Source organism: Cryptomeria japonica, chromosome 7, assembly GCF_030272615.1.
Source record: "Cryptomeria japonica chromosome 7, Sugi_1.0, whole genome shotgun sequence".
NCBI lineage: Eukaryota > Viridiplantae > Streptophyta > Pinopsida > Cupressales > Cupressaceae > Cryptomeria > Cryptomeria japonica.
The window spans coordinates 254,498,396-254,570,484 of NC_081411.1; the positions used below are offsets into that span (position 1 = coordinate 254,498,396).

The following is a 72,089-nucleotide window of genomic DNA, read 5'->3' on the forward strand; positions in this document are numbered from 1 at the left end:
TGACAAAATTGATCTTCCTAAAGAAAGATATCATCTCTTTTTTACTTCCAAGAATCTGCAATTTTACAAATGCATCTACTTAATCTCGGTCTATAGATATTCCTCTTTTCGAGACTACATAACAAGGAGCTTCCCTTCAGCCACCCCAAATACACACTTCTTGGGATTAACAGATATCCCATATCTTTGACATCTTTCTAAGGCTTTACGGAGGTGGTCTGGGTGATCTCCTCTGACTTTAGAAAATATAGTCATGTAATCCATATATATAATAATACATTTGCCAATTAGGTCCTTAAAAGTTGTGTCCATTGCTCTTTGGAAAGTTACTCCAGCATTAATCAACCCAAATGGCATCTTTCGGTGTGTATAAGTTCCCACTTCGTAGTAAACGTTGTTTTCATGTGGTCTTCATGGTTCACCAAAACTTGGTTATATCTAGAATAACCATCTAGGAATGAAATCATTTGTGAACCATTAACGATCTGTGATACCTCATATATGGAAGGGAACAGATAATTATCCTTTTCTTATGTCTTATTGAGGTTGCGAAAATCAACACAAAGCTAGATTTCCCCATTCTTTTTTCTTATTGGCACCAAGTTGGTAACCCAATTAGAGTTACATACCAGGAAAATAATCCTAACAACGAGCAACTTTTGAACTTCCTTGAAAATCAAGGGTTGTATCAATGAATTAACCGGTCATTGCTTCTATCTGAACGACTTTATATTGGGTTTCAAAGGTATAACATGAGTGAGGATTGATGTACAGAAAGTTTTCAGATCTTCATACCCCATACTATAACATCAGTGTAGTCTTTTAAGATTTGCAAAATTTTCTCTTTCATTAGGAGTACAAATCTTCCCAATGTACACTATATTCTCTTGGCCTTCTGAACCAATATTATGTGGTCCATATTTCCTGGCATTTGAATCCATTGTCAGTTTCTCTTTTACCTTGGGATCATAATCAAAAAGCTTCTCTAGAGTGACCATACCCTTGGGAATGACATTTGTAGGCAAATTTATAATTTCTTCATTACCCCTTTCATCAACGTCATCTGATCTATCCTTCTCATCAATGATTTGTTCTTCAAAAGCCCCAGAATTAGAAAGAAAAGCTATAATTTTGGTATCATATTAGAAGACTTGAAAGTGTTTGATGTTATTGGGAACAACAAGTGTGGAGACCAACTCTAAAGAAAACCTCTTCAAAGGAGACTGGCTCACTAGTTCTAGTGTACTTGCCGCATCAACCAATGCATCTGATATCCCATTTACTTTCCTCGGCACCATCTGAATATTGAAAGCATCAAAATCATCAACCAACCCCCATACTCTATTCCTATATGTTTCTAACCTTTCCTTGTGACATGCATATTGGCTTCTTACTTGCTTAACCACCAATTCAGAATATCTTTGCACTCTTAAGCATTTAGCTCCCTTCTTATGAGTGAAGAGTAGTCTTCTAATTAGGGCCTTGTACTCAGTCATACTATTAGTGCAAGGGAATTGGAGTCGATAGGAGGGTAGAAAAGTTTTCCCTTTGGGACTTGCTAACTTGATGCCTACTCCACTGCCTTGCTTGGATCTAGACCCATCAAACTTTAGAAAACATACTTCATCTTTTAGTTTCTTTACATTCTCCACCTTAGGATCAATAATCATATTAGTTTCTAAAATTACAGGTTCCAAGAAAACTTCAAGGTTATTCGGAATGGAATTTTCTTCTTGAGACTAGACTTGAGATTGACTCTCTTCATTTTCATGTTTGGGTGGAGTCTCTTCCTCCCCCTATTTGGAAATCTCTACCATATGGATTTCTTGTCTACAAGGCTTCAACTAGGGTATTTTTGTTGCAACTTTCTCCCTTTAAAGAATTATCTTCTCACAACTTGGTGTTTGAATGTCCTCAACCATAATATCATAATCAATATCTTTGCATGAGATTGGACTCATCAATTTGGTAACTTCATTTTGGCACGGGAAAAAAGATATCTCTGAGTGCTCCTTATGATGTATTTGACACCATTTTGGGAGAAGCAAATCATGTACTTTCATGGTATCCCCCAACAAACACATCCCTTGTTTTACTACTATAATAAAGTCCTTCACCCACCCTCTATGTTTAGTCATATCTTCTTGATGTAATTGGGGAACGATCGGTGTAGAGAGGGTGAGAATTTCATTTACCCTATAGACTCTGAGACTCACCTCAATATATGCCACTTCATTGGGAGCTCCATAGTCTGTAACCAATTTCTTCAATTTTAGCTCACTATCAATTCGGATATGGTTTCTCACACCTTTCCATGGAAGCCATAATATATAAAATAGGTTGAGAATTAGCCTCCCAAATTTTTTGACCAATCTCTACTGAGAAGTGTCCCATATACCTCTAGAATATCAACCACTTGAATGTTGATGTAACAAGATATGTGGGGATCAACACCCAACTGGATATACACATCTTTTAATTCTCCAATTACATTGACCTTAGTCTTGTCCAATTGTACCACCTTAATATTTGCACACACCGGGTTAAGACCAAGATTCTGACATATAGAGTATGACATTACATTGACAAAAGCTTCTGAATCTACCAAACAGTTATGCAAATTATTTCCACATATCTTCAAACTAAGTAGAAATGGTGTGTTCTTGATCGCATCGTTATTGACATTGACATCGACTTCATTCAAATCAGCCATCTTAACCTTGTTGCTTTGAGACTCCAGTAGTTCCAAGTTCTTAAGGAGAGCCTTATTTTTCTCAGGGCAATATCTCAAAACCTCCATTAAGGACATTGTGGTAGTAGTTCTTTCCATCTCCTTGGTAACATCAAAAGATCCTTTCAAAATATATTCTTGCCCCTGACTTAGTCTAGGATGTGCTCCTTAAAAATATTGAGGAGGGGGAGGATTGTTACTTGCATTTGCATTGGGAGGTACAAATCCACCCCTTTGGGGAGGTGGTTCCATCGATGGAGCGTTTCCTTGACTTCATAGGTTATCATTGTTTCTAGTTTGAAAGGCTTGGGCATCATAAAAACACGGTTCACCTTCGAATTTTGCTTGAAACTCTTTGCATAGGAAGGTATCAACCAACATTGCAATATTAACTTTCTCAGGTTCCTCATTAGAGAAATCTTTTGGTTGAGAATCATCTTGAGAAATCCTAATGATTTTTTTGAACTAGGTGCAATAGACCTTCGAATGTGATGATGTATCATGCAACCTACGCCAATTAGCTAGTAAATTCATGTCAGCAAGGTTAACACTTTGTGTATTATTTCAGCTATCTCTTGCATCAGGATGATCATGGTTCACCCCACCTATGTTTGGATCCATGTTCCATTGCCTATTGTATGGCTTGCTCTTATTATACCTTTTGTTTTGGTTTTGATTGTTATGATTTCACTGATTATTGTGTGATTAGGGTTGGTTGTACACTCCTAGAGGATTCATCTTCAATTGAATCAGATCTGAAGTAACTTGTGAAATCATCTTCTTTAATGCATCTACTTCAATGAATATGTGTGATCCTTTACTCTCAGGCATGGTAGTTTGGAATTGGTTTGCTACATTGGAGTTACCAAATTGGTGATTTTCCCCTTGTACTTGACCAGCATATTGTGTTTGAGTAGGAGCGGTATTAGTATTAGTCTACCAAGTTGAAGGTTGAGTAGCAAACTGTTGATTAGCCTAAGGCTGAGAGGCATAGATTGGTACCGGGTTCATTGTAGGGGCTCCTATAGGTAAAGGCGATGGTACCCCGGGGAGTTGTTTATAGTTCCCTTGATTCACTCATATGGGTAATTTGTATCCAATTCCCCCTAGTGTTTGGTTCAACTTGTGATTCATGTTGATTTCCAACACATAGACCTTTGCCAGGGTATTCCTTTAATCTTCAGGGACACTCTTTTTGATAAACATAGCAATCCATGGATTAATAGATCTTAGATATGAATCAATTGCTATGTTGCTCACTACATGGTAAGGATCCTTTAACCTCTTATATGACATTTGAAAGCTGGTATTAAAAGTTGTCAGAGGTTCATTTGGTGACTTTTAAAAGAGGCAAATTGATGGTACAATGTTTCAGGATCAACATAAACTCAAAATTTATCAATAATAGCTTTCTCCAAAACATCCTAGTCGGTGATGGAATTTATTGTTAGAGTCATAAGCTCGAAATTTATCAATAATAGCTTTCTCCAAAACATCCTAGTGAGTGATGGAATTTATTGTTAGAGTCAAATACCAATTATATTCATTCTCCCCAAGGGAAAATGGGAAGAGCCTGCATACCACATCTTGGAGTTCAATATTGTTATGAACGACTGCATCTTTGAATGCTTCAATATGCTCATCAACCATCCTAGCCCCCAAATAGTAGAATTTACTACAAACTTTATCTGGGTTTCTAGGGAGGTCGTGTATACACCCTAGTATAGTTCCTAATAGTATGTGGTCTTTGGTTAAAGTAAGCCATTGAAGGTGGTGATGGTGGACATTGAGCAACTAAATGTGCAATGATGGGCTGTGGACTAGGGATTAGTTGATCTTCTACGTTGGGTATGGATGACTGCGCTAGTGTGGATGTTGAAGGTTGTCCCTTAGCTTTATTTCTTTTCTTCCTAATCATAGGGCCTAGCTCCACTAAGTCTGAAGGAGAATAATTATTCCTAAGAACTCTATAAAACCTTTCTAGGGAAAAAGATAATATACGATCCAACTTAATACAACAATTTCTCAGTTGTGGAAGAGAAGGATTGGTAAACATCTGTCTCTCTAAATACCGTATTAAGTCATAGTATGACCGGGGGACTATCTCTTGAGGGGATTAGTATCTGGCCCTCCTTCTAGTGCTAGTTTTTGTTGACGACCATTTTGACACACTCGCCAATAGTCAGGTAGCCAATGTGAACACTCACCACCTCTCTTGAAAAGCAATGATTTTTGGGGAACTCATCACTCAAAGGTCTCTATAGTCAGGTCTTGATGGTGATGGGAAGTCCAATGGTTGATGCACCTGTACCTGTTAAGGGGCCTATTGATTGAAACTAAATCCCAATAACTTTAATAAATTAACTTCCTTTTTTTGTATTTTATGATTCGAGATTCTTCTAGAAATAAATTGAAAGAGATAGGGAAATAGGAAAATAACAGTGAAACCAATTCAATGACAACTTAACAAACTACTTAATTAGTACCCTGCAATCCAAAAAACATCAAATATTATCTAAATCAACATTTAGTTATGGACCTCTAGTAAATATACAAAGTCAGCAACCTTATAGACTCATGGAAATAATATCACCACAATATTGTCTATCCCAGTAATTCTCATACACCACTTACATGCATAGTATGATTCATAAAGTAATAAACAAAAGATCAAAACATGTTGCTGATTTCAAACAATTGACATTACTAGATAACAAAGAACGAACTCGTAGAACATATGCATAAATTAGGAAATCTATAAGTTGCTTCTTGTATTAATTTCAAAAGATGTGTCACATAAATAACTCAAGTTTATAACAATCTACAAAAATAATCTAAAATTTCTAAGTGGGCCTCAAATCATCAATTTGTGGACCCTTAAAAATGAATCAAACTCTTTAATTTATAGATTTTTTTGTGATAATTTCTAGGAAATAAACCTAATCTAAATTAAGAACTCAAAAGTTAGGAGTCGTAGTTGACTTGCAAATCTCTACCTTTATACTCCAATTAACTACTACAACACAAAGTCTAAGTAAGGACTACGAAGACCATGTTGTATGAGCTAGGCTTTCATAGTCATCGAAAATTTTGCTCGAAAATAGATCGTGAGTTGGAGACACAATTGGATTCCCAATGGGGAAGTCATGCAAAAACTCCTTTTAAAAGTCATGCTATATTTAACCACCTTGGTAGGAGGATCAACAACATGCTTGATTCTGAATTTGTACTTTTTCAAAACTTCCTTTGCATTCTTTCTTTCCCTTTCTAACTCCTCTATTGTCTCTGCATTCTATTGACATTGTGTAATCAAATATGTATATATGTCCATCAATCTAACAGTAAACTAATCTGAAGGTGCAAAATGTTGGGCCTCATACACATCCCACTAGTTGAGTACCTGATCTTCCTCCATAGCTCTCGCATTGGTTATTTCCAGCCCAAAACTCCTAGTAACTGTCCTACAATTTTCTCATACTTTCCCACTATCTTGAGGAGGGGAGATCAAATATCTGTTACATCCTTCACATACTATTGAAGCATTTCCATCTTCAACTCCAAAATGTATATGTAAGACTGCAAATTCTTATAGCTATCTCCACTAGAGAGGTTCTCCTTTATTATTTCTTCTTCTCCTAGACACAAAACTTTATTCAATGCTTGAAGTTGTTTCCTAAAAGTGTTGAGATTCCACTCCCACTACTGAGAAAAAGATGACAATGCTCCTCCCATTTCCATAGCCTTCTTATATTCCCTCATGGTATTCTACAAAAATAGTCTAATTTTAGATGAATTTATTTATGCCGATGATTTTTCTGTGGTGGCCAACTATATTACCTTAACCAATGCTTTTACATCTCCCTATGGGAGTGATAAGATTGAAGGTAAATTATCATTTATACAAGTATCTAAAGGCCCACCCATCTCTACCAACAAATGCTTGTACTGCTCCAGGTGCACTTTGACCTCTACATGGGAGGTGTATTCATTTTCCATTCACCCCCTGATGATGCTAGCAAGTAGTTCTAAGGTATCTAATTCTCCCCACTTTGTCTTCTTACCTAGTTTCACCTATGACACTTCATACTTTGGAGAGTTTTGACCTTCTTCCTGCATAGGAACTTCTATATCTACAACCATATCACCAGAACCCATTCTTGACAAATGATGTACAGTCTTGGCCTTCTTAGATTTCCTTGGTTCTTCAGTGATTGCCTATTGTAGTGTAACATTTGGTAGCACTACTTTCCATTTCTTTTTCTTGAAGGTGAATTCTAACCATTGTAGCACATCCTTATTTTTATCACCTTCATGAGGCCCGATGCTAGTGGTCACTATGTGCAGATATGACTGTTCTTCTGCTTCATCTTTCCCCTCTTCTTCTATATGCTTAGGGCCTTGAGGTGAAGCAATTTGATGGGCCAAACTATCTTGGAGAGAAATATCAATGTTCAATTATTATTTCTTGTATAACTCCCCTAACTTATCACTGACCTCTTCCTCAAATATCCTACCATCTTTATCCATTTCTTCCATACCCTGCTCGGTGGATATGTCTTTCATAAAATCCTCTTAGTCCTATGGACTTAAGATAAATCTTTTGTCCTGCAAATCTTTAGCCTCATTTCGTTCTTTCTCTCCTCCAAGTGGTTTTTGTCCCACAGGTTGTGCCTTCTCTTGGTCAAAGTCTATTTCAATGTTATGGACAGTTACTATTTTCATAGTAGGTCTTAATACCTGTGTCCTGGGAGGCACTATTGTTGTATCAGTTGGTGGTAGCATATGGGCAGTATCAAATGACATCAAAATTGGAGCTTGGGTTGCAGTGGTGGATGGAGGCTGAGTGGGGGAACTTGTCATATGAGGAGGAGGAGGTTGTGCACTTTCATCCATTTTTCCCTTCCCTTCTTCATCCTGAGTACCCTCTCCTAGCATTTGTCCAATTTTCATCCTCACAATAAGTACCTCTGCCAGTAGCATAACACTCAGTCCTTCTCTTACTCCAAAATTTGTAGCCTTTTTCAAAATTTCAGATTTCCTCATTTGTTCCTTGACTTTCTTCAACAATTCCTCAGTACTCTCTTCAGGCTCAGTAGCTTCATCTGTGTCAGTTAACATGTTCTTTCAAGAACTAGAAATTGTCTTACGGGTGTATTCCTTATAACTCCTTGACTGGGGAACACCTGAATTAGATTCCTTTTGCTTCCCTTTCAAAGCACTTGGCCTAACCTTCAATCTTAGCCATTGTCTAGTTCTATCTACAACAATTTGAGTTATTCTATCTATATTTGTATCTTCCTATGCCAACCACCTTATGGGAGAGAGAGGCTTCTTGTCAATTTCTTTCTTTTTATATACAGGATCTAATAATTCACCATCATCCCTTAGTTATTTTGGGAGATTGGAGGTTTGCCCAAAAATCCTCCAATCTAGACTTATGCCCCTCATATGCTTTTGGCATTGTTTTTTTTTATATTTCCATAAGGATCGTAATACTCCTTTGCATAATTAAATTCCTTAAGATTTAAATCCTGGAGCTCTTGCTCTGGTGTATTTGCTACCTGAATCTTTGAAAAAGAGAAATAACCAATAGAAATTGAGAAATCTATACCCACCTTATGTTTTGAGGACAAAAGGGATTGAAGGCTGAGCACCTTCCCGACATATTCTAACAAAATAATGTGATCATTGCAGTATCACCATAATAGTATAAGGTTCCCTGTGAACCCACTAACCTTGATATATGTAGAGTGTTGGTTCTGACTGAACCAACATGCCCATTTTCCAATGATTGCCATTTCTTTTTGGCTTATCTTGTAACCTATATCACTTGTTAGTTTAATGATAACATGGAAAAGGAAGGCATCATTTATTCTTTTAAAATGTGCCTTTGTGTTGTTTAGAGGAAGTTGTAACTAATATTCCCACACCTTCTTCTGCCCTTCCTCATCACCTAATTGGCCCTCTATCTGCAATCCCCATAATTTACCTACTCGGGAAGCCACCCAAAAAACATAGCAAGTGAGCAGAATTTCTTTGTTTGACGCACCTCCTTCATCTGCTTATAGATTTTATCAGAGAATTTGGACCTAGTCAAAGTATTGTTTCCCTATAAGTATAGTTGTCATTAAATGGAACATCCAGGGATGAAAGTGTCAACACTTTGGGTTGCCAAAGAGTTTTCTTAGGATCATGATTAAGTTTTGTTAAGGCTCCTTGAAATCTTCCCTCAAAATGTTTGCAGCCTTTAGCCCTACCTTCCTTTCATCTTCCAACCAGTTCTCATTCATATGCCTCTTGTTTGAAGCAATATTGTTACTCCATACTCTATTGGCTTCTTCCTCCAATGTCAGTAGTACTTCATCCCTCACAAGGATGCCAAACACAAATCCCAACATATCCACTGATAAATCAACTACAGTTTTACCCTGATCATTTGTACACTTTCTTGTATCTGCATTGTACAACTGTGCAACAGTCATTGTAAATTTAGAAGCTTGGACTGATTGAGGTAAGATGGTTGCCTTTGCCAGGCATGATCTCTTAATTGTCCTCAATGGGGCCTCTGTCCTTGGTCGGTCAAATTATTTCTTGATATCTTCCAACTCTATATGCCCCACCCTTGTATCTGTTACCCATTTAATTTCGTCATCCAACTTCAAAACATAGACCTACCCTTGATATTGATATTTCAAGGTTATAGGGAGCTTGTCCAACTCCTTGACTCTCTTACTGGAGGTTGATTCCATATAAATTCTCTAATCTACAAGAAAGGATCATAGATTAGTCCATTGCATAATTTAAAATATCAACAATATCATCCACCTCAGGACTACAGGGTTCTGGGGTGAACAACTTCCTTTTAAAACAACTAACTTCGGAACTCCAGGGTTTTGAGGTTCCCAGATTAGCATAGGCTTTGAACTACTAAGTTTGTAACTCCGGGGCTTCGTGGTTCTGAGATAGATAAAAAACATGGAGTCCAGAACTCAGGGGCTCCGGGGTAAATACAAAAAGCCGACTTCAGGACTTTGGGGTTCTAGGATATAGGGGTAGTTCAATAGGGTGCCCAGAAGATGCTTCACAACTCCAGGAATTTGATGTTGCGAGGTTAAAGCAGTGGCCAAATAAAAAAGGGCCCTAAGAATTTGGGGTTCCGAGGTTGGGGGTAGTTTACTTCGTAGGTTTAAGATGATCCGAAACTCTTGGGTTGTGGGGTTCCAGGTTGAACAGATGACCGAAAAGGAATCAACCTTAGGACTCCAAGGTTCCCAGGTTCTGAGGTAAAGAAAACTACTCAGCTTGAAACTCTAGGACTTCAGGATTCCATAGTTTGGATAACCTAGGGCATGTGAAAAGAACAAAACACGCAAAATGAGGAAAGTGTAAATGCAAAATCTAAACTAAAAACTTAAAAGAAATTAAAAGATCTAAACATTAAAATATAAGGAAGGAGAAAAATCTACCAACCTCGTGGGAGAAAACACACGAAAACCCAGCAACATAGAGGCACGAAGTTAGGAGGTCACAACTAGAAGCTTTGAAAAACCTGAGTGCACAAATGAACCTAGAAAAGTTTATTCCTCCTATTTATACCCCCTGAACTTCATCTGTACAATTTCCTTAAACATGACCTTGGGAGTCCGAGGTTCTGGACTTCTGAGGTGACAAACAAAAGAGAAGGCAAGACACTTCATGACTCTAGGGTACGGGGGTTCCAAGATGAAAAGTCAAAAAAACAAGAACTCACCTTGGGACTTTGGGGTTTCGGTGTGATCAAGATGACACAACTTTGCAACTTTGGGGGTCCAGGGTTTCGGTGTGATCAAGATGACAAAACTTTGCAACTTTGGGGGTCCAGGGTTTCGGATTTTCTAACAACGAGACATGAAGAACTTGGGATTTTCGAACTCTGAAGTTCCGAGACTTCAAGGAAAAAGGAAAAGGCACAACTTCAGGGATCTAGGGTTCCAAGGTAGTGACAAACATAACAAACACCTACTTGGGGACTCTAGGGTTCTGGGATTCTGGGGTAGGACTTAAGAAAAAAGGACTTCTCGGGACAGCGAGGTTCTAGGGTGTCCAGGCAAAAACTAGAAGAAAACAAAGCTTCAAAAAGCAAAAAGAAGGACCCATATTTTCAAGACAAGGAAACTAATGGGGTTTGGTATCCAAGGCATAACACATCCCACACTATTTCCATAACTACCCCCAAAAAGTCAAACCAAGCCAAATTTTACCAAAATAGAATAAGATAATAGGAAACAGAAAAATATTTCGATGCTCCTACATCAAGCCTAGTAACAAAATAAGTCAAAATTAAGTTGAAAAGGGAAGAACTTACTAATAAGGGTAATAGACTCACCCAAAGTACCTCAATCCAAGAAGGATTTAGCAATAGAGACCTCAATGCCTTCTTTTAATACCTTGATATAATAGTACACAGAACCACCAATATATATTGTGCTTTTGCCAATAAGTTTGTGACCCCATGAGGTGGGGGCCACTCCATCAAAGAATGGTTCAGAACTAGACATGTCCCCATGTTCCACTATAGAATCCTTTGACAACTTTTCAGAAGGAGCATAAGAGGAAATTTTATCTTCAGGAACAATTTTCAATTCTATAGATTCCAAAGGAACCATAACATCATAGTGTTTCTAGGTTAAGCTCATGTCCCAGGGAATCTCCAAAGGCCCTTTTCTATGAGTACCATACCTCAAACTTGCCTTAGTCATATAAAATTTGACAATTTGTAGAACATAAAAATTTCCTATGTCTAATATTATATCATTGTTTACTCCTATTAAATTAATGAGTTTTAGTCCTTTTAATTTGCCTATATTCAAACATGAACTCTACATTAATAAATTAAGCACAACACAACAACTATTTACAACAAATGTTTAAAACTCAAAGAAATAGAATATATGATATGTTGGAATTTGGAAACATTTAAAATTGACTAATGAAAGAAAGAGAAGTGTATGGCTTTTAATAATGCTTTGGTCACCTTGTTTATCAAAACAAGAAATAAATTACCAAGCTTAACTTTCCAAGTTCATCCAAATGCTTGGAACCTTAAACAAACATGCTATATAATAATATAAAATTAGGTATGTACAGAATGCTATGAGTACAAACTAATTTTTTTTTGTAAAATTTATAAATAGAAAAATCAATTTGAGAGAAATATTTATCAACAAGTCTAGAAAAATTAATTTAGTAATCATTCTTTTTTACAGTAGATAGAATTAGTTGAATATTTTTTTCTTGCACAATCTAAATTTATTTTATTTAATTTCTTTTCTTGCAGAGCCTAAAATATGAATTCATTGTATATGCACAAGAAGCTAGTTTAATTCAATTATTGTTTTTTGATCTAGAACCGGTATCTATATTGATTTATAATAAAGTTTGTACAATCTCAAATAATGCAACATTTTCTCAATAGTAATATGGATGAACCAAAAATATCACACAATACGAGAATATAAAAAGGAATTACAATCCTGATCTAAAAAAACACTTGAAATGAACATATAAAACTAAACATTTCATTTAGTTAAAAGCATTTATGAACCGAGGCAGAGATAAAATCTGTCAAAATACCCATAAAAGAAAGATGAGCATTTCACCAATGGAAGGGTTTGATCTCTTCTTTTTCTTCCTTTTCCACCATATACATAGAAGTATGCATCTATTTGTTTCCATGGTGGGTTCGATATCAATGATTTTCTTAAAAAATGAGCATCCTTGTACTAGGTGATGATTTTATAGTAATTGTTATGGACTTGAAGTTGGCTAGGATTGGGAACCAAACATTCAGCATGCCAATGTTGAGGAAACAAGGAATGTCACTAGGGATTGGAATACCTAGACCTAGATGAGCCACCACTACCACCTACTCCAAATCACCTAGGAAGTTAGGCTTCAACATTTCTTGAACTAGAACCAACAAATTGCTATATCCTTCGAATCTCCCAAGTCCAACAACAAGATAACAAATATTTGTAAAATATCTATGTTCACCTACTAACCATCCTTTTCAAGCATGAATCATTCATCAGGAATCATGTTAATGACTTCCAACATTAAGTAGTTAGGTTCTAGGAACACTACTTTAAAGCATTGATCTATAATTAGGTTGAGAAAAGATATCTGATGATAGGGAGTCACAAGATGGATAGTTGTATCCATATGTACTCTGAGAACTACCTTATGTAAGGCTAAAATATGAAGGCCAAGAAACTTGCTACCCATGTCATTTATAACCATATTAGACTATATTTTTCATGAGCTAAGTTGAGCTAGATTTTCTCATCAAGGTGAGTGCAATGTCAGGCATAAATGGAGAATTAGGTTATAGAATGACTATACACATTTTATACAGATAAAAAAAATTGCATGTGATAGGAGAGATTGAGAAACTATAGTGACAAGAAAAGAGTCATTTAAGAGGCAAACACGAGCTACCACTACAATAAGGACAACACAATTTAAGGTATAAGGGATTGATTTAAAATTTTAAAAAAGGGGAATGTGCACCTATCCACTCGATGTTGAAGAATACAAATATCATACATTGTTACATCATTAAGGACAACCTTCACATAAGAATTGTGCTAGCTCTACTAGTCCATGTCAATCAATATGGGGTCATGTCCAAGGATTCCACCCTATGAAAAATTGATTGGACCTAAGATAAACCTTTGAGTTGGCTTCTCAAAATATATTGTTTGCAATTATATTGGGTATCCTCTCGATGATTTGTTGAACTTTATCAAGCAATATCTAAAGCTTCCAACAAGGAGTGGATCTATAATATATTGCATTGGTTACTATTAGGGATTTTATGTTTGCTACATCCCTTGCTTCATAAAGTTTGAGGCCATGAAGAAAATAATGGAACCCAACCTCATTGTCAGTTCTATTAACTAGGGGAAGTGAAAATGTGAAGATTATGTGTCCCTATGAATCACACAAAATATGACTAGCTCTAGAAGGGCCCATATTGCCTTGGGAAGCCCTATTAAAATTTAGGGTAATCAACTAGTTAGGAAAGGTTTCTAGGTTACCAAAGAACAAAAGAGATGGGAATTGACTCCAACAACCCCATTAATAAGGATTTTAGTTCAAATATTGCATTCTTAACAATTTAGTTCATTTACACCTACACACAAAGGTATTTGCTGTAAGATTTTCTTTAAGAACTAAATATTAAGATGAAATTAGTTTTCAAATTTTGACTATAGTAAAACATATCTTAATATCATCATCTAATATTAAGGAAATATTATTGATATTACAAATAATTAATATAATGAAAATTTTGGAAACAAAAGGGTTGGACATGTATTATTATTTATTTGGAGGGTATGAAATATTCATTCTTACATTTTTATGTAATTTAGTGAAGGGTATATAAAATTTAAATCTTGCAATCTTTTTAATGCAATCATTTAGAATGGAACACACATTATAGCTAGCATCCCTTCATGATTATAACTAGGGTGATTAACTTATGATGACTATGATCATTTTTGGTACGAGATTAAACTTTAAAAATGATCAAATTTATTAACATATAATTTGGAACCCTTAAACTTACTGCAAAGTGAAATTCCCTCCATATAATTTAAATAAATTGTTGATCTTACTACATGGTAATATTTATTTTAATATAGTGTAGAGCCCCATCAAACTTATACAATTATATTAATAGAATTTTATGTGAGAATTATGCCACTAGTTGAGCTATGACAGACTAATCATCATACCCTCAAACGTAGAAGATAAAAGATGCAAAAAAAAAAGGAAAAGTAAGAGAGAAACACAAAGAACTCTCAAGATCCAAAATTTTGTAATAATATAGGAAAATTTTACACATATATATAGTGCATAAGATAGAAAATGCCAACTAGCATTGAGAGTGAGAATAGAAACTAACCATAAGAAAACTTATCTATTAAAATAGAAATATATTTAATAAGAGAAAGGGGATGTCTTTCAAAACCTAGGAATATTTACACTAACATCTACAAGGTTGGAGTCCTCTTGTTTTTAATTAAGATAAATGGGTTTTACAGGGACTAGAAACCCAAATCCATACAAAAAAAAGTAAAACAAGTAGTGAACCAGTCCTAATCCAATATCCAAATGGCTATAAAAGTAGGGGAATCACTCCACAACAACAAACCTAACAGGGACACTAGAAACACAAAGCACAAAAAACTAAGCAAGAGAATGCATGAACTCAGAGTTCTTCTATATAATATTCTTATTTCTTTCCTTGAGCTCTTCAATTATGAATCTTGTGGTTCTCCTCTCCTGGTTTATACTTCTCATTCTACTAGAGAGTACATTTTTACCCTACATATTCACCCCATGAGAACTTGGATCTAGATTATTCTTGTTTGGCTTGGTAACTAAAGGTAGAACCTTATTAATTGGGTGGTCTTTTTGACAACAATCATCTCATTAATATTTTTCAAACCTTCTTCACTACTTCTCATGGATTATTTACTTGTTTCCACCAAGTTCCTCATGCTTCCCTTAAGTTCCTCAATACTTTTATCCAAATAAGCAATCCTTGACTCATGTTCAGTTTTCATAACTTTGACATCCTCTATGAGTTTTTGAGTCATTCTAAGGAGCTTATCCATCTTGTCTGGCATTGGATTCCCAGTGAGACTATTGATTATGTCATTAATTCTATGTTTTAAGAAAATAATTTCATTGGTAATCTAATGGAAGCATTTTTCCTCATTGTTAGTAGAGTTTGCCAAGGGCACCTCAAACTCCATGTCCTTTTTTTTTTCTCCAAGGTCCACTTGACCCACATTGAGAGGGATGTGAAATTTTATTTATTCTTCTCCTTTACCCTTTGAATCCCCTATTTTCCCCACTTTTATCTTTTTCATACTCCACAGGCCCATCTCTTGGGGCTTAGAAGCGAGCATTTTAAACTTACTAGTTGCAAGTCTAGAATGTTTGTTTCTTCTGCTGCTACTAGTACTGAGGATAACATTCTATGAGGGATCCTCTACCTTAGAAGTAAAATAATCAAGGTCCTTTGGCATGTTAAGATCATTCCAGTCCATAGTGAAACCTTCCCTACCCTTCTCATCAATCTTAGATTTAGAGGTTTTTGCAATAGGAGAGAGTTTAATTTCATGTGCTTTAACATATTCCATAATAAGAACAATTAAAACCTTGTGCATAATAAGATTCTCACTACTCTTCACATGATTTTGTAAACTATACTCAAGAGAAGACAATAAGTAAAAAGGCAAGGAAATTCTCCTATCATGCCTAAAGTGATTTAGAATCATAAAATGGTAAGAAAAAATATTGGCAAATTAGTCATCCAGAGTTATGTACCTCATTATGACTTTGGCCATGTCCATCCAAAGCATCATAAGGTCTTTCTTGTTATATCCTTCATCTGCCATGTTCCTCACTCTATCTCTTTCACTTTTTTGGTCAAAGAAAACTTAAAGGGATTTCTCTGCAGATTTCCTCTCCCTATATAACTGTTTTCCTTCCATCTATAAGAAACTAATATCAGCTATAAAGGGCTCATCAATTCTAAATTTGGCCCCATAAGTAGTGAGGATTTCATTATGCCAACTCTTCATAAATTCATAATTCTTCCAAGGATCCTAGCGATGTAGTTTCTTGAGGTATGGCACAAGACCACTATCAGAAATTTTCATCAAGAGGTCCCTGTTCTATTACCACTTATGGCAACAAGTTGGCTCCATTCTATTTTTGTCTTCCCCCCATTCATAAATATCCTGTGCAACCTTGGAGATACCCAGTATTATAACTGAAACTGAACCAAAAGAAGAAAAAACATACAGTAAGGAATAATCTAGAAACCCTAGTTTTGAGTCTATACCACATACTACAATAAAAGTCTTTAAATATTTGACATGATGCCATCATTAATAAGTTTTCTTTGGAAAAAAATTTTGGTGTCCTTTCTTGTCAGTTCACATAGGTGTATAGGGATTTTTTCCATTGCTATCCACCACCTTATATCCTCATACACCACACTAAGATTTTCCACATAGTCTAGAGGCATATTTCCTTCACGATTCACATGTGAAATTTGAATTTCATTCAATTTGGTCATCATTATGTCGCACTCTTGGATTAAATTATTAATAGTCCAGTTGGGGGCCATCTATTTATTCAAAAATTTAATAATGTTCAATGAATCACTATCTAACCAAACTTTTTTATGCCCACCACGGATAACCAATTGTAACCCAATGTAGGTTGCATTTGCCTCAGCAAAGTGGTTTGTCTAGGTATTCAATGGGAGTTGCACGGCCAAAACAAGCCTACCATTTTGAACACGAGCAACTCCTGCACAACCTACCAGCCAAGGATTACCTTTAGCCACCCCATCAACATTAATTTTGATCCACCCTCTAAGGGGTGCAACCCAAACAATATTAGATCTTGTCTACTTAATCTTTATAGTAGGTTTAGAAATATCACAGTTGATACATGCCATCTATTAATAATATCCTAATCTTTATCAAGGGTAGGGATAGAAGGATCAAGCTAGTAGGAATGAGAACAAGACACAAAATTCTCCTTAATAGAGTTCTGGATTTGATGGGCGACAAAAAAGGTAGAAGACTCTTTGTCCCTAAAAATCCACTTATTTCTTTCTTTCCAGATACCGCAAACAACATGGGGAAACATGAAGCTCCATAACACTTTAATAGAGGGATCATTAGAAGGACATCTCCGCTGATACCAACAATCAACCAGGCTCAAGGGAAAACACGACATAATTACCCAAAGGTCAAAAAAATAAGCTCAAATATCTTGAGAGGATAAATGAAGCACTAAGTCGGTAATATCTTCAGCATTATCCTTACACAAAAAATATCTATTAGGAATAGACATTCCTATCTTGCACAAGTTATCAATGGAAAACACCTTTCTGTGCATGAAGAGATAGAAGAAAATGTTAATTTTAGGCACTAACAAATTATTCTAGATACAAGACCAGGAGGGAGCAGGGGAGAAGGATCTTGTTAGCAAATCAAAAGCTTGGGAGATGGATGAACTTCTAGAGGAGGATCCACCCCACACCAAAGAGTTCTCAGCAAAGAAGGAAGGAATATGAATTTTAAGAAAGCCACCTCTAGAGGGATTTCAGCAAAGGGTCCAATCTGATAAGATTAATCCACTTGTTCTCTTGAATATAATTAGCAATCCAACAACCAATCTGCTCAACAAGAAAGTGTAAACTAATTAGCCCAATGATAATCAATTAGGGGTCTATCACCACCCTACCAATCTTCCCAAAACTGAATTTTCCAGCCACTGCCAAGAATCCATCTCAACCCTTTAAAGAAATGACTTTCATATTTAGGATATTCATCCAAAGGGCTGAAGTAGCTTTGGGAACACTGTGGTCTTCTAGCACATTTTGAACAAAGTGGCCATGGCCAAAATACTTGTTTCAAATGATAGAGATCCATTCATCTGAGTCCGTCAGACATCTCCACATTTGTTTAGCCATGAGGGCTTTATTGAAGTCATGAATATGTCTAATGGCAAGGCCCCCAAGTTTCTTCAGGAAACACACTTGATCCTAGGAAACCAGGTGGAGCTGATTTTTAGTTTCCATTCTAGCCCCAAAACCATTTTTTTGAATTTTCTCCATTCGATTTGCAAATTTTGGAGGAACCTCAAATAAGCTCATAGCATAAACCGATAAGTTTTGCAATTAGGCTTTCATCAACTGGAGCTTAGTAGCTTGACTAAGAAGGCAACCTTTCTATCTAACAAGCTTATTTTTGAATCAATCAATCAAATTGGACAGAAGGATTCAGGAGTAGGCCTAAAGCATAGGGGGAGCCCCAGATAGGTAGTCGGTAAGGAAGCCAGATTCCACCCCATAATTTTAGCAATTTTTATCTTCCTATGATTACGGGTATTGAGGAAGAAAATGGAATTTTTTAGTAGGCTAATCCTCTATCCCGATCCTTTTTCATAAAGAGTAGTAATTTGCTTCAAAATTTTACCTTCCACCACCAAACCTCCACCCAACAACAAAGTATCATCAACAAATTGTTGGTGTGAGAAAATCTAGATATTAGAAGAAGGGTGAAGACCTTTGAGCCTACTAATCATGATATCCCTTTGAATAATTTTATTGAGAGCTTCTCCCATTAGAATAAAAAGAAATGGCGATAAAGGGTTCCCCTGCTTCAGACTTATGAAGGTAGCGAAAAAACCTTATGAGGACCCATAAATCAACACAAAAATTTAGAGAGTTAAAATATATTGGTTCACCAATTGGACAAAATGGTCATTGAAGCCAAAATCCTGGAGCATTCTGATAAGGAATTGCCAGTTCACCTTGTCATAAGCCTTAAGTAGATCCAATTTCAATAGAAAACTAGGTTTCTTGTTAGTGGAGAGGGAATGAATATTCTCATGAATAGAAATAATGGAATCCATAATTTGGCATCCCGACACAAAACCATTCTTCTTCTTCAAAACCACAATTGGAAGGACCTTTTCAATCTGAAAAACCAAGATTTTCGAGAACGCCTTATAAATAGAATTACATAAACTTGTAAGTCTGAATACCTAAAAACAACTAGCATCTAGTTTCTTGGGGATCATCACAATGAAAGTGGCATTGAGCTCTTTAAGGAGAGAGTGATAACTAAAGAATTCATTAGCCACATCCACAATATCCTCTCCCACAATGTTCCAGATTACCTAAAACAAACACATAAGAAACCCATCCAGTCGCGGAACTTTATTTCCTTCAAAAGAGAACACCACCCTCTTGACCTCTTTGATAGAAGGGAGTTTAGTAAGCTCCTTATTCATCACTTGGGATAAACTTGACGAAATCTCTTTGAGAATCTCCTGTCGCGCGACCAAATCCAATGGTGCCTCATTATCCAAAAGGGAAGAAAAGAAATGCACAACTTCCTGGCATATCTTTTGTTGTTTATCACCCCAATTATTGTTTATGGAAAGGTTGGAGTGATCTTGTTACAACCCTTTAACATGCTAACCTATTTAGAGCCCTAGTAATTTCCACTTGGTTGGAATCTCTCATCATAATTTTTTTAAATTTTGGTTTGTAGATGGTTTTAGTATTTTCAATTGTCTTCATTTTTACATCTGATAGATGTTTTCTATTTATTATTTTTTTAATTATCTTGTATGATCTCAAGATGTAGCACACAAGCTAAGGAGAGTAGATGCTGTCAACATCCATATTGTATCTTTATTATAAGTGTTAATAAAATCTTATCTTCATATATACTAATTGATTTTCTTCAACATGCATCCTCATAGTAGCTCGCACACAAGAAAATAATCCCATTTTGATTTGTAACCAAATTCACTAGGTCACCATTTAAGTATTAACAAATCTAAAACTTTCTTTAAATGCATGGAGGTTGATGAAAAATATCATCTTATTGTTAAAATTTTTCACTAACACCATGAATCTAAATTCAAACCTCCATTAAGACATTCATTGGCTTGGCTCAAATTAATTGTGAAAAAATCACCAAATCATTTTAATGTCTATAAGATCATATTCCCAAACTTTCAAATTTGAATTTTATAATATAGACCTAGCTGAAACTCTTTTACTAAACATTATGAGTTGACTAACTAGTGTATTATATAAAACTTCATGCTATAGTTATCTTTGAAAATAATAAATCAAATCAATTGAATCATCTAGGTAAATATATGAATCTTGTACTTTCTTCCATCTTTTATAGATCAAAGAAATATGTTTCTTTGAGGTGAACATTTAATTAATCATCCTAGGATTATAGTGCATGATTGCATGCTATCTTTAGTTGTTGCTCCTGGTTATTCAATCTGCCTAGAAGCTAGGATATAAATTATAGAAAAATCTTATAAGTGTGCTTTATTTTGATGTATATATGTATATAGATACATATTGAAGGAAAAAATTATTATTATTATTTTTAAATAACTTGTATATTGTGACATTTGTAAAATAGCATACCATGAGTTTCAAAATGAACCTACACTTTAACTAGCATTATACAAGAACATGTGATAAATCACAACTTAGAAGAGTGTAGAGTCATGTGCTTCTAATGTTTAGTAATAACATGGATTTATTTAAATTAAACTTTTCTATCATTAATTTAATGGAATATTCTATATTATTTTTTAAAGAAGTGTGTGAACTATGGAGCCTTTGATTCTTATAATGAGATACATAGGAAGATCCATAGTTGCGATTCTTTTAGGAATATTTCTAGGTCTAGGGATATGTCGTGATATAGACAATTTGTTTTATTTAATGTAAGAGGCAATGCTTTTGGCAGATTTATTGCGACTACAAACATTTGGTAAGGGCACAGAGCTAGCAATTCAAAAGGGATATAAATTATCAATTTATATAATTAATTGATGCCACCATTTAGTGTGGATGAAAATTCATTCAAAATAAGAATTGAAAATATTACTTGGTTTGGCCATTTATTTCATGACCATGAAGTAGATGGATTATTAGTTTTGTAATGCATTACACAATAAAAATATAATTTGCATCTAAAAAAATATGACTTAGTAATAACTAAATTTGATTATTAAATGGAGAAATTTGTGACAATAGAATCAGCCTACACACAAATGTAGATAAAATATCATTATTGATACAAGCTATTTGAGAACTAATCTATAGATAAGCACAAGAATTTGGTCCATAATGAATAAGAATATTTATATATGGGAATACAATATGATTATAGGCATGGGATTAGATATAGACAAAAACTAAATCACTAGACTCAATTTTACACAAGATTCAATCATTTCAAACTATATAATTGTATCAAAGCATTTCTTCAAAGTATGCACAAAACTATATTAAAAATAAAATCAAAACAATATTTTTACTATTACAATACTAAACTTAGTTGCAACATATTTAAAATATTATCAATTTTCTTTCTAAAAGTATGAAAGGTTCAACCTAAAAACTATTGTACTTTTTTCATCCAATCTACTGAAGTATTTAGATAATATATAAGTATAAAAAGATAAAACATCAAAATATATCCTTTGCAATCCTTAACTTGATTCTATACATAAATTTATTTTGATTTTATAATTTCCAAATCCAATAAGTAATGAGACAATACTCAAAAGGAACAATGAATAACATAATAAAATTCAAAATAAAAACCAAAAATTTGCATTAATGCTTTCATGAGAGGACCAATTTTCATAGTAGCATGTATGTATTCACTCTAATCATTACCTTTAATGTATTCTTCAGATGTATTATATGTTTGGTCGAGGAGTGCAACATTTAAACGATTGTATGACTGCTAAATTACTTTTTAAAATAGTAAACTATTCATATATATATTAAAAATATTAATTGTTTTGTTTTAAAGTAGGAAATACTAAATAACATTCCAATATTTGTGGCGAAATCTGGAGAGTCATCTAATCAATAACACTTGTTCACAATAAACGTGAACAGTAAATCTAAACATGATAGAGTATAAGATGCTATACCCTATAAGCTTCCTAAATCCAAATAATATAGAGCATTTATTTAATGTGAACTTGCCACATCTGTGGCGCTGTCACGTAAAGGCGCTTCCCCGTAGATGGCTGGTATTTAGTTCCCTTCATGCAACAAATTTACATTAGTTAATGCGAAAATCAAGTGAGCTAAAACGATGGCTGGTATTAGCTATTTGGTATCGAGGAAATATGTATAAAAGGTAAATTTCAAAGATGGGTCATTTTTTAATGTACCTGTGTTTCCCTCAATGCCGCTTCTTGTGTCAGAAGCTTTCTCTCGCTTGCTTTTGCAAGATTATAAACGTCAAATATTTTAATTTCGATTTTCTAGATTCAAAACAAATAAATGAAATTTATTCATTGCAAAGTATGTTCACTCGAATCCTGACCACGTTTTCTTTTTTTGGAAACATCTCTGAAAAAAAAATTTGAACTGAGTTCTTGTGAATGTCTTGCGTTATGCTACAAACACTATAGATTTCAAATGTGTCAATTTAGAGGTTTTCAAAACATATAAACAAAGGCTATTTTCTTTGAAAAACATCTTATACCTTGGAGTTTGGTCTGCAGCAGTGGATGAATCATTTCCGACAGGTTTTTCATCGAGAACTTCTTCATTTTGTTTCGTCCCTGCATATCAGTAAAGACTTTTCTATTATAGGCATATCTACAGCACCAGACTTTTTTAAGAGACGCAGTTTTACTTCTTCCGCTTGAATAGTCTAAATTCTAAAATCATCGCAACACGGTTAATTTCGACTGTTACATTCATTTGAACAAGCTTGAATGTTAAGTTCTCTTGCGCCTGCGGACAAAGGTGTTTCCTATATGATTTGCCTAAGACTAAAATATTGAGTTTGAGACTAGCAATTGCATCTTAGTGTGCAATGGGTATGCCAAAGAGGTGTGGAAAGTCAATTAGAGCTAAATTTAGTCAATTTTTTTGCATAAATTTGTGTAGTACATGAGATCAATTGGTAGGCCTAATTTAGAAAATAATGTTGCTTGTGCAACAAAGATGTCAATGGAGAAGTGCTAGTTTCAAATCCACTTTGCATCCTCTTACAAGGTTCCAATGATAACCGAAACAAAAAATTTCAATTAGGAAGATAATCAAGTTCCATAACCAATAGGCTCATGTTATGTTTGCAATCAGGTGAGAGGGAGAGAGAAGTAGAGGGGGGAGGGGGGGAGCAAGAGAGAAATAGAGAGATGTAAAGAGATAAATATAGAGATATATATAGAGATGGAGATGAGATAAATATGAAGATGGAGAAACAAAAGAGAAATAGGAGAAAAGGAGAGAGATATGGAGGGAAAAGAGAGATAAGAGATAGGATTAGATATATGTGGAAGCTCAAAAAATAATGAGAAGGGGAGAGAGAGGAAAAGAAGAAATATGGAAAGATGGATATAAAAAGGAAAATAGACATGAATATATATATATATATATATATATATATATATATATAGAGAGAGAGAGAGAGAGAGAGAGAGAGAGAGAGAGAGAGAGGAATATGAAGAGATAAAGAGATATGTAGATGGCGAGATAGAGTGATAGAGATATAAGGACACACAAAGAGAGGGAGAGATAGAGATAGATACAAAGATTGATATACAGATATAGAGTGAGAACTAGAGATAGACAAATAGATATGAAGGGAGAGGGAGAGAAATATGGGGAGATAAATGAAGAGATAGACATATATTGGAAGAGGAGAAAGAGATAGATATGTGAAAGAAGAGAAAGGGAGAGAGTGGTAATGATAAAGAGATAGAGAGTAGGATACATAGGGAATGAGGGAGGGAGAGATAGGGAGAAATAGAGAAAGAGGGAAAGATATATATTTAGAGAAATATAAAGAAATAAAGAGGGATAGGGGGAGAGATAGAGATAGAGAAAGGGAGGGAGAAACAAAGAGTGTGTGTGTGTGTTTATGAGTTAGAAAGAGAGAATAAGTAGAGAAAGATATAAAAAGTAAAAATTTAAAGATAATTATTCTATAATAAATTAAAATTTTATTAAGACAAATGTATAAATTAAATTAATTCTATTGTCTTTGAAAATTATTAATTGTAACTTTATAAGTAAAAAATAATTAAAATTAAATTTTAACTTAATGTAAATTGAACCTTATAAGAAGAAGATGATGATTAGAATAATTTGATAAAAAAATAAGATAGAATATCCTAATAAAAGAAGATTAAAATAAACAGTAATCTTATCGAAAGAAGATAGAAAAATTAAAATAAGATTTTCACTTAGTGAAAAAGTAATAATTTAGAAAACTAGGAAAAATAGCTAATTCTTTATTTTCTAATGATTTTGTCTTTTCCACTTTTAATTCTTCAAAAAAATATGGAATATTCAAATAAAAGAAGATATCATTAAAAGATATTATTATTAAAAGAAAAAAATAGTATATTTTTATTTTGTACACATTATTTTTCTAAATAATCATATTAAAATATGTTTTTTTAATTTTTAATCTTCTTTTTTTCAAATTATTAATCTAAACATACAATTGAGATCAATTCAATCATATAAAGATATTATTATTAAAAGAAAAAAAAGTATATTTTTTATTTTGTACACATTATTTTTCTAAATAATCATATTAAATATGTTTTTTTTAATTTTTAAACTTTTTTTTTCAAATTATTAATCTAAACATACGATTGAGATCAATTCAATCATATTTCATCGTTCTAGTCAATTTTGAACCATTGATTTCAATAAGTTGAAAACTTCATATAGGGTATGCCTTCGACATAATCAGTTTCAATAAATTTATGGTTTTATGTGATGCAAAAAATTTGACATCATCAAAACATATCTTAAACATTAATGTATACCTTCTACAAATTATTATCTTTTAAGTTATTATCAATAACAGTTGAAAAAATATTAGAAAGAATTAAATGGAGTGTATATATTATCCTTATTTTTTATTTTTTAAATTAATTGGAAAGTGTAAGATATTTTTCTCTTATGTATGTAATTAGTTGGAATGGAGTATAATCACTAGAAACCTTTATTATTTAATATATTATACAATTTTATTTATTTTTTCATAATTTAAATCTTTTTATTGAAAATACTATTAAACCAATTCTTTTTAGATTAGTTTAGAGCAATTTTTTATCTTCCTATATGATAAGATATTTTTATACAAAACTGAGAGCTTTTTTTTTTTTTGCTTAATAACAGGTCAAGACTAAAATATATTAAAATAAAGTAGAGAACATACATTAAAATCTTGATGACTATTAAAGTCATAACCTGAGATTCAAAATCATCCCATCAATACAGGATCAACGAAATTGTCGAATACATAAACTACTACAAAATTTGCCACCACTAGAAAGAAACCTTCATGTAGGTAAAAAAAACCCCCCAAAAATAAGATAACCTGGGCAAAGAAAGATGACAATAGAAATTATCAAAAAGGTATGTGGAGTGAGGCCATCAAACCATGAGATTGGAAAAAAATTGACAAAAACAGAGACTGGGGTGTCTTAGAGCATTAATCCACCACTTGACTAGAGGATGAACTAGGAGAGAAGGCCATAGAAATAGATGAAGGGGAAGAAACCATTGCATGTTCCATTTCACCTTCCTATTTACCAGAGTCATCACTGGAGCTTGAGTTTGTTTCTACATCATTGTTGGCATTTAAACATTCCATAAATTTGTAGTCCACCACCCAATCCATAGTTTGATCCACATTGTCACTGATGACATTGAAGCCATTTAGACCATCTTCTATGAAACCCATTAAATGATTGAGAAATTAGGTACTTCTCTGAACAATGGCTACTCTGAAATCCCAAAAACATTTGTTTCATATAGTGAGAATTGGGAATCTTAGAGTTGGGATACTGACCTCCATTTTGATGGCATAATGCATCCTATAGGGGATTGTAAAATCTTTGTTAATTCTAACCAAAAATTTGTTTAATTCTCCTAGAAACTCTACTTTGAAGACCCTTCTATAGAGTGTTTCCACAACCAATTTTGATTCACCAATCGAGAGGGTCATGGTGAGAGAAAAGGAAAGGATATCTGTACTAACTCTCAAACAAACTTAAGAATATGGCTAAAAACCAAGACAAAATCAACAAGGCAAGAGTGGAAAAGAGAGAAAATCTAATGACAAACTTGTTGGAGATGCCAAGCTAAAAATTTGATATTCAAAAAGACTTGGAGGACAGATATGTTAAATTGGAAAGAAGCCAAATCTTAAGCGTAATCTCACTCAAGGGATAAACTTAATGCAAGTGAGGTGGAAAAAGGAGGTTGGAGATGTATGCCGAATATAGGCCTAGCCAAAATAGAAAGAGCAACCCATATGCTAACAAATGCCAAGCTAAGAGAAATGGTTGATAGCTATCCCAAAACAAATTTAAAAAATAATTGAATGTCACTATCCCTCCAAGGAAAGACTCATTAATGAACATAGATATACAAAATTTTGAGGCCAAAAGGTGGTAGAATAAATGTCAAGGAACCTAGATAAAAAGGTAGAGAATGCCAGTTTGACCACAAGTCCACATAAAAAAATCCAACCTTTTGCCAACCTAAGGTAGCCGTCAATTCAACATTAATGAGCTAAGATAGCCTTACACTCAAATTGAAAGGGTGGTAGATTTGATGCGAAAGATAGAAAAAAGAGTATGTACTCCACCTCAACCACTAGCCTTAGACAATAAATGTATTGCCAGCTAGACAAACCCTAGCCAACAACTATAACTAAGGCAATATGAATTTAAAATTCAAAAATACCCATCCATGGAAAGGGGACGGAGGGTAGAAAAATTTAGGGTTTCCAAGTATTTTAATAGCATCTATATCCACTTCCAATCCAACAAATATCATAAATAAATAAAGAATAAGAATTTAAATTTGACTACAATTAAGAGATCGTATCAACTAGGTGAGCCCCAGGTTCTTAATTCAGTACCATCTACCCCTAAATTTTCCAAACAATCTACTATAACATTATCCTCTATTAAAATGTGTTTAAAGACTATTGGTTCAAAGAATCAAAAACCTCCAAAAATTCCCCTAGCAAAATTGAGCATGCAATTTGGGGTATAGCTCACCCTCAAGGCATTGATAATAATTACAAAATCTCCTTCAATTTCTAGTTTCTTTATGTTTAACTCTCTGCAGAGAAGGATCCCTCCCAAAAGAGATTTAAGTTTCACTATATTATTAGTATCGTCTTTTAATTTTTCTCCCAACTAGGCTACAAAAAACCCATCTTAGGCATGAGCTACACAACCAACTCCAAAAATTCCAAGATTACCTTGAGAGGCCCCATCAAAGATCAATTTAGCCCAACCAAATTTAGGGGGTCGCCAAAAAAATATCTCTTTTTGAAAGACTTACTTGATCCCCATTTCCAACAAGAGGAGGAATCTTTAGTCCAAATTATTTCATTCTAGTGGAGCCATCCTAATTTGAAAATTGGATATACTTTTTCAACAGACATTCAATTTTTCTATTCATCACTTCTATAATGGCCACTTCTACTTTTTTTGATGAATGACTCCCAAGGCATCTTCTTTCCTTGAAAAATTCTAAAGCTCCTCTCTTTTCATAATTCCCATAGGATTTCTAAGGAGAAAATAATCAAACAACCTCAATAAATGCATGTGTTATTCAACATTGGCCATCTTTTGAAAAGAAAAAGGATATAATTATGAAGAGCAGTTATCCATCCTAATTTGGCTCATAACCAACACCAATAATTTTGAGTGAAGGAGCATTCAGTAAGGATACATGGTTAATTATTTCTATATGTTGTTCATAAAGAGCACATATAGAAGTTTCTTCAAACCGAATTCTGTTAAATGAATCTACAGTTAAAATTCTCCCTTTAAGGTAAAACCAAGAGAATGTCTCTTCTTTTGGTATACATAAGCCATTATAGTATAATTGAATGGGAATCTCATATTTTATGTAATGATGTTTGTTGATAATGGGTTTATAGCCATTAATGGAAGATAAATTCCCTGAGTTGGCTCCTACCCAAACAAAATTATCTTGACTATTTATGAAATTCAATATTCTTTTATTTAGAATATCCTTTAACTGAGATAAATCTTTCCTTGGAAGGGGAAAGTGTTCAAAATTTTCCCATTTCCAACTTAGGAATAATTGTTGGGAAAATCCACATAATCCCTGATAGAGGACCTCCATTCCCTTACAAAATAATCTCTAATTAGGGTACTATCCTTTAGGTTGGATATAATTGGGAATTCTCCACAATAATCAAGCCAAAAGGAAGAACTTCTCCCATCAACAATGTCCAAAGAAAGTTGTTCTGAAATTAGATCTCTGCATTTTAAAATGAAGTTCTAGACCCTTCAGCCTTTTAGTTGATTGGAGACTCTAAAAATACCAATAGGATTAAAGTCTTCTAAGTATTTACCCTATAGAACTCATACTCATTTGAGGTGTGGTTCCTTAAAAATCTACCTTACCAATTTGGCTCCAAGGGCCTTGTTTTTCCATAACTGATTTGTCAATCCTAAACCACTAGCATCTTTGGGTTTATAGATTTTATCCCATGAAATCATAACCATCATCTTTCTTTCAACAAGACCCTGCCAAAAAAAATTTTAATTTTTTGAATGAGTTTAAGATTAGCACCAATTGAGAGGGGAAGACATGCAGTTTGATATATTGGCAAAGAAGAGAAGACTGAGTTTAGAATAGTAGTTCTTCATGTCCATGATGTCATCTTCTTATCCATCATATCTCCAAATTTATTCAAAACCTTATTTGATCTTGTCCCTATATCTAGAGGAAGGCCAAGATAGGAGCAAGGGAACTGTCCAAGTCTGAATCCAAGGGTATTCAAGATCATTCTTTCCTCAAGGGGATCAGTAAAGAAGGTTCAAAGATTTTAGATTTTTCTTCATTAACCATTTGGTCTAATGCTTGAGAGTAATTGTGAAGGATTCAATTGATATGAGTAGCTTCCCGAGCCTCACCAACAAAAAAAAGTATAATATCGTCAATGAATTATTGATTAGTGATGGTTTAAATTGAATTAGTAATTCTAATGCCTTTTATAAAACTAGACTCTTGGGCTTTGCAAATGCTTCTGCCTAAACCTTCAATCATAATGATGAAAAGCAAGGGAAAAAGTAGATCACCTTGTCTGATCCCTCTAGAAGAATCAAAGAAACTGCCAGGAGTCCCATTAATTAGAACTAAAAATATTTGATTAGAGATGCGGAAAAAGATGAGATTTATCTACTGTTTGCAAAAGACAAAATCTTCCATGCATTTGCAGAGAACTCTCCAATCAAATTTATCATAAGTTTTCTTTTTGTCTTGTTTTACAATCATGATCAGTTGTTTATGATTTTGGATTAGAGTGAATGGCTTCCTAAGCTATGATTACCCCATCAAGAATTGATCTACCGGGCACAAAACCCATTTGTTCCTCCGAGATAATGAAAGGAAGAATTTTCTTCAATCTATTGGTCAAAGCTCTAATAAAAAATTTGTAGATAGTATTACAAATATTAATTGTCCTATAGTCCTCTAGGCCCTCTATGGTTTCCTTTCTAGGAATGATTACAATAAGTGTTATTGATTTCTCTTAGGAACCTCCTTGAATTTCTAGCCCCTTGAATAGAATCTACTAATTCAGCCCCCACAATATGTCATCATTTCTAAAAGAAACCTGCAAGAAAACCATCTGGACCAGGGGCTTTGTCTGAGTGTAATTGATTCAGAGCAATTTTCATTTCCTCAATTGAGAATGTTTCTTTCGGCATTTTTTTGGTCCTTAGAGATCAGTTTAGGAACATTTTCCAACAAAGATGACTGAGCTTTTATGTTGGAACCTTTCCAATTATTTAGAATATTATTAAAAAAAGAGATTGTTTCCTTTTTCATGCCCTCTTTATCTTCTATAAGATTTCCCTCTTAATTTTTCAATCTGTTAATGATCCTACAAATCTTAGTACTATTATGGAAGAACATTGAGCTTTTGTCACCTTCTACTAACCAAGTCTCTCCTGACTTTTTTCTCCAAAATATCTCCACCTTTGACAATATCTCTTCATTTTTTCCTAGGAGATCCTTGTATTTTAAGAATTTAGCTTGATCAATAACATCCTTTATGATTTCCTCATTTAGAAGTTCGATTTCTTCATCAATGCTTCTTTTAATTGTGAAAATATCCTTCAAGTGTTCTCTATTCTAGGTCAATAATTTTTGTTTAAGATATTTCATTTCTAAAATGAAGCAAAAGAGGTTTGATCCTATGTAATGGCTCTCCTTCCATCATACATCAATTAAATCTAATTTTTTTTAATCCTTCATCCACATATTTTCAAACTTGAATGGGCAATTATGAGGCTTTTTAGCTCTAAGCAAGCTTAACAAGACTAGAAAGTGATCAGATCCAAACTATGGCATGATGGAGGAATTCATGTCTATAGGAAAAGTAGTTAAGTCTCCTCTAAAGAGAAATCTATCTAATTTCTCAGTTATGTGGCTGAAACCTATACGTCTATTATTCCACGTGAATGTCCCATTCTCAGGTTGTAGGCCTGCTAGATTATTTCTAAACACACAATCTCTTAAATTAATTTGAGGCTACAACTCCGTTTGGATTCCCCCCCACCTTTTCTCAAAGAGATTAAAAATTTCATTAAAGTCACTTCCTAGAATAGCATGGAGAAAGGGATTATGACTAATTAAGTCATCTAGTTCTCCCCAAACCTTTTTTTTATTGAGAGTAGCAGTAGGTCCATAAACATTAATCAATTGGAATTTCAAATTATGTCCAGTAGTAGTGATAATGCCACTTGGCCAAGAATCACCTTTTTGGGAATATTTCAAGAGAGACCCTATTAACTTTCCAAAAGATAGCCAAACCACCCGAGGCACCTTCAACTTGAACTACCTCCATATCCCAAACACCCAACATTTTATTCAAAGAAGACATTTCATCCTCTGCAAGTTTGGTTTCTTGTAATAAAACAACTTCAACTTCTACCATGCTTATAATGCGCTTGACCAAGTGTTATTTGTTAGGCACCTTTAGATCACTAACATTCCAACTAAGGAGCCTAATAATTGAGTCAAAAGGTTCTTCCCATTCCCTACATTTAATATTGAGGTGATCTTTTCTCGGCCTTTGGCTTTTCCATCTTTTGATCTTAAAGCATTTAATGATTTTATGCCTCTCTTCTTTGCTTTTTGTTTTTTGACAATTAGGATTTCCTTTATGGGAGCTCTTTTGCTGGATACCTACAAGAGTTTCATTAATACTATCTTCCTCAAGGTCAGAAAGGACCTTATTGAGAGATCTATTACTTTCTTTCTTAATTTTAACTCTTTTCACTTGTTCAGAATAATATTACTTTCCACTAAGTTAAATTTTCTTAATCATACACTCTTTTACATTATGTTTGTAGACAATTTACAATTATGACAATTTTAAAAATGTTTGCAAGATAATTCTCATTGGAACTTACATGTTTGTACACTCTTCAGAATCATTATTACTGATGCATATTAGCTACAATAAATATTTATTTTACAATATTATTATGAAATCATTAATTAAATAAAATATTTCTTTGAAGAATTACTCATTCAATATTATTTGAGTAATATTTTATGATTATTAGTAAAATCTTCATCACCAACAGGAATATGACTGAAACGTATGTGGAAATGAGAGTTTTCTAGCCTAAACATGTAATCGAGGGCCAAATTAAACCTTTATTTCATTGGAGATCAATCCATTAAGATCAACTTCAGTCCCTGAGGAGAGCTAAGCATTTTGGTCAATTATTTTATTTTTAAACGATATGATTAGATATAATTATGAAAAGGATCATGCAAGAACTAGGTAAAATGCTAGGAAATTGACAAGATTCAACATAAACATAAAAAAATGGATCAACAAGAAACAAAAAATTATAGATCTATAAATGAGATATAGAAATGAAATTGTCACTAAAAATTAGATCTTGAAAATATCGATCAAGTGTGTTAGGCCCCCTAGATCTAGAGGTTATTCCATCAACTAAAAATTTAGATTATATATCAAGATTATCTATAGATCACTCCATCCAAAATTGAGCCAAAAGTGGTGGTCACATGTGTAAATTGACATAAACCACAATTTTTTTGCCTATTCAAAATCTAGAACTAGATGTCTCAGTCTTCTCTCTACAACTCTACAACTTTTGGCTATTGGATATATAACTTGCACATAGAAAAGAAGGAAAAATGTTGTATTGTATAGGTTCTTTCCTATATTAAATTATAGATATAAATTAACCTCTTCTACAACTATGATTGATTAGAAAAATGAGCTTAACTGTGATAGGGCAAAGACTGAAAACTTTAAGGAAATGCTAAATTGAAATGATATTACCTTAGGCTTGATTATATTGATAATGTAATTCTCTTTGGATAAGTCCTTCAAGATTTAATTAAATGGCATAACATGACAAGACATTAGATTATCAATCATGAAAACAAACTTGTATGTAGGTCGGAAGAGCTTGTTTCTCCATAATGCTCAAATCTTAAGATAGCTGATTGAGGATGTACTTATTATATGCTTTGGTTTCTTAGGATTGAAAATAAATTATAGATGATGATTTCATGTAGGTTTCACAAGTTATTTCCTAGTTTAGGATAACTTCTATTGGTTATATCAAAATATTAGGATTAGACAACAAATTGTAAGAATTGACACTCTAACATGATTGATTTTGGGCCCTTTATGGTGAGACTATGGCACTAGGGACCCTATTCCACTAGTAATATGATACTAAGAACATTAGTACACCCCAAATAAGAAGAGAGAAAGATGGTTTATAGAGTGCATAGTCTCAAAACATAGGATATAGGCATATGACTACATTTTTGTTGTGACAAGATGAGAAATAGGCTTGGAATGAGCTATGACTGTGAACACTAAACAAAGGGCCCAAAAACAAGTCTAAAATTCTCAAGGGTTATAATTCATGGTAGTCCATTTAGCTCTCAGAAAATTTGAGAGAAAGAAGGAAATAATTTTATAGCAATTGAGAGCAAGAGTAACAAGAGTTAAAGATATCACTGATTTATTGGTATCTTAACTCACCCAACATCCAAGGAAGGACAAAAAAGATAAAAGATAAGGAAAAAAATATAAAATAAAAGGCAAACAAGGAAAATAAAAAGACATAGAAAAACGGTTAGTACTAAAAAAAAGGCTCCAAGTCAACTAGTTGAAGAGAACTTGATAATCAAAATATCTCAAAAGCAAATATCATTCACAAAATTTCATTGTAAGAGAACAAGTGGAATTATAGAAAGGTAAATATCATACAACATTTGATGAGACATGAAACCATTATCCAATAACTAGGAAGGTATATTATGCTAGGGGTCCATTGAAAAATTTGAACCATGAATTTTACTTACCAACAAGGTGTGTTATGTTCGGTGATTAATGATTGTATCGTTAATTATACATTATCTAGCTGTGTTATGTTATGTTATCTATGAAATAAAGTGAGATAGATTCTAGTAGAAGATAAGGTGTCCTATATTGTGTAATATGGATGCAAAAGAAGATTAAAAAATAAAAAACCTTTATTTTCTAGGTAATCTAAAACCTTGATCATAATATAGGTGCTATAGTGTTGACCAAGTTCAAAGATTGAAAAAAAAAACTATTTCCCACAAGTAATATGCAAATGCAACTATTAACTGTGTGCTTTAATGTGCACAAAAATATGAGACTACAAAATCAAGTTTGAGTATGCATTAAGAAAAAGAAATAAGGAGGATGTGTATGCCCCCTTTAAGATGCAAATATCGCATCATGTTGATACCTTCAAGAAGATAGAGATCCACATTAAAAATAATTCACCATCAACAACAAGGAGATATCCTTGGCAAAAATGCATGCATTCCAAGCTAGGAAGAGGATCCTTGTAAAGAATACAATCTTGAAGAAAGGAAGAGATAGTTGTGAAAAGAAATATGTTTCAACAAGTGTAAAGATATTCTTATCAAGGATACATAGCTACCAAAGTGGGAGGAAGATATCTTTGAAAACATATATCTACCTCTTAAAAGAGAATATTTTTATGAAATATGAAATCTTCAACTTAAGAAAGGGGAAGGAGATGAATAATAGACATCTTCCCTATTTCTAAGAGGGAGAATTATTGATGAAGGATTTAACAATTTAAAAAAATGGAGAAATTATTTATAAAATATTTACTCTTTCGGAAGATGTCCTAATCAATGATACACAACTTCACTAAATGATAAATCTTCATGAAAGACAAAAAATTCTATGCAAGATAGGATATCCAATTATAAAATATACAACTCAACAAGAAGAAAGAGTATACTTAAGAAGGATGAAAATATTTAAAAACTATTCATGACCCCTAGTGTAGAGACAAGAATAATTAAGCTATTAAGTTTCTAGCTAAGTATGATTGCACATAAATTTGTACCATCATGAATGATAATGAGCCCCCAAAAGGGTTAAGTATTAGTGTGACATATTGAGGAGCAACATAATAAGGCTACAGAGTGCTAAGTTATCATATGCAAATTAAGACTTTGAAAACAATAAATTTTTGATGTTCTATGAATGAGAGCCTTGTCACATAATTATTGAACAAATTCAATAAATGCTCCATGATAAAAAGGAGAGTAAATGGAACTATGAAGTAAGAGAAAAAAAAGTGTTGTCATCAATCCGCTTAGAGTTATACCTATATCTTATGAAAAGGAAAAATTTGATCATTTTATCATATTTGAGTCGCGAAAAGATTCTTTCAATTAGAGTAGAAGTTCTTTGTGGGAGGGGAAGGCTATGATTTGATACATGAATTGGTAAGGAAGGAGTATGGAATCTTATGCATTATTTAGTGTATTGGGATGAAGGTTATATAGGGACCTTGATTGCTTGTTCCATATGTCCATTACCATGTGCTATATATCCCTTTTTCGAAAATAATGTCAAATCCCAATTTATAATTTGCTTACAAATGTGATGGGAAAGGACTTTCTTCCAAGACCTCATGCAATTTTGTTGTGTAAGTATACTTTTTAACACCCAAGGAATGAATATATGAAGGATGGACCCTTGTAAGATAATACACATGGGTAAAAGTACAAACTTGTGTCTCACTTTTATAAAGGAAAAGGTTAACAACAAAAAAATAGTTCAACTTCAATGGCACAAAAATGATATTTCTATTTGCTATTTGAAGATGATGTAAATTGATGAAATGTGTAAAACTAGATGAAGTTTATGCATATTATTTAAAAAAAAATTGGAACAAGAATTGATATGTTTTTTTAACTATTATAGTCAATTTTTCAATAATTAAAAAATATTGCAAATCAAGAGTTTCACGTCCCACCACAAAACTATATGTAAATAATCTTGTTTTCCTTTGATTTTGAAATATGTTTTAGATGACATCCATAGCTAGTGTAGAAAAAAAAAATCTGATTTTGATGTATATTTTCACCGTTATAACAATAAAAAGTCGAAGTTTCCCGAAATCAACAGTGTTCATCTCCCATCAAATTTCCCCGACCAAAACTATATATATAATTTTTAAATTTTTCTGATATGATTTACTATTTTTTTTTGTTTTTCCGAGTCAAAGTCTTCTCGAATGTTAATATACCTACTTGTAGTATTTCATAATTTTAATATACTAATTCTAATTGAAATTCTATTAAAATTATATGTCAACGTTACTCACTCTGAGCTCTCCAAAAGGGTATTTTTAGTTTAAAAAATAAATAAAAATTTGATAGTCTAATTCTTAGCAGAACTTGAAAGTTCTGCAAATTGGGGGGTTTTGTTGAGTAGGCTACCATGTGGGATGCCACATAGGCAACCTCAGTCGAGTAGGGCTTGACTGAGTCCCCCAAGCGATGGGACCCTCCACAGAAAATCACGTGGAGAAGCGACTGCTCGTTTCCCCACCCTTTCCCTCATATATTCATGAGGTCATTTTTTAATTTTTTAAAAATAAAAAACAAAAAACAATTCATGAAATCTTGAAATTTTTTTGTAGGAAGATGATTTTTTTCAAGGAAGGAGGGGATTTTTTCTAAGGAGGTCATTTTTTATCGAGGAGGTGATTTTTTCTAAAGGAGTTGATTTTTTTCTTAAGGAGTATTCACTTGTGAGTTTAGGAAAGTAAATTTCAATACTTTATGTAATGGGAAATAAAAGAAATAGAGCAAAAAAATGTGATCATATAAGGGATGATTGAAAGAAAGTTCATACAAAATGTAATCAAGAGAAACTTTTGTCATGAGAAATTTGATGGAGATGAATGAGGATTCTCTTTTTAGTCAAATTTCATTTGAACACATAGTACCTGAGAGCACAATTAAATTGCATTGCAAAAACATGTGGGAGGAATATTTTGAAAAAAAATCTATGTTCGGGAGAGCACAATTATTTGTAAAGTTATTCGGGAAAAGAGAAATGAGTCTTGTTTTGGATTTGTTGCATGTTTTGGATAATAGCAAAACCTCGGGAGGTCATGTAAAATAAACAATAGTTGAAAATTTGCAAGATGCATTGAACCTTATTGATACCACAAGGTGACGAGCCGATTCAAGTGCTGCATGTAGAGTGTTGATGACTATGATTTCTAGTAAGAGGTTGTTAGTTACAACAATTTCTGAATTACTACATATATCTAGAAAAAATGTTTCAATATATATTAGGAGGACAAATATGTTAGATGAAAACATTGAAATGAATTGGGTAAATATTTGTAGACTTCCTCGAAAACACAAAATTTCTTAAGATGTAAGAAGACTGGTCATTGAATATTGGGCCAGCCACTCCCATGTTTCTTCCAATAGAAGGGACACTATACAGATGAAAGATGAAGAGACCAGTATGAAGATTTCACAACCAAAACATTTTGTAGATACTTCACACAAAGTGAACTATTTGAAGCATTCAAGGAAGAATTTTCAGATGTGAAAATATGTCAGATGATGTTTGAGAGGTTGTGCCCTTGCTTTGTACACATAAATAATGTACATGAAACTTATTCTTGTTGAAATCATGTTGATTTTCATATATACTTATAGTCATATAAAAAAGCTATGGAAGTACTTAATCCAGATATGGTCATCCCTAGAAGTACAACACAATTTGTGAAATCAATTTTATGTGTTAAATCAAAAGTTTAGATGCTTCAATGTACAGTGTATAAAAAGTGCATGCATTGATTGTGGAGATTTACAAACATTTCCATTATAAATTGAGAGTATTGATGTTTCAATGCCAGTTTTGTGGAAGAGATTTCAATATGAGACATATCAAACTAAGTCAGGAGATGAATCCAAAAAAAATGCATTGAAGGATAGTGAATTGCCCTACCTTGAATTTACGAACAGATTTCGTACTGTGATTTATCCTCATATCCAACATTGTCATGGTGCACGATAGCAAGCTAAACAATTTTGTGATTTGAAAAATTATTTTCCACATGGTTGTATAATTTTTTATTCCTCCTAATATAACTAGTTGTTTAGTTATTGTCTTTTTTGTTGTTTCACACAAGACCTTGAACTTCCCAAATCAACCCATACCTTTATTAAAATTAAAAAAATGAACTTACCCCACAACCACCTTTATCAACCCGCCTCAACTTGACTAAGTAAATATCTCATGAAATTTGATGCTCTATAGGTTACTATTTAAGAGTATTTCCTAAAAAAAATTTAGACATTCAAAATTCCATATGTCTTCTCTCATTATAGAGCATTAAATAAATGCTTGATAGTGAAACATTTTTATTTGGCAAACTAATAGGAATATCATTATCACATATATCGTTATATAGTCCTTATTTGTCTTCACGAATTTGTACATGTTTCGGTAGTTGACCTAGGAGAGCATGTCTTCAAATACAATGAAAACCCTTTCATTGTATTCTTATTTTCTACGAGTAATCAAATCAATGAGAGGAATAGCACAAATCAAGGTTAATTAGGTGATAAAACAAGTTGAAGAATTTTTTTTGCAAGGACAAAATGAATTGAAAAGAAGTTATATTAAATCATTGTAGGGAGTCTCCATATGCTTTTTTTTCATTAATGGCATTGATTCTTTTCTCAACAAATTGTGTATCTTCATTTCTTATTTAGTTTGTGTGCTTTAGTATTTAACAATAATAAAAATAAAAGTGAATAGATTTACAACATTAATTATTCTAGGTTATGTTAGAGCTATAGTACTTGCACAATCTAAAAAATAACTTTAAATTTGATTATGTATGAATTTTTTACATCAATATTTTAGATCATACTTCATAAGTTACAATGAAAAGAATGAGTTTGTCTATTATTATATATTTATGCACAAAAAGAAATAAGAAACTAGAAAATAAAAGAAAAATCAAAATCTAATTTAAAAAAAATAATAATTAATCATTAAAAGAGTCAAAGAGGTCATGAATTGTTAACCTAGATTTCCTTAGAAAACAATAAGACTATATTGATACTATAATAATAAATGAGGATATGATAATATAAGGTAATCATGAATAATATAAAAATAGTATAACTTAATTTCTAATTTTAAAGAAAGAAATTTAATTAGATTTTTATTTATATATTAAAAAAATTATTCAAACTTAAAAATATTAAATAGATAAGGATTCTAGGTAATAATTAGGGAGGAAGAAGAAAATAATTGGAACATGAAGAAATAATATTTATATTGAAGTATTTTATGAGATGGGTAATATTAAAATTATAATGATTAAATTTCATAATAAAGAAATATTTATGTTTTAATTAGCATGCCAATGATTTAGTTAAGTTTTATTTTTTCTATGAAGTTTTATTAATTTCTTTTGTCTATCATAATAAAATTTCAATTGTTGAAAAATGTATAAATACTAATGTTTTTTTTATTTAGGCAAAAGTGGCAAGCCACTGATAAATATATTAATAAGATAATTGATTCAAGAGCTCAATAGGGAAAGAATCAAGAAGAAAACCCTATATCCTTGCTCACATACAATGAACAAAGAGGAAAAGAGGCTACGAGAAGGAACCCCACAAAGATCCGAAGAGAGAGATAGAACCTGCCTAGAGTACAAGCTGCATAGAGGCCAAACTTAGAGTAGCGAGTTGGGACAAGTCCAAAAGAAACTTTAAAAACTACCCCCATAACCGGTTATCATGAAAACTTGGAAAGAGGAATTCTGGTTGTCGGAACACTGTAGAGCTGCGACGACCGGTTATCGGTTATGTTATACCCAAACTTTGATACCGGTATGTTGTCCTCTTAAATGGTTCATAAAAGAGCCTCCATTACCGATACTACCTGACTGATTAACAAGATGTATCTACTACCGGTTCTATTATACCGGTGAAAATAAAAGAGTAGACCAACATCAGTATAAACAAGAAGCAGTCAAAGAATTTCAGGTCATGTCGGTTGCTGACACATTTCCTTACACATCAGAATGGAGCATATTCAAAGAAGCAAAAAATAGAACCAGAATTATTTTACTCGTCCATGGCTGCATCACCTTGGGCTTGAATTTCAGGGGCATCGAAGGCTAGAATATTCACCTCCCATCGCACTGGTACTGCATCTTCTTGAGGGCGATGAATGACCTCCCAGATATTGACCTCTGTGTGTTGTTCCAGTCTGGCATCTCTCGAAGGGATCAATGCGATCTTTTCCCACTCTTCGGCCACTTCGGGCTAAGAGGAGCTAGTCCATCCCAAGGTCTCATCCTACACCAGTGTGTTGAGGTCTGACACCCTATCTGAAGTCCATCCCCTTTCCATCGGTTGCAAAATTGGCAGAATGGGATCAAGTGTTTCTATTTCCAATATCACCATGAGAGCCCCAACTTTGATTCTGACTCTATGCACAATATGCTCATCCAATTGTTTGCCAAATTGCTTCAGGCCATTCTTCACATGGTGGAAGTTTTTTTCGTTCGAGGGCATGCTTGATTTAGTCATAAAGCACCATGTAAGCATGGCTGGATTGGATAAAATATCGTGGAAATAGGCCCCCAAGGAGAGAAGGCACCTGCCATAGATTATAATTATGCAGGGCTTCATGGAACAAGGCAGGTGCAAGCATGTCCTATCTTACCAACTTAAAAAACACTAGTTCAAGCAGAAGGATCTATTCCAAGAGGTCTAGAGTGTTGGATAGAAAACCCAAGGAGTTGATAGGGAAAGAGAATTCTTTTGGCTTGAGGGGACAAAATCTCCTCACCAATGAAATCTTTGACTACTCTTCTCAGTTGTGGGTTGTGTAGAAGAAACAGTTGGTCAAGGTCCCTGTCATTGATGTGTCCACAGAAAGTCATCGAGGGTACTGAAATTCACATTGGAACACGGTCGTTCCATGGCATGTACTCCTAATGCATTTGCCTGCACCCTTCGCAAGAGCCATTCTCCATATTGTAGAACACTGAGATACTTCAAAAATCAAAAAATTCAAAAACTTCGGCTGAGAACTGTGTATATAAAAACAGGCAAGTTTCCATTTATAAACAAAAATTAACATCTCGAAATGCAATAATTAATCGGTTTTTAAAGATGAGTTCGTGATTTCTTGCATTAACTTGTGGCCATAATTCAATCGGGAGGATGTGTGAGAGGCCAAAATCTGTTTTGCCTCATGTGAAGTGACATCATGAAAATCTCGGAGTACTCGCACTAATCTTTCATTCATACCATCCGCATACTACATTTGAATGCATAAATGCAACTGCCTTGTCAGTCATCTTGTTCATAGGCTTCAAGTTAAATGCAAACATGCAAGTACTTATTAAGTTGTAATTTGTGATTTGAGTGTTGTACTTTCTTTTTGTACCAATTCAAGCAATTTGGGAAAAGAAGACAGTTTGGTGGGAGATGCAACCGACTCAACTGATGGGACCATGGGTTAAATGTTCAATTTTTATTTTGAAATTGTCAGGAACAAGATTGTGGCAATAAGGGCAGTGTCAAACATGTCGGCATGAATTGAGTACTCAATCAAGTTGGATCAATATGTGATAGGATTGGATTGGATAATTGATTAAACTAGTTGGACAAAACCACTAGACTAGAATTACATAAGATATAAAACTAGATAAAAAATGCATTAAATATATATTTTTCATAATTATTCTATTTTTTTTAATTATTAACAACAATTTCTATTAATTAATAAGTAATAAAAATGTACCATTTCTAATTATATAAAAGTATAATGATACTACTCAAAACTTAATTAAAAATGCATTAAATATATACCTTTCACCGTTATTTTATTTATTTATTATTAATAACAATAATTCCTATCAATTAATAAGTAATAATACTTCCAAAGAAAATAGTTTGGTAATTCGGTGACATTAAAAACAGGTGATTTAGTGCATGCATAAGAAGGGTTAAAATAATTGGTGAACATGAAAATAAAAAATGCCAATATCTTTTATAAGAATAGAAAAAAGAGAAAAATAAATACCTCTACATTCCTTTCCGTTCTCACAGAGCCATTTAAAAATGCATACACTAATATGTGCATGCAGTACACTGCGCAACTCCTCTGTTTCTCGACGAATACCTTCAAGCTCTTCTTTATGGTCTCCAGAAAAAAAACTCCTTCATAATGCAGTTTGCAAATAAAATATAAAGACGTGTGAGACCTCAGTTTATCATAAGCGAAACTACGTAACTAGATAATTAAAAGTAGAAATATATTAATAATAAAATAACAGTAAAATTAAAATTTAAGAGTTCTAAGTAGCTAGCATTGTATATTTGCTTATTTACAAAATCAAGTCAGCCGAATAAACTGTCAATTCAAAGCAGCGTAGACCCTCAATTTTTATTTCGTCACATCTATTTTGAAGTATCAAAGATTACACGACAAAAGGTAAAACTTTGGCAACATTAAAACGTAAACTGCTTGGATAAAAACAAGCAGGACCCACGTCTGAAAAACTGACTTCTTGGGTGTAACTCATTCAATTAATGGTTGTCAGTGTACCACCAAACCCTATGAAAGTCATTTACAAACTATAAAAAATGTAAAAACATATATATTGTGTAAATTTTCTTAACGACGCGGTTCCAATATGGAATATTTTAAGAGAAATTTGAGGAAAGATTTCTTTTATAGAGAATAATTTGCAGACCAGAAATAATATTAAAAGTCAAAGAAACCAACAAGAAATAAATCAATCAGATACCCATTCTTATGCAAACCTGTAAAACAAGTGATTGCTCCATGGATTATCGTATGGATAGCTTCCTTCATTTTGGCTTGCGTCTTAACTGTTTCGTGAGGAAGAGGCTGGAGCTCCAACACTATTTTGGCTAAATCATTCATGGACTTGAGAAGCATCACGCACTCTTTCTTGTTTCTTTTTTGTGTCTCCATCTTTTCTAAAACTGAGGCCACCAGTACGAGACCAACTGCCGCCCAATGACATTTTCCAATAACTTCTAACACTTCTATACCTACTTTGATGTTTTTCTCACAAAAGATCGATACCTGTCCAATACATAACAAGAAGTAAGAAATAAAAAATTATTTTGAATCATCTAGTTGCTAAAGAGCCTTCTATGGCTATCCAAACCGAAGAATTTAAAAAAAAACAGCAGATTAGATAATTTCTTCATCACTTATCTAATCAGAAATCAAGATAAATAAAACATTATAATTCTACCTCAATAAGTAAATAATAAATATGATGTTGAGAAATTACAATTCCAACACAAACGACAAAGTACACCAGGACATATGTATACTAGCTAAGCCACAATTACTGCTTCCTTTTAACAATATGTTTGATAGAGTAATATGTCAACTATAATCAGTAAGATCATCAAAATTAAGGTTAATAAGCACTTCCACTATAATTTACCTATGATAGTAAATAAATCTACTCTTATCAACATTAACATAAGATTAAACACTGCGATTACCTCATAAAAAACTATGAAGGATAGTTAATACATAGAACTGGAGAAGAAATTGAGATAAGCAAGTCCATCAGGATTGTCAATGAAAATAAGGGATTATATTTAAAAACCGAATGAAATATCACTAAATTGTATCAGAAACCAAATGTCTATAACATCTCTAAAAAAATATATTAATATTTGCTGCTACCTTCTCGCCAACTAATTTGATCGTATTCCCACATTTGTCTAAGATTCTCAAATGCTTGTTCTCGGAAAACTTCTCCTTCTTTGTCTCCTGCAACAATACAAGTCTTGTAAAGTATTCCTCAAAAGTGCAGCTAATAAAAAACATTCAGACACAGAAAATCATTGAAATAGAGCGAGTCATACTGTACTCTCTTTTTCTCGGAGTAAAAATTCATCAATGGCCTCGATTATTTGGGTGAGATCGGGATCTAGCAACTTTTCCTCTTTTTCAAGCGTTTTACGAATGAAAACAAATAATTCATTTTGCGATTCCAGGACAGCATTTTGCGATTTCGGCGACTGCAAGCGCGTTAACATTTTCTCGACTTTATGGGCTTTACTTCACTTTACAACTCACCGGCTCTTATGAAATATAAAGAGCAGACGAAAGAATAAAGTCTTCGCTTCAGAGTGGATTGGCATTGAGCTGTATAGCCAAAAGGCGACCACTCATTTATGAGTGGATGGGAAGGGTTGAACGCATGAAAGGGCTGTGAAAGGTCTGTTGGGAGTATCAGATAGAGGTCCCTCCATACATTTACAAAAGCTATTGTTGACAAGGACGCAAGCAAAAATATTATAAATGATATCATTACTATTGACAAGGACACAATTTGTAATATTGAATACTCCGCGGAATTTTGAATACCGATTACAAGAGTTGTTTTTTATTAAGGATAAAACAGGTTTTGAGGGGGATCCGAAACCTCATACAATAGGTTTTGAAAGGACCTGAAACCCTCCAATTTTACCAAGATCTGGAATCCACATAACAACACTGCCAAGAGGTACAATCATAGAAAATCAGCAGCCCAACCACAGAAAAAAGGTCAAAACCTTACACCTTCAAAACCAAATAAAGATTAAGCAAGAGAGTACAAGGGTTTTATCAAGGCAAACTTAACCTTCAACATATACTAGGGAAACCTGAACCTTTGCACAGAAAGATCCCAAAACCAAAAGAACCAGATCTATGAAAAATAATCTTAATGGGATAATCTAGAAATAGGGGGTTTTGGAAGGCTCCCCAAAAACTTCAAACAAGGGTTTTCCCAGGGTCTCTTAACCTGTAACATAGTCTTCAGGCCACCAAAATCAAAACCCGATACTAACCAAAAATAGCTAACCAAACTAGCCCATGAAAACTACTAGTATCTAGTCTGCTTGTGGGTTTTACAAGGCTCTCACAACCTAAACCGGGACCCAAAAAGATAAACACTAAGAAAAAAATAGAAATTGGGGGGTTTTGAAAGGATCCCCTAACCTTCTAGTTGGGTTTTACCATGGCTCCCAAAATCAATAGGATAAAGCTAGCGACCACACAACATCTGATCAAAATCCACCTTCCAACAAAGCACCTCATCACCTTAATAGGACAAGGAACCACCTTAATAGGAGCTAAAAAGATAGAGACCATCAATAGAGAGCATAAAGCTTCAAGCCACAAAATAGAGTCCAACAACCAATTAACCAACCTACAACGCTTAGCTGGACAAATAGGTTTTGAAAAGGCTCCAAAAATCTTAAGCTAAAGAAGAGGTCCAATCCAAACAAATTCCAAGCAAATGAACTCCATCAATATCTCCACCTCTATAGGAGGGAAGGGACAAAACCCCAATAGCAAGGAAAGAGTAACAATCACACACCCAACCTAAAAAAATAGGGTATGCAAAACCCCTAACAAGAGCCATCCCACAAAATCCAGCCCATAACTCTCCCCATAATAGAAGAGTGGTCCACCTAAATAGGAAAGATTGAGAGAAGATGAAAGACGGCGACTTGAGAGTCACCAAATAACATCTTGAAAGAAATAGGAAAATAAAAACACCCACAATCATCAAGAGGAAACCCTGAAAGGAAAAACAACAAAGACAAGAAGACCTCCCACAGAGAAGCCCCCATAAACCAAACCTTAGGGACCATTGGATCTAGTTGACAAACCAAGAACCCCACTAAAAGAAGGCCCAAAGAAGAGCTAGAGTAGGGTCACCAAACAGGAGAACAGGGGAAGTTGAGTGGAAGCCAAAAAGGCTCAGCCACAACCCACCAAAAATCCCATCTAACCAAAGTCTATAGAATCCATAGTAAAGTATCCCCGATCCAATAAAAAATCTCCACATCTACCCTCAGAGCCCACTAAACCCGCCATAGGATGCATGTACACTCGCTGCAAAGAAAATGCACAATGACCAATGAGGAAGGAATGGGATCCACCACCAAAGGTGGGCCCAGAAGATCTGCTTCCCCAATAGGGTTGTCCTCATCTGCATCTCCCGCAACCGCACCAACTCTCCCACCATTCTCCTAGCTCTTGCACCTTCTGCCTCTCGCAACCTCATCAAGACAAAAGTTGTCTAGAACAAGAGGTGGTAGGGGAAAATCATCAGCTTCATCATCTATACAAATGCCTCCCTCTTCGTCAATGCCATTTGCATCTTCATCTTCTACACCGTCACCTTCCTTTACAGAAATTCTCATGCCTCTCTTTCCTGCACCTCTCGCTCTTCCTACTCTCGCCATTCAAAAAAACTAGATTATAGGAGTTGTTACATAGCAACAAAATACTTTAATTTGAGGAAGTTTTACCTTTATTTTGATGCCTAAATGTCATCGCATGCACTTCATCAACTCATAATCTAAAAAGAAAGTCAACAATTCAAAATGTAGATATTTGTACATCGAGTTGTAAGCAATACATTCTCACCACTATATCTTTTAATTCCTATACATTCTATCAAAGGATTGTAAATAGTTGATTAAAATAATGCTATATTTTTATTTTATATTTTAAATTTTATAATTGTGTTTTGGGTTGATTTTGGGGCATTTTTTATAGATTAGGTTTTATTCTTCGTGACAATATAATTAAAAGATGATTTTTGGTTTATATGTATACTTATTCATCATGTTATAATCTACTTAATGTATAGGAAATAATTTTGATAATACTACAACCTATAATAAAAGATCTAGAAATTGACCCTAGGGTGTACACCAGTTGGTCAAGCCATTGAAAGACATGGGCGATTGAAGTAGGCTCAAACTTCTTCCAAATGAAAAATCCAATTTAACCAACCATGCCACAGTTGGTCTCCTGTGGATTATCGTGTTGCCCAAAGGATTAGTCTCGCCTTACCTTGAATAACTCAACAATAGAGTCATAGGCCAAGTTGCTAGGACACATCTGAGATAACAAAAAAAATAAAAGATTTGGCAATTGTGCATTACACTAAAGCATTTTATCAAGACAATCAAAGACCACAACATGGATATTTTAAGACAACTCATCCATTAAATACTTTCACAATTAGTTAAACTTGTTTTGACTTAAGTTTAGAACATAATTTATATTAGGGCTTCCTTGAACCTCATCTAATGCTTTAGAAGAGATTGAATCAAATCAAATTAAGAGATGAATTCATGATGTCACCAGTTCATATTAATAGAATCACATTAAGGATTAAAAAAAAAGATGACTATCAAAACATCTAGATTGTTCTTATTTCAAGGAACCAACAATTGTGAAAAATATTAGAAGTGAATCATTATTTTCAAGCCAATCTCTAGATCAAGGGTTGCCTCTTACCTACTCTAAATTAACTCTAATAACACTAAGAAAAGGTGGAAAGAGGGAAATGTTGAAAGTAAAATACCAAAAGAATAAAAGGCCATAAGCCAAGAGTAGAAACCTACCATTATCTAATAATAAGAGCTTAACAACTTTCCTTGCTATAATCAACAAGAAGAAATATAAATATAACATCTTGGCTTGAACAAACATGAAATTTAAAACATTGATATGATATCCTATTTGTTTATTATGTTCACTAACCAATTAAATGTTACATGAATATAGATCTCATATAAACATTGTATGAGGCTGCCTTGGGACCAAACAAAGAAATTATTAGAGGTAGAAAAATACACATCCCAAGCTCCATAGTTTAGTGACATACATAATGTACCTCAGGGATAGGATCGCCACAATAATATGAGTATTTATAGAATATTACATCAGTTGGTAGCTCTATATTTTACATATTTATTACAATAGAGGAGGAGAGGGGACAACAAAAATAGAGGAAGAAAAGAAGAGGATTGGAGATAATTACAAGGTTTTCAATCTTTAACAAAATATTATCTTTTAAATGATTTTAACTAACAATCAAAAAAATATATATATCTCGAAGATAATATATATAAAATATGTTGAGACATATCCTTCTTAGGGGATCTATTTTTAAAATAAATTTCCCATGTTTAAGATGATAATAGAAATAAATAGTATTACTTGATTAGTAAAAAAGCCCCTCTTTTATTTTATTAGGACATTTTATAACTACCTTTAGCTTATCCATACTGCAAGATTATATATATATGTACTTATTATTTGAAACATACCTATTTTACAAAGATGTCCCTGCCATAGGTACTATTTTTTTCATTTGAGTTGGTACTATTGTAGTTTTATTCATGTCTCTCTCTATAGTATTCTAATTTTATTTTCCTATATTTATTGTTGAGAAACACTTCAATTGCTAACCTTTGGTACTACTTTCTTATTTTTTAATTGTTATTCACTTTTGACTTATAAGAAACACACATTAGCATGAATCGTGATGTCTTCAAAATAATTTTATATATAAATCAAGATATATCCTTCTTGAGACATCTATTTTTAAAATCAATTTTGTCACATTTAATATGACAATATATGTCTCAAGAGAAATATTCTTCACCTAATTTATATATATTATTTTAAAAATATATATGTTAATAACATCTATAAAGCAACATGTTATTAAAATTTATATTAAAAATATAAAATAAATATAAACAAAATTTGAAGACTAAAAGCTTTTTAAACTAATTTTTTTTTTTTTTTTACCACGTAACATTCAAAATTATGTTTTTAAAGAGTTGGCATTATAAATTAAAAAGAACTAGATAAATTTGAGCTTTGAAACTTGACATTTACAAGATACTTTCACAATATTTTTTAAGAAAATGTACTTTCCTTTCTTGTCCTTTCCACTCCTTGTTGGTTAAGACTACAAGATTTCAAAAATACTGTTGGTGCTTCCTACCACTAGATTTCACAAGCTTGTCACTTTTTGAACCTGGTTTCCTCTTTTGCAAATATGGGTGGTGGCAATTTGATTCATATTGAACTCCATAGTTGCTATGAATTTAAGAGTAGTGGGGAGCATTGGGACAAGGTGATCTAAGGGAACCTAGATAATTATTTTGAAGGGATGACTTGACATGAGCCTAAGCTCTTTATTGATTTTTTTAATGCTTGGGGCAATGGGAACATGAAGATAGGAAGTGTAACCTTCAAGGTTTTAGTAGAATCTATTGTGAAGGTTACAAGGTGGGCCCTTGATGGTGTGTTGTTTCCCACAAAACCAAAAGGGAACTACAAGGGTGACTTTAACCAGTTTTTTCAATTGGGTGAAGGAGTTTCCAAGATTCAAAGTTGTTACTATAGGGAGGATCCTTCCCAAAATTTGGAAGGATGCAAATCTCCTCATAATCAAGTACTTCACCTCAAACAATATAAACAAAAGGTTCCATACATAGATTTTTCCCATGCTAAATCATCTCAAGTATGGCGATAGAATAAATTTCCCTTTCTGGATCATTTCTTCTTTCTCCCAATATGTTTATCAAGCCATTGAAAAGGGTAAACCCCCACTCCACCAAGGTCTCATCCTGAGAATGTATAGCTTCCACTTGGGTTTATTCCCCTCGGGTGGGGTCCCTTCTATTGCGGTTTGGTCTACCTATTATCCCAATTTGATTGATGATCTTATTATCACCCCATTTAATTCTAGGGAACAAATTTTGCCTCCCTCTAGTTTTAAAAAGCCTACTAGGGAAACAACTTCTAGAATGGCCAAATTTAAAGCCATTTCTACCCAAAAATGATTAGAATATGGGTTTTCAATCTAAGCTTCAACAAGAAATGGTTAACAAGTTTGTTGATGATTTTGGCTCTTAATCTCAATCCTCAAATGATTTACACTCCTTGGAAACTACAAGATCATACTAGTCCCCTACTAAAACTAGAGGAAACCCTATCCCTTCCCCTCAAAACCCTCCTATCCCTAATCACTCCAACATGCAGCATACTATTTTAGCTTTGATAGAAATTGTGAAATACCTACATGATGAAATTCAAAGATAGGAAAAGCTAATCAAATGGCTCTTCGAACAAATGAATGTGGCTATCAAGAAGATCAATCGACTATAGGTAGCAACTGAGGCTTAGGGTAGGGCTAACACTTTGGCTACAGAGTTAGACAAGGATAGGGTATCAAAAAATGCCAATGATCTAATGGATATAATGGGGCAGTGGGAAATGTTGGGCATAAATATTGCTAACATGGATTCCTAGATCAAGAATATGGGTAGTAAGAACAAGTTGGAAGAGATAAAAAAAACCCAGAAGGCCCTTTAAAAGAAAATTGAGAAGGCTATCCATGAGGAGATGGAAAGGAGAAAGGAAAAAAAGAGAAGATGCATGGACTCCCCAGCCATAGGCTCTAACCCCATCACTACATTGGTCAAGGCCACCTCTAAGTCTGCAATGGTTTCCTCTAGTTTGGTTCTAGATTGAGCAAAAAAAATTCTTATTATAATAAATTTATTAGTTTGTATAATAATTGGCAGGACAAGAGTACCCCGATGCAGTGGACCATCACTTTGTGTCTATGTTGGGTGGCTATTTTGATTTTTTGGTGGTCATATTTCTTTTTTCTTTGCTAAATTTTTAGTTTAGCTACTAGTTCTCTATTCTCTCTGTTGGGTTTTTGTTGTGTTTTGGTGGGGGTTATTTTTGTTGGTTGCATGTCCCTCATTTGCGTTGGTGTCACTCTACAATAATGTAATGGTATGAGCCTCTCCTTTCATTAATCAAAATATTTTCTAAGAAAACCTTATATATAAAGGATTTAAGCATTTTAGGATTAATAAAATTCTCAAGTCCATAGTGTATTATCCTTTTTTATTCAAATAAATATTGTTATTGCTAAAATGAAAAATACATCATTTCAAAATTACAAATTTAAAAGTTCAATTCTAGCTAAGTTGGTACATCACAAAATTTTCATATTTCAATTGGCCATCTCATAAAAATCTTTTTTTAAATTTTGACATAGGTACTACAACTAGAACATTCATCATCAACAAATCTCTACTCTAATCAGACCAAGTTATTTTTTTTGAAGTAGTTTGCCAAGCTCTCCTAATTGAGTTGTAGGTGATAGATCCACAAGCCTTAAAATATGTAGCAAGAAGAATCTTATATTTCTAGCCAACCAAATCCAAAGAGTGACCAAAAATAACATTTTGAATTTGGTTTCCAACAAGGTTCTTCCAAAGAACATCATCATCCAATGCTCTTACAATCCATTTTGTAGCAACGCAAATGCCCAGAGTATAGTGGTTGATCATACCCAATCCTCCTTTATCTTTTGATTGGATGCAATGTGACTATGAATTAGTAGGGAAACCTTTTCTACTGCCCAATTTAGCCCCAAGAAAGTTTCTAATAAGCTGGATTAGCTAATTATAGTGACCCTGAGAAGGAAACCAACAACAAGAGATGTAAACATGACTTGCTAAAAGAATTTTTTTGGCAACTTGGATTCTATAAACCATTGAAAGAAAATTGTTGGTTTAATTCAAAAGTTTATTTTAATTTTTTCATAGGAACTAGTTCAAAATCTCTTGAAACAAGACTCCAATACCAAAGGGGATCCCTAGGTATCTTCTAATATTGTCATGCTTCATCTCACACCATTCAATAGGGATCCAAGATAGTTGATAGTTAGTGCCATTCATAATGTATTTAGTTTTATATAGCTAATTTAGAACTTAAAATATTATCAAATAGGTCTAAAATATCTAAAGTATGAGTTAGTGCCTTCTCCAAAATTTGTATGAACAACATAATTTCATCTGTAAAATGTGAGTTAAGGGCTATAGTATTTCCTAGAAGTGAGATACCTTGAATAAGCTTATTTGAGAGAGTATGTTGAAAATGATAGCCAAGAGAATCTATTGCAAGGACATAAAGAAATGAAGCAAGGGGATAGCCTTAAATCAATTTTTGTAAGGGAAAGGAAGGAGATAGAACACCATTAATAGCCACTATAGAATTCACATCCTTGAATAACATGTTGATTTGGTCATAGATTTTTGGTCTAAAACCAACACAATTTAACATTTGTGATCATAATAATTGTCAAAGTCAAACTTTATAATTAAAGCATCTTGAGAAAATTTTGAAGCCCATTCAATTCTTTCCCAAGCAAAATCCAAATTGTCCAAGATAAATTTTCCTCCCAAGAACCCAGTTTTCTCAAGATGCACAATCATTTGGGTGATGTGCATAATTATTCATGCCAATATTTTAGCTATTATTTTGTAAGAAGTATTAAGGAGGGTAATTGGTCTCCATCCATTAATGATGTCTTCCTATTTTCCCTTGGAAATAAGATTAATCATCCCCTGGTTAATCACATTTAACAATGTTCTAGATTCAATTTTCTTAAAGTAAACATTAGAGAAGGCTTCATGAATATGTGGCTACAAAATTCTATTAAATTCCACTAGACTCTCATAGATTCCATGGCTTTTTTCTAAAGACATACAATGAAGGGAAACATCATTTTTTTCTATGGAGAAGAGGTGGTCAAGAAGCTTGTTGTATTCAGGATCTATTTTCTTATAAATACATTCAATGATACTTTTTTCAAGAATGTTGAGGAGAATGTCATCAATTGAGTCATTAAAAAAAAGGTTTTTGAATTGGTTATAAAAGAGATTTATAATGTTTGAATGGCTATTTTGTAGGGAGCTATCAACAAATTTAATCATAGATATGTCCTTCACATTGTGTTTGTGAAAAATAGTAAAAAAAATTAGGCTCATGGTCACCATCATTAATTTACTGAATTTTGACATGAATTTGAGCACCTTTGCCTCTCTACATAGTCATTTCTTGAATAATGTTTTCAACATTGGCTACAAAATATTGTAACAAGGTATTGCAATGATTATAGACCAGTTGTTATTGACCATATTCAAGTTTATTTTTAAGAGATTTCTCAAGCTTGTGATGTTTAGTAGAAACTATCCATCCATAGGCATGAAGGAAGGCAGTATACCAATGAGTATCTCTCTCCCCCCAACTAATCCAACTATTTTGTTGTGGTTTTGGCTCAATGTTGCAAATAGCCACAAGGCCATCAATTCAATCTTTATTTTTGAGATGAGAGATGCTCAACTTGTAAGGAAATCCAAGTTAAATTCAAGAGAGAGTTGCAAAGATGGGAAGTTGGTAAAAGAGAGTGGCTAAAAGGTCAAAAAAAAGAAGTCCATCAAGCGAAGGAAGAATGTGGCAATTGGGATATATATAAAAATAGCCTCCTAAGGTTCATTATTTGTAGTTATTTCATTTGAATTAATAAAGAATTTGAAGGTTAATTTTACCCATGAGAGGCTTATACACAATAAGGTCATTTCAAGCTAGCATCCATGCTTCAAATTTAGACATAGACAACTAAGAAATTTCATCCCAACTATAGTCAAAAGGTTGTTGCACCATGTTGAAATATCCTCCCAAAACATATTCTACATTATGAAGACTACTAAAACGCCATTACCAAATAACAATTCTCCCAATCAGAGAATTAGGAGCATAATTCAAGGAAAAACCTACCATCATATCATCAATTAAAGTAGTAGACCTAAAAAAAGGTTGTTAGTATTAGATCCAATAGCTACTATATGTTTATCTATCCATGGAGAAAGACCCAAAATAACATCACCACCACCATTACCATGGGTTGTAAGGGGAAATTGTGCATCTATCCAAAAGGAAACAAGGGTAGCATCAAACCCAACTAAACAAACTTTCACTTATTGTAATATTAGGAAATTAGTTTGTTTAAACTAAATAGAATGTTTTATATGATATTTACAATTAGGGAAGGTCAATCTTTACACACACATCATTGAAAAGAGTCTAGAAGGGTTTTCTTACTACATTAAACTCTGTTAAATTAATTCATTGATATGCAAATTTGGTCATCTATAGAAGGATCTTGTTCAATAGACTCCATGGGGGAATCTTCACAAAAAGGCTCTTGGGAAGGAAGTCGAGTCTCATTCTAAATAGGGCTGATAGCTTGAGGTGGCAAGTTTTTTATAATAGATATATATTTTTCAATATTAGGGGTCTCCTTCATCTTTTTGGGGCCCTTGGCTAGGCTCTACTAGTTGTGTCTTAAAATGACTTGTTTTCAAAATAGAGAGGTGGAGATTGGGTGAGGGCAGTGAGGAGGGTGAAGGTTGGGTGTTGTGTGGATGAAGGGTGTTGAGAAAATTTAGAGAAGAACAAATTGGATTCTATATCTCATTATTAGAAGTTGGGAAAAAAAAGGAAGGTTATATGAAGGTTCTTGTGAAGCTTTAGGTTTACAAAAGGGGTAGTTGTGAATGAGGTGACATTCCCTATGACAGTAAAATAATGCATTCATATTGTGGAGGTAATTAATGCATTGATCAAATTCAAATCTAAGTGCTCCAAGTTTAATAGAGTTGGGGAGGGGTTGAGTTAAGTCCATTTCAATGTTGTCCCTAAAATGAGAGTGCATAATAGCCCATTTATCAGAGTGTTCTTTCACAATATAACTTTGCCTAATTGAGTTGTTGTATCCTACAAGAAGGGAAGAAAGGATACATTGACAAAATAAAACTCAACCCACATAGGATATTTTTATTTAGTAATTCCTTTTGGGTAAAAGTGAAGTTCCTAGGCTTCAACATGACAAAATTGGCAGTACATAATCCAAGATTCGTATTGTAACACCATACAGTCATTGTGTGGGTTAAAAAATGTACATGCTACATAAACCCTTAAAGGATTCAATACTCTAGCCCTTGAGTTCCCAATAATTGCATGTCCATTTTAAAAAAATATTGTTCTAAAAAATAAAATAACTTTTTTTTCTCTACATTTGATAATAACTTCAACAATATCATTAAGGTAGCTCAAGAAAAATTATTTTACCTTCTTTTAGGTTGTCCTATTTGATAGTGCTTGTTGTGGGATGCATTGATGCAATAAAGGTGGAGACATCAATTACTATTGGGTTCATATTTCCAGTGTGAGAATCTCTAAATCTAACACCCATATTAAGCATGGTATTCTCCGGTTCAAAGGTGGGGTTAGATGAATACCACCCTTTATTTATTTCTTCCTCCAAAATTCCATGTTCTCATGTTGTATTTGTCATTTTTTTGGTCTCAGTTTGGACTTTGTGTGGGCTCTAGAGGGAATTGATTGAGGTGGCTTTAGATATAGTGAATTTTCCAACTATGATTTGAGCTAACAAAATTGGTAGAGGCACTATTAGGGTTTGTAAAAGTGACATAGTTTAGCTTTTGTACAAAATCACACATTTTTTTCTAGTGCTAAGACATTGGTCCCAGTTCGAGCTCAAGTTTGGTTTTAATGTTTGGGTTCATAGGTTTGGCCAAATATTTTTTAGGGGTTTTGGGTTTCTTAGCATAGAAACATAAAAATAAAAAAAAGTATACATGTATTCAACATTAATTAAGTTCAAAATACACTACTATGCTAATTCTCAAATATCATAGCAAAAAACACCACCATATATCAAATGTTTAGTTCAAATAACATAGGAAAATATTAAATAGACCACCATATTACTTTAAAAATAATAATGTCAAGCTATAGTAATTAGCCATCACTTATAAAATATCAGATGTGTCATAAAAATATCATCATCATTATTCATAAATTAGAAGAATCACAAATAGTGCCACTAGGAGTCGCACTAGCACTAGGACTAACACTAGCACTAGCAGCAGTACTATTATAGTCAGTGTGATGATCACTTGGTATCTCATGGTCATCATCAACTCTAAGGCCAGTAAGGTGGGAAACAAAATCATCCAACTCGATGTACTTTAGATAAGCATCCCAATACTTTGTTTCCCCTTCTCTTTAGGCATTTTCTTTGTATGCAAGGAGCCACAAGCTTGAATGTATATTGACCAAAACCTTTATCTTTTTGTATTGTAATCTATTGCACTTTTTTGAGTGGATGAATAATTATTTGTTCGAATTCCTCTCCGATGAAGATGAAGTAGCAACCTATCAAGATTTAAAAATTAGAGATTTAATAGTTATATAAAAAATTAAAATTTAAAATATAAGCAAGATAGAAGATTTCTTTTAATAACTAAGAATTTACTTGCAATAAAATATTGATGATAGTAGGTTGTAGGTGTTGGGATACTTCTCCATAGAATTACCACCAACTATGAGCAAGAACCTTACTCTTGTCCTAAAGAGCTTCAAGACCAAAATCATTTGTGCTTGAAAAAGTCATGATTTCATCTGTCACCTTAAGTCTTAGGTCTTAGGAAAAGAGTTTACAAAGGGTTACCTTGTACCCTTAATAAAATTTAGGACCTCTAGATGGGGCAGTTCTTGTGTCAATAAGGAGATCTTTACTATAATATTTTGGGCTCAATGCAGATGCAATGAGATGCAATGGAGTGGTCATTTTGTTCCATCGCTTCATAATAGTTTGTTATATTTGTTTGAAGAATGTTTCTTCTAGATCTTTCTCTTTAATATTTATGATGACTTTCATCTTCTTAATCATTGAGTCAATCCCATCATATACCTCACCCAAACAAGGCCTATCCATGTCAGTGTAACAGATCACGCTCAATATAGGCTTAGTAAAATTCAGGAGGTAGTTAGCACAACCCAACCAAGGGTAATTCAATATCATTTTTTAAATGTTTTTTTCCCTTGTAGTGTTCAATTTCCTCCATATTCTCCAATTATGGCTTATTATCATTCTATTCTAGTGTCACACAAACCTTCAAAAGTTGTCTTAACACAAGTGTGTCTCAAGCAAAGTGGGTCCTTCATTAAGAGTCTTCAACTTGTCCCATATAGCCTTTGTTGTTGATTTGTCAATTAATCCCATTATTTTCCGATTAGAAAGTACACAGAAGAGGGATTCTCTAGCTTTACATTCATTCTCAAGCTCCTTATCCAGGTTAACTGAAGGATGATTTCCAAATGTTGGATTATAAGGAGTTACACCATTCTTTGTGATTTCCAAATTTTCCTTACTGAAACATCTCAGTTGAGTCTCCATCTGAATCTTCTATACTCTATAATTCATTCCATCAAGCATAGGAATTTCTCTCTGAAAGATAGTAATAGATGAAATAGATGAACTTGAACTGTTATATGACATAGTATCTTCCTCAAGTGGTTAAGCTTCTGTAAAGGGGACCGGAGCTCTGATACTAATTGCTAGATAGTTGAAATAAATAGAAGACAACTGAGAGGGGGGGGGGGTGAATCAGTTATCACTAGATTACTGAAACCTTAAGCAATTAAAACTTTAATACTGAAACCCAGAAGATCAATACCTAAATAGAAGATAAACCAGTTAAGCATAAACAACAATCAGATAATATATACCATCCATATGACACTAGGATTTGTACATGGAAAACTCAGTAAAGGGAAAAACTATGGTGGCAAGCCTACCCAAAGTTAGATAATAATTCGGTAGTAAGTATATTATTACAACTGAGGGGCCTGCACTTTTAGGAAGGCCAACATCCTAGATCACACTGCTCATCACAAAAGGAGTCTCACTGACTACATAAAAATCCAAACTACAATCTGGAAGAAGGAATGAACTGCAAAGATAACATCTCCTATTCCTGAGTATAGTTTTGGTTAAGCTCAATACTAGATGACTAAATCCTCTTATGTAAACCCAACTTGATGACTAATGATCGACCAAATCCTCTTCCTGAATTATTATTACATTATCCAATCACATACCATTCCTATATATCCCTTTCACACATATTTTCCCATGATCTACAATGAGATCTTACATCATATATACACAAACCCTTGACCAAAAACAATAAGGTCGATCACCAGATAATAAAATAATTACATAATTACAAAAACATGTCCACCAGAGACCAAAAAAATAATATCGAACCCATAAGGCATCCCAAAAATACATCGAGAAGTCCAATCCACAAGTTACATTATGGCGGTCCATAACCTAGATAAACTGGGACCCAATTTAGGTCCACACATGCTAAAGCAATGATCCCAATCAACCAAGTCTTGAACACAATCACCATTAGTATTGTGAATCTCCATTAGAAGGAATGCCAACACCACTTATGGATAGCATCAAAGATTTTCAATAAAGCTCTCCCAGTGAAACCCTCACCTAAACAACAAACCAAGCTTGCCAGCATACTGGATAGCATCCAATCACAAAATCAAACTAATTGACTGAATATGAATCTGAGTAGCATGAATAAGCCAATTCTATAAGACAAACATACTGGGGCATACCAAATCATCATGATCTAATCCAACTAGAAAGAAAACAGCCTACCGGGACCAGAAGGATATTAGTAAAGCAACCAAAATAGCCAATGTTGACATCAATGACAAAACATCAATGCAACACATAATTAATTCCTCTAATGGCCATCAGTAATAAGGAGGAAATTGTGGTAAGTAATAAATCTAAAGAAGATGCTTTGATTCTTTCCCTAGATAGTACTAATGTTTCACGAGTTTTAGATTCAAGGGCTTCATTTCATATTATACCCCATAGAAGTTATTTTCTTGATTATGTCCAAGGGGATTTTAGGCTAGTTTATTTGGGTGATAATGAACCTTGTCAAATTGTTGGAAAGAGAAGAATAAGATTAAGTTGCAGAATGGAAATCATTGGCTATTACAAGAGGTAAGACATATTGGAAGGCTAAGTAGGAATTTAATTGCAACAAGGTAGCGAGGTGATGATGGTTGCATAATTACTTTTAATGATAAGAAATGGAAGGTTTCAAAGGGTGCCTTGATAAATGAAAAAGGTGTGAAAGTAGGCACCTTATATCTTTGTATAGGTCATACCGTTCCTTGTACTTTAGTTATTGTGGAGAAAAATCAAACACATGAAAGAATAGTTGTTGCAGGTTCACGGGAAGAAATTAAAACATTTGTTGTAGGTTCTGAGACAACACAGTGGCATAACAAAATTGGGCATATGAGTGAAAAAGGTATGAATTTAGTTCATTATAAAAATGTTTTACTAGGCCTATAATGCATTAATATGGATTTCTATGAAAGTTGTGTGTATGGGAGAAAAAAGAGAGTTAGTTTTCTCAAGGATGCGAAGCAAAAGAAAGATGAAAAGTTGGAGCTTGTGCATAAAAATGTATGGGGACTGATTCGGGTATCTTCTCTCAGTATCTCTCAGTATTATGTTACATTCATTAATGATGAAACTTGGAAGGTTTGGATATATTTTCTTCAGTATAAATCCGATGTATTTGAAACAATTAAAAAATGGAGAAGCTTGGTTGAGAATGAGATGTGTAAAAGATTAAAATGTCTTAGATTTGATAATGGTGGTGATTATTGCATTGAATAATTTGAGGATTATTATTTCTTTAATGGAATTCATTAGTAAAAAAAATTCTAGGGACTCCACAAGAAAATGGAGTGGTTGAGCAAATGATTAGGACAATAATGGAGCAAGCAAGGATCATGAGATTGCATGTTGGGAAGCCTTTTATCATGCAGTTAGAGGCTATAAATACTACTATATATTCTAATAATAGAGGTCCCTCAGTTCCTTGAGGTTGTGGTATTCCAAAGGAAGCATGGACAAGTAAGAAGGTGAGTTATTATTTTCTCAAAACCTTTGAATGTGAAGCATTTGTACATGTAGATTCTAAAAATAGAACCAAGCTAGATGCAAAATCAAAAAAGTGTACATTCATTGGATATGACATTGATGAATTTGGTTGTAGGATTTGGGATGTTGAAAATTTGCAAAATTGTGAGAAGAAGGTGTAAAGCGGAAAATCGAACCCTAGCTGTTCCCCCACTCCAAGGAGAGAGAAAGGAGGTCACTAGGATTGACAGTTTTCACTTAGGAGAGACTTTACATTCAAAAGAGGGGTTGAAACTCACAAGATCCAATCCCACACAATGCAAGATTGAATTCTAGATGAGTTTCAAGGGTTGAGACAGCAAGGATACCCTCTTTTGTAAAGAATGTAGATAGAAGGATTCAACTAGGAGTGTATGTAAAAGTAGGAAAGATTTGCCTATAGACGGAGATAGAGACGCGGGATGAAGCTACAGACCTGAAATTAGCAGTAAAATGTTGAGACGATGCTGTCCTGCAAGTTTGAGTGAAAGTTGACAGGACGATGGCGCCTAGAGTGCACATGGTCCTCCGAAAAATCCGCAAAATGAAGGGTGATTTGTTCGTCTCTGCACAAGGATTCCAGATCTTCAATTACAGCTGCGTACCTACAACCTACACATAGAAAAGAGAGGATGATTGGGGGATTAGGGATTAGGGGTTTTCCTTCAGGTTAAACCCCGGTTTTGGAATTAACCAAGAAATGAGAATGTTGTAAATGTAAATGTTTGTAATCTAATAAAGTACTGATACCTTGTTGTAAGAATGTTTGTATTCTTACATGCGAAGGTGTAATGATGTTGTATGTTGTATGTTGTGTGTTGTAGGTGATCTCCTCTTCAATGGTTGAATCCTTGTCTTGAATGCAACACCTAGCCTTGAATGGAGACCTAGAATGCTCAATTGCTTGAAGGAATTCTTGAATGCTTGAATGTTTGAATGTTTTCTTATCGCTTCCACCTCTTGCACACATATGTTTTTTCTCTTTCTTTCTAGGAGGAGAAATGTAGTTTATATACTTGTCAATTAGGGTTAGGAGATTGATTTTTCCAACCTTAGGCCAACCTAGGAGTATTATTTTCCAAATTGCAAACTTGAAGACCCGATGCCCAAAAAGAGATCGGGCCCAAAATAGGGCCAGGGACCAGGATGTTGGGCACCATGGTCCCACCTCCCGGGACAGCAGGGTGCAAGGAGGATTAGGCCAAGGTGCAGAAAGATGCAGTTTTTGATGTCATAAATAGGTTTCAGGGTATCCATTCAGGTTCAGTGTTGTGCCACCATCGTGAAGACCCAAATGCAGTCGAAATTACAAGTGTCACAATTTTACGATGCTACATTTAGCCCCCACTTTAGTGGGAGTATAAGTGTACGCCCATACTTCTAGTAAAGTACAAGGAAACAACATTGAAAGAATTTCACCATGTCAAGGAGGCAAGATACACCAAGCCCCCAGTGGACTAAGGATCTTACGACTTCGATTGACAAAGTAAAAGGGAAGATCACGAGGGAGAACCATGACTGACAGTAGTAAGGTTCCCTCACTAAGAAAAATAACTAAAATTTTCAAGGCAAAGCTAAGTTTGCCAAGAAATTTTTAAGAATCTTGAAGAGATATGGATGGAGTGTATGCCCCCTACGTTAAAGCGATCGCACATGCCTCATTGGGGGTGATTTCTTTAAGGTAGTGATACACATAAGAAATGAGAAGGGAAAGGAGCATGTTATCACAAAGATTTAGCCCCCAAGTGTGAGATAAACCCAAGGATAATAGACACAAAACACAAATCACAAGGTGACTTCGCTTTCCTTGGGGGTTAGTATGCTGTATGATAATTCATGTATATCATATGTATGTATGCATAATTTTTCTTCATTCCCCAATCAAGGAAGGTCACCTAGAAGAAGGGAATACATGTGTCTTTTGAGTCAACATGAGAGAGACCAAAAGAGATCTCAATGCTTTGCATCATCCTCAAGTAGACAACACTAAGGAAAATAGAAGAATGAGAATAACACATAGAAGAAGTAACAAAAGATATCAAGAGAGGAGGAGAGAGTCTGCTATGCTAATAAACTAGTCTAGCATGTCATCCACCCCCCGATCTTGCTGATCAATATTTTGGGAGGCAGGAAACACACTAGAGGAGGAACATCCAACACAGCAGATGGAGCTATAACAAGATCCAAACAAGGGCTATGTTCATGTTCCAAGCCACGTTGTTCTTGTCTAGGAGCTAAGATAAGTGCTTTAGAAAATTCATTAGATAAATGGTTATCAATATCAACATATTCATATTCACTATCAGAAGCAAGAGAAGTAACATTTTCATCATGAATAACATTTTCATCTAAATCATCATCAAGATTTATAAAAATAGGATCTTTAACTTGCACAAGATCAAAACCATCATGCATCTTATGCTTAGGAGATTTTGGCTCAATTGTCAGCTGAGGAGAAAATGGAATAATACTAGCTGAAGGTGTCTTTGGGGATTGCAAAGTTTGAGAAGCAGCTGCACGAGCTCTAAGAAGACGCTTTTGTCAGTGTCCATGTGCAGAATGATTTCGTCTAGTCTTAGTAGGAAGTTGAGAAGATTGAGGAGAAATGTTCTCATCCTTATCACTTGGGTGTTTAGGTTGTGGTCTCTTAGGTTGGATAATAGGAGAAGAGGAAGGTCTCTTCTCTTTATAAGAGGAAGGAGGAGGAACTGCTCCATATAAAGGAGGAAAATTTGGTTTAGGAAGGAGACCAAGTCCATCATGACGAGGAGGTATAGGTCTACTTTTAGAAAGTTTATTAGACATAGACATAGTCACATCCATAGGAATGGGTTGGGAATCTTCTTGAGGAAAGACATTAGTTTTATCTTTCAAAGGAAGAACTTCCTTCTCAAGAATGATAGGAATATCAAGTTTGCGTGTTTGAGGTTCGCTAGAAGTTCTTTCAGCTCGTTTAAAGAGACTATGATTGACAGTAACAACTTCACCATTATGGGGAAATTTCAAACACTTGTGAATAGGAGAAGCAATAGCTTTCATGGAAGATAGCCAAGGATAGCCTAGCTTCACACGAAATTGTTCGGATGATGGAATAATAGCAAAGCTCACATCAAGGGATTTGTTATGGACCTCAATAGGTAATGTAATAGAACCAATTGCAGGAGAAGAAAATGCATCAAATAATTTCACAACCACATTTGTTTTGTCATAGATCACTTGATTCAATTGCAAAGTAAAAAGAAATTCTTTAGTAATAACATTAACCATACAAGAAGGATCAATAAGCACTCCACGGCAAGGTGTATTCTTGACTTTTGCAACTATATATAAAGGACCATCAGGTGCCCTGATAGTTTCACTGGAATCAAATGTGATGGAAGGTTCTTTAGGGATTTTCTGCTGCTCTACAAAGTTAATCACATTCGGAGTCATAGACACAAGACCATCAGGTGAGAAAAAGGAATCATTAGTCTCAATCACATTAGAGGTATGAGAAGGTAATGGATTAGTAAAAATCTTAAGATTTTGGTTAGGAAGAGCTACAGATGTGTTTCCTTTATCATTCACACATGAAATAGAGATAGTATTATTATCAATCAAATCTTGAATTTTACCCTTTAAAGAAAAACATTTTTCAGTATCATGCCCAGGTTGACGATGAAATTGACAAAAAGATTTGTTATCAAAATAGGGTGAATTAATCTTTGCAAGATCTATTTTCTTTATAGGAGGGAGAGTAAGCACATTTTTTATCAATAACTTATTCATAATACTATGCAATGATTCATTCAAAGGAGTAAACTCTCTTGCTTTCTTGAAAAACATAGAAATAGGAGGCACACTTGATCCTGCATTCACATTGTTGTTGGTGATGTTTTCATTGAACTTAACGAAACCTCTATTTGGTTTAAACTTCCCAAATGGTTGTTGACTACTATCACCCTTATCACTCAGAGCCATAGGACTTGCTTGTTCCATTTGACTCACAGCCAGTTGATAATTGTGAAGAGTTGCACACAACTGTTGGAAAGAAGTAAACTCAGAAAATAGAAGTTTTTCTCTAATATCTTTTTGTAAATTAGAAATAAAGATTCTTTGAATATCATTGTTAGGTACTGGAAAAGAAATTTGAGCACACAAATGCTTATATCTACCAATGAAATCAGTCACTTTTTCTTTAACACCTTGTTTACAATGCATTAAATCAATCAAAGTAACTTTAGGACTTATATTGTTTTGAAATTGTTGAATAAAAGCATTTGCAAGTTGTTGGAAAGAAGTAATAGAATAGGAAGGCAACGAGCAATACCATTGTAGAGCCTTATCTCTTAATGTTCTAGTAAACATTTTTGCAAGCAACCTTTGGTCATGAGCAAATTCGGTACATATTATTTGAAAGGTCTTAACATGTGTTAGAGGATCACCTTTACTATTATAAACCTCCAACTGCGGGATTTCAACATGCTTAGGGGGGATAGCTCAAACAATGTCAAGAGAAAGTGGGCTCGCAACATCAAATGTGGGCACACTAAACTTAGATTGATTCATAGAGGCAATTTGTTGCTGTAAAGAAGAGATAGTTTGTGCAAGATTGTTAATGGTCGCTTCAGTCGAAGAGTTCATATTAGACATGTTAGATTGTGATGGAGGTATTATGTTATTGAAAGAAGGTATTGATTGAGAGTAAGGTGGCAGGACACTATGATAGTTAGTCATAGGAGATGATTGGAAAAAAGGAGCACTACAAGGAGGAATGGAATGGTTGAATGAATTTCCCCCTTGCGTCATGTTCATTTGTGGAGATGTAATAGGGACACTCATTGGAGGAATGAATGAAGAAGTCAGATTGAATGAAGGAAGAGTGTTGATTGAAGAGGAAGGATTGCCCCCATGACTTGTGATCATAGGTGGAATGTTTTGTATTGAACTAGTCATTATGTTTGATGTAAAAGTAGGTATACTAGCAATAGAAGTTGTCAAAGGGATAGAATGATTGACTTGAGTAGGAGGTTGTGTATAACCTAAAGTTTCAGCACAACTCTTCATAGGCATCACATTTGAATCCATGATGTGTGCAATACTACGCAAAATATCAATTCCATTCTTATCACTTTGAACCATACGTTTTAGACCCTCAATTAATGAAAGAGCTTGGCTATCGGGGTATTCTTGAGACAACCATTGCTGAAAATCATCAAATTGGTTATCCAATTTGGAAAGTTGTTCTATAGAAACCTCATGGAGAGCTTCTTTATCATTAAGAGGATTAGAGGAATTACCCATGTCCTCGTTAAAAAGGCCATTCAAATTAGGTTCCATCTCCTTGGTAATTAAACCTTGGAAAGACTTAATTCTAAGGCTTCGTCTAATGGGAATAGTGTAAGTAGGGCTTATTGTTGTAAAACTCATGCACTAGAGAGAGAGAGAAGATTTTGAATTTTGAAAATAAAGTTAGCAAAATTGAACAATGAGATAATGATTATCCAATTTGAACCTTGTGAAAGGGAAACACAACTTCCAAGAAAGGTAGGGACAATTGAAAATTAGGGCCAATGGGGTAGCACTTAATTTTAATTGTTATCTTGAAAATTGAAATCTTGAATTTTGAATTTATTTTCGAATTAGCCAATCTCCTAGATTTAAGCTGTTAAATGCAATCATGACAATCTCCTGAAATTTTGAAAAAAAATGTCAGGGACCATGGTGAACGGAGTGCACACGGTCCTTGCAACTTTTTTCAAAATTTTCAGGGATGAAAGTTATGATGATTTTAAAGCTAATCTGAAAAAATTGAGTGATTTTACGATCTATAGATAGGCCAAATTAAAGTTGCAATCTCAAAATTGAATCCTACCAAGATTGTTGAAAAAAGCAAAATTTGAATCTTGAAAAAGAGAGGGAAACTAAAATTTTGAATTTTATGATTTTAGAGGGAATACTAAAAGCAATGCAAGCTTTGAAATTTAAAAGTTGACTTAATTTCATGCAAAATTTAATTTTGAAAGTGGAAATCAAAGTTGTTGCAATCAAACACTTAATTTCAAAAGTCACAACTTGCAAAAATTTGAATAAAGCACTGAAACTTTGAATGAATGCTAACACACTTTTCAAATTTAGGACAGTAAGAAACACAATTTTGACACAAAATTTCAGTTTCAACAATTTTTGAATGATTAGAAGCCTTAATCCAAGCAATCACTAGACCAACTTTGACTTTAATTTTGAAAGTGTTAGAATTGATGAAATCAGCCAAGATTTTGGATTTTAGCAGAAAAATACAGTAAGATCTAGCTCTCAAAATTTTGGAAAAAATGTCGGGGACAACGGCCCTCGGGGTGCACACGGTCCTCGCAACTTTTTTCAAAATTTTCAGGGATGAGAGATATTATGATTTTGTCGTGGAATCCAAAGTTACAGCCGATTTGGAGGTGTTTTGATCAGTAAAATCATCGATCAAAAGTTGAATCAAGAAGATTAAAAATTAGGGTTTTGACACTTAACCACTTAATTTTCAGAATTAAGGAACAAATATGAATTGACAATTTGCAATAGAAGGGTAGATCTGAAACAAGCATTAACAATTAAAAATTTCACAAGCTCAATTACTAAAAAGAAAATTTAGGGTTTTTTTGCAATTAACCTCTAAAATTTGCAAAAGATCAAACATGAAAATGTAATTAAGGAAGCAAAAAAATTTTTAGATCTAACCATGAATAATTAGAATTAGGATGTTCACGTCGGGTTCACCAAAATGTAAAGCAGAAAATCGAACCCTAGGTGTTCCCCCACTCCAAGCAGAGAGAAAGGAGGTCACTAGGATTGACAGTTTTCACTTAGGAGAGACTTTACATTCAAAAGAGGGGTTGAAACTCACAATATCCAATCCCACACAATGCAAGATTGAATTCTAAATGAGTTTCAAGGGTTGAGATAGCAAGGATACCCTCTTTTGTAAAGAATGTAGATAGAACGATTGAACTAGGAGCGTATGTAAAAGTAGGAAAGATTCGCTTGTAGACAGAGATAGAGACACGGGATGAAGCTACGGACCTGAAATTAGCAGTAAAATGTCGAGACGATGCTATCCTACAAGTTTGAGTGAAAGTTGACAGGACGATGGCGCCCGGAGTGCACATGGTCCTCCCAAAAATCCACGAAACGAAGGGGGATCTATTCGTCTCTGCACAAGGATTCCAGATCTTCAATTACAGCCACGTACCTGCAACCTACACATAGAAAAGAGAGGATGATTGGGGGGTTAGGGATTAGGGGTTTGCCTTCAGGTCAAACCCCGGTTTTGGAATTAACCAAGAAATGAGAATGCTGTAAATGTAAATGTTTGTAATGTAATAAAGTACTGATACCTTGTTGTAAGAATGTTTGTATTCTTACATGCGAAGGTGTAATGATGTTGTATGTTGTGTGTTGTAGGTGATCTCCTCTTCAATGGTTGAATCCTTGTCTTGAATGCAACACCTAGCCTTGAATGGAGACCTAGAATGCTCAATTGCTTGAAGGAATTCTTGAATGCTTGAATGTTTGAATGTTTGCTTATCACTTCCGCCTCTTGCACACATATGTTTTTCCTCTTTCTTTCTGGGAGGGGAAATGTAGTTTATATACTTGTCAATTAGGTTTAGGAGACTGATTTTTCTGACCTTAGGCCGACCTAGGAGTATTATTTTCCAAATTGTAAACTTGAAGACCTGATGCCCAAGAAGAGACCGGGCCCAAAATAGGGCCAGGGACCAGGGCACTGGGCGCCATGGTCCTGAGGGACCAGGGTGCTGGGCGCCATGGTCCTGAGGGACCAGAGCGCTAGGCACCATGGTCCTGAAGGACCAGGGCGCTGTGCGCCATGGTCTCACCTCCCAGGATAGCAGGGTGCAAGGAGGATCAGGCCAAGGTGCAGAAAGATGCAATTTTTTATGTTGTAAATAGGTCTCAGGTCTCCATTGAAGTTCAGTGTTGCACCGCCATCATGAAGACCCAAATGCAGTCAAAATTGCAAGTGTCACAATTTTACGACGCTACAGAAGGGATGTTGTATTCAATGAGAAGGTGTTGTAGAAAGATTAGCTATAGCAGTTTGAGAAGAAAGAAAAGGATTTTATTGTGCTGGATGATATTATAGATAGTGATGTTCCAGTGGTTCCTCATGCTCCACAATAACAACTAGAAATACCACAAACACTAGTGAATGTAAAATGGTCAACAAGGCTAAGTAGACCTCTTGAAAGGTTCTCTCCCTCTTTGAATTCTATTTTGTTAATAGATGCTAGTGAACTAGAAGGATATGATGAAGCGATGAAGGTGGATACAAAGTTTTAGTGGGAGCTTTCCATGAAAGAAGAAGTGAACTCCTTGTGAAAAAAATAGAGTTGGGAATTATGTAAGTTACCTACAGGTAAAAAGGATTTACAAAACAAATGGATTTATAAGTTGAAAGAGGAAGATGGAGGTAAGCACAAATTTAAAGCCAGGTTAGCTGTCAAAGGATTTGCATAGAAAAAGGGCATTGATTTTGTTAAAATCTTTTTTTGTGGTTTCTAAGATCACCTCTATTCGTACTATTTTAAGTATTGTGGCTGCTGAAGATTTGCATTTGGAACAAGTAGATGTGAAAACAACCTTTCTACATGGTGATTTGGATGAGGAGGTATATATGGAACAACCCCAAGGATTTGAGGTCAAAGGTAAGGAGAAATTGCTGTGTAGATTGCATAAGAGTTTATATGGCTTGAAATAAGCACCTTGACAATGGTACTTGAAATTTGATAGTTTTATGGTTGAGAAAGGCTACAAAAGGTGTAATTCTTACCATTGTGTTTATTTTAAGAGGTTGGATACTGAAAGATACATTATTTTGTCTTTATATGATGATGACATGCTTGTAGCGGGGTCTAACATGGATCACATTAGAGAGTTAAAACAACAGTTAGCAAAATCATTTGCTATGAAGGATTGTGGGGAAGCAAAACAAATGCTTGGTATGAAAATTTATAGAAATAGGAAGAAAAAATAATTGACTTTACCTCAGACTGATTATATTGAAAAGGTCTTGTAGAGATTCCATATGAAAAATGCAAAAGTTGTTAGCATACCTTTGCCTAGTCATTTGAAATTGACTAAGGAGATGTGTCCAAAGGCACAAGAGGAGAAAGACAAACTATCCAAGATACCATATGCTTTAAGTGTAGGAAGTTTAATGTATGCCATGGTATGCACGAGGCTATATATTGAACATGTTATTAGAGTTGTAAGTAGGTATATGAGTAATCCAAGATTGGAGCATTGAAATTCAGTAAAATGGGTTCTTAGTTATTTGAGAGATACATCCCATAAATAATTATGTTTTGGGGGATCTCATACTAATCTATCAAGTTATTTAGACTCCAATTTGGCAAGGGATATTCATACCAGGAAGAGTACTACAAGTTATGTCCTTACTGTAGGTGGGATAGTGATGAGTTGAATCTCTAGGTTGCAAAAGGTGGTTGCTTTATCCACCACAAAGGCAGAGTATGTAGCTGCAATAGAGGAAAGAAAAGAGATGATATGGCTGAAATCTTTCATGGAAGAATTGGGAAAAAGACACGCTAATAGTTGTTTATTTACTGACAGGCAAAGTGCCATCCATTTTACAAAGAATTATGCCTTGCTTTCAAAGACAAAATACATATAGTTGAGGTATCACTTCATTCAGTCAATGTTGGATGATGGACAATTAAGGCTGAAAAAGATATATAGAGATGAAAATCTAGTGAATATGTTTACAATGGAAATGAAAAGAGAGAAGTTGAGCTCCTCTTTAACTTTAGTTGGTCTCGCAGACAAAAAGTAAATAAATAGCCAATTCCAACATGTTTCATTCTAGTGGGAGCTACAAGGTCAGTAGTGTTATGATTAGTCTCCAAGTGGGAGATGATATGTTGTGGATTCTGATCACTCTCCAAGTGGGAGATTGTTGTTAAATGCAACCTAATCAGATTCAGGGGTTAAATTGTCCCTACTTCTATTGGCGCAATTTCCCCCCTAATTTTTTGATGAGGGTTTGCGGGCAGTGCCCCCACGATGGGGTTAAGGGCTAATGCCCCTTCTCGGGTCCAAACAAATTTAATTATTTTATAAAGGTGTCGAGTGTTGTTTTTTCTATTGGCTGACATGTTGTAACCCTAATTTTGTAACAAACATAACTCTTGAGAAAAGCCTAAAGGTTAGGATTTTTTGTAGAGATTTTTTCAGCATTCATAGCAATATTGAGTTGCAAGGGGATTGCAAGTTGTAATCAGTTTGATGTACTGGATAATAATTTTGGACTCTTTGTTTGGTGCATGTAGCTTGAGATTTGGTGAACCACGTTAAATATCATCTCTTCACTATTATTATTTTTGTGTTTAATATTTATCTGCATATAATTGATATTTTTCATACAATTCCTAACACTTTAGACCCTTCAAAAACACTAAAAAGTGGGAATAAATGTTGTAGTGGGTTACGAGGTGATAGAGTAGTTCGTGAACTTTCTGACTCTTCAAAAAGTTAATCAATGAGACACATGTTCCACAAGTTATGGCTTCTAGAAGTTTGGACTCCTGTAATCAGAAATATAAAATTGCATCAAATACACAAATGAGTTGTAAAAGGGAGGAAGATGTGGTGATGTGTGTTTTGACATGCCATAAGGAATCTAGAATGGAGATAAGGTCATCTCTACTTTATTGGGTTGTTTTAGACCATGGTTTTGTAATACCGTTTGATGGTTTCTTGTATTGTATCTCCTATATATGAGGTGCTTGAGGTAGAGGTTGTGTGTAAGAGTCTTATGGCTAATGATTTAGCTCTAAATATCTGATTAGTGGTACTCCTATGTAAAGCTTGTTCTACAAGTATATTGTAATTTTTTATTGATTGCTAAATAATATATTAAACTGCTTTTGGAGTGTGGGGTTTTTCTCTTGAAATGGTTTCCCCATGTAGATCATTGTGTTGTTGTATGTATGTTATTGTGCCTATTTCTGTTAATTTTATGTAACTATTGTGATAATTTGTAAAGCATTATCATCCTCTCAAGGTTAGTGTAGGAAGTTGTTTTGCTACTTAACTTCCTTACAATCCTTACAAAACTTTTTTTTTTTTTTATCTTTTGACCTTTTGCTTTTCATTCTCATACCAGTAATTGCTTCACAAATTTTCTTTCATGTTTCATTTGTTTCTGATAGTGAGTTTTTTTTATTTCTAATATTGATTTATTTGTTAACCTTTCACCAAGTGAATTTGTCAATTGGCCACCCATCTTTTCTTAGCATCATCTATATGCTTCTTTTCAAAATTTGAATAATCTATAATGTTGAACCTGTCCATTTATTCTTAAGTGATGTAGCCAATTCAAGACATAAAAGATACCAGAATGAAAACACATAGAGACACAAGAATGGATACATTTTCCTTTGCAATTCTTCTTCTACTATCTCGAACCATTTTACCATTACAATGAAAAAATAATCCTATTTTAGCAACAATTTGAAAATTTCCCTTTTTTGGAAGATTTTTACAAAATCTGAAATTTGTTGTTTTGGTAATTTTCAAATCTATTCCAAAAATCATTAAATTTTCTAGATATATATAAAAAATTATTTCGGCACAAATTGCAAACTTTGTAAACTAATAAAGATCATGAGTTAAAAAATAACTAAAAAATTCAACTTTCAAAATCCTCAAAAAAGACTAAAAATGCTCTTTTTGAAGCCCCACATGAAGAAATGAGACCCTAAAAAATTGATCGAGTTGAGGTTCAACCAAACTAGGTTGGTTGGCAATCCAAACAACTCCTCATGATACACCTCCTCATAAAATTTTAGCCCAATCAGACAACTGGATCAAAAGTATTAAGTGGTTGGTATTTATTCTCTATTCCCCTCCATTTTCATCATAATTCCATATTTCATTAGTAATACCAAATAGATCGAGCACTATCTCGCGAAGTCCCCGCATCATTAAGTGGTTGATATTTATTCTCTATTCCCCTCCATTTTCATCATAATTCCATATTTCATTAGTAATACCAAATAGATCGAGCACTATTTCAAAGTTTCTCTTTTTCTACTAGCTGTCTTGATTTCTCCTTTGTATGATGGCTTTCACACTATTAGCTTGCTACATTTCGATCTCTATCTAATTTAGTTTTTAATCTTTTGTTGATTTTGTTCATTTTCTTCAATTATTGTTTCTTCATTTCAAATGATGTTTATTATTATCCGTAACTGTTAGCTCCTTAATTGAAGAGGAATCCTTTCTATAAAAATAAATGTAACATGTATATATGCCAAATTCATTCTTATTTAAATCTTCACCAGATAAAATGAATCACCGAATATGAATTCGTTTCTCATTTAGGATAACCAGATTCTGACATTCAAGTGGAAGATTAAAAAGTTCTATCCACACTATTATAAAGTTCTATCCACATTAGGATGTTTTAGTCCTATGATTCAAAGAATCAATCTACACCAATTTTCTATATAATCAAGGAGGCCAAGATTCACCCTCTATATAAAAAAGTGTCTCACTTTTAAAAGTGTCTGAATGAAGAGGATTTTCAGAGTTTTTTCATTTCTCCTTTGTTTTATCGGAGAAATGCTATTTGCTCTTGTAGCAACAGCTGGGAGTTCTCTTCAAAAATTAGTCCATACCACTCACTATTTCTTTTGAA

At 33.9% G+C, this 72,089-nt stretch overlaps 1 protein-coding gene and 1 long non-coding RNA gene across 2 annotated transcripts; both read right to left on the reverse strand.

Moving 5' to 3' along the window:
• Positions 1 to 22,686: 22,686 nt before the first annotated feature.
• LOC131856303 (uncharacterized) lies at positions 22,687 to 41,988 on the reverse strand. Its single transcript, XR_009358412.1, has 3 exons — positions 41,857 to 41,988; positions 22,867 to 22,945; positions 22,687 to 22,730 (listed from the first exon to the last, which is right to left on the reverse strand). It is a non-coding gene; the product is annotated as an uncharacterized LOC131856303 (long non-coding RNA).
• Positions 41,989 to 42,540: 552 nt separating this feature from the next.
• Positions 42,541 to 43,875, reverse strand: LOC131856644 (uncharacterized). The gene is made up of 3 exons (XM_059208499.1): positions 43,692 to 43,875; positions 43,510 to 43,596; positions 42,541 to 42,888 (listed from the first exon to the last, which is right to left on the reverse strand). The coding sequence occupies exons 1-3, from the start codon at positions 43,863 to 43,865 to the stop codon at positions 42,541 to 42,543; spliced, it is 609 nt and encodes a 202-aa protein (XP_059064482.1). The 5' UTR covers positions 43,866 to 43,875.
• Between the last annotated feature and the right edge of the window lie 28,214 nt (positions 43,876 to 72,089).

Coding starts and splice junctions, on each gene's coding strand:
- LOC131856644 (XM_059208499.1), bottom strand. CDS start 43,865: ATGTTAACGCGCTTGCAGTCGCCGAAATCGCAAAATGCTGTCCTGGAA. Junction 43,597..43,691: donor TCCGAGAAAAAGAGAGTACA/GTATGACTCGCT, acceptor GTATTGTTGCAG/GAGACAAAGAAGGAGAAGTT. Junction 42,889..43,509: donor TCAAATTAGTTGGCGAGAAG/GTAGCAGCAAAT, acceptor TGTATTGGACAG/GTATCGATCTTTTGTGAGAA.